At 38.0% G+C, this 72089-nt stretch overlaps 3 protein-coding genes across 5 annotated transcripts in view; 1 reads left to right on the plus strand and 2 right to left on the minus strand.

Annotated features, from left to right (window-relative positions):
* Window positions 1-19662: 19662 nt before the first annotated feature.
* Window positions 19663-23863, minus strand: LOC121313250 (Krueppel-like factor 10). The gene is made up of 4 exons (XM_041245589.1): window positions 23689-23863; window positions 22206-22442; window positions 21101-22013; window positions 19663-20734 (listed from the first exon to the last, which is right to left on the minus strand). The coding sequence occupies exons 1-4, from the start codon at window positions 23731-23733 to the stop codon at window positions 20481-20483; spliced, it is 1449 nt and encodes a 482-aa protein (XP_041101523.1). The 5' UTR covers window positions 23734-23863; the 3' UTR covers window positions 19663-20480.
* A 7180-nt stretch (window positions 23864-31043) lies between these two features.
* On the minus strand, window positions 31044-44545 carry LOC121313252 (antizyme inhibitor 1-like). 2 transcript variants are annotated; one of them, XM_041245590.1, is made up of 12 exons: window positions 44355-44545; window positions 40592-40726; window positions 37144-37340; window positions 36687-36860; window positions 35643-35815; window positions 34478-34612; window positions 33797-33878; window positions 33380-33454; window positions 32930-33086; window positions 32714-32832; window positions 32387-32601; window positions 31044-32015 (listed from the first exon to the last, which is right to left on the minus strand). In XM_041245590.1, exons 3-12 carry the CDS (start codon window positions 37243-37245, stop codon window positions 31904-31906), a joined length of 1344 nt encoding a protein of 447 aa, XP_041101524.1. In that variant the 5' UTR covers window positions 37246-37340; window positions 40592-40726; window positions 44355-44545; the 3' UTR covers window positions 31044-31903. The 2 variants fall into 2 exon arrangements, with proteins under 2 accessions (XP_041101524.1, XP_041101525.1); XM_041245591.1 differs by lacking the exons at window positions 40592-40726; window positions 44355-44545 and adding an exon at window positions 37486-37632.
* Window positions 44546-63249: 18704 nt separating this feature from the next.
* Window positions 63250-72089, plus strand: part of LOC121313253 (V-type proton ATPase subunit C 1-A-like) — a 47973-nt gene continuing 39133 nt past the window's right edge. For both annotated transcript variants that reach the window (XM_041245592.1, XM_041245593.1), the window contains exons 1-3: window positions 63250-63398; window positions 70523-70695; window positions 71683-71750. In XM_041245592.1, the coding sequence (XP_041101526.1) occupies window positions 70567-70695; window positions 71683-71750 (197 nt within the window). In that variant the 5' untranslated portion in view covers window positions 63250-63398; window positions 70523-70566. The remainder of the gene's footprint in view (window positions 63399-70522; window positions 70696-71682; window positions 71751-72089) is intronic.

Below are 72089 nucleotides of genomic sequence, written 5' to 3' on the forward strand. Positions count from 1 at the left end.
AAATCGCTATGTATAGCCATTATTATTATTTAAGCAAATAATAAAGCTTAGTTTTTCACCATTGAACTGTTTTTGGATTGTTATTACTGAGCACTGCATCACCTCTGCACCTGTACACTGCAAACCACTTTGCCACACGGTACCACCCCAGAACAATAGTGCGAAACAATAGCAAAGGAGTTGCTGTTCATGTTTAGTCGTGTTGGAATTCCCAAGGAAATACTGACTGACCAGGGTACCCCTTTTATGTCTTGCATAACCAAAAAATTGCGTAAGCTCCTGTGATGGTGTAATGGGCGTGGGGTGGAACAGATGTCACAGTACTTATGATATAACCAGCCCCTTCTACCAGCAATGGTATGCAGGGTGTATTTTATTAGAAAGAGGTCTCAGTCCAAACAAACAAAAATTAAACTCAAAATCAAGTCAAGTCTCTCTCAACCCAGGTTGTCTGTGTTTATTAAATAGGTGAAGGTAGTGCTCTGGTTACATGGGCTGGCTCCATGGCTGCAGCCCCTGACTCCTTACTCCTCCTCTAGAAACACAACCCCAAATAACAGCACGTAACAAAAATAAACAAACCACTCCGGCTGGAGGTTACGTTCTCAGCGCAATTTATACCCACAAACTCCTCCCTGCAATCAACCCGTCGTCATGGTTTCTCCAATAGAGGGCCATCCCACAGCTGATTGCAATGGAGTCATTCCAGGTACTTGCAACTACGCGCTACCCCTAATGTGGTCACCTTCCACTTTCCACCTACCGTCAAGGTGGCCCATCTAGGAGGCAGCATACCACCATCCTTACACAGTGCCCTTTCTGGTTGGGAGGGAGATTTACAACATTGATCCTTTCCCTCTTTATCACTTTGGATATTGCAAAAAATACCTAGTAACAGGAACCCATGAATTCATAGCATTATTGAACATGTTTCACCAGCATATTCCCATCGTTAGGCCAATTGTATGAGAGCACTTGAAAAAAGGCTCAAGAATCCCAAAGACATTCTTATAACCGAACTGCCAGAGACAGGGTGGGGACAAGATTTTGGTTTTAATTCCCGCTGTAGAGAGCAGTGACATGGGCCATATGAGATACAGTGCTCCCTCGTTATAACGCAGGTCTGAAGCGAAGCTGAAGCATCTCATCTCCCAGAGAAAGCCGCAGCTCCTCTTGCAGCAAAAAAATAAATACATTAGGAAAGATAACCACGTAATAGACCTAATATTTATTTAGTTATAAAACGAATGCTGAATAAAGTAAAATGCTAAAGTACCAACGCAGCTTTTCTTCAGTTCAGATACTGTTTCAAAAGGAAGAGACAGAGACAGAAGTTAGACTGAGAAATTGTTAATAGTTTGAACAATACCGCTACTGTATTTACTGTAGAAATATTGCATGAATCACTAGTATAGAGACGCGTTATAACCGAGAGCCTTATAGAGAGGGAGCACTGTAATTAAAAATGCCGGCGAGGTAAACTACAAAATGCCACAGCCAGGGAGAAGGAAACCAGAGCAAGTCGGCCAGGGTGTCCTTTGCTCACTGTGCACCAGTGACCCCTGTAGTCTGGCCGGGCGCCTGTGGGCTTGCCTGTTAGCTGCCCAGGAGCTGTGTTGTCCTCCTACGCTGTAGCTCCTGGGCGGCTGCATGGTGAATCCGCAGTGTGTAAAGAAGCGGTCGGCTGACAGCACACACTTCGGAAAAAAAAAAACTTCGCCCTGCACTAATAACAAAGCAGAGCCTAATGTTGAAATAGCAGAGACACTATTGGGTGACCAAAAACCAGAAAACAGGGCTTTTATAGCTAAAAATAAGGACATTTTCACAGTCACTCTGGGAAAAATAAATGTCATAAAACACAACATCATAACTGAACCAGCGCAGAGAGTAACCTTGAAGCCCAACAGAGTTCCCAAGGCTAAAAGGAACACCATTAGTGACAAGCTCAGTTTGATTAAGGGCTGTTGGCAGGTTTCACTCACTGATAGGGCTAAAGAAAAAATGCATCCTCCACTCATTGTTCCAGCACAAAGTACCTTGGAGGCTGATTTGGCATTTCAGGCTCTTAAAATGCCCTTTGTGCAGACCATGTTTTAATAACTCCAAATTACACAAAGCTCTTATTGTACAAACTGATGCCTCTGAAGTTGGGATAGGTGCAGTATTTTCTCAGGCGGTGCAGGGTGAAGAGTACCCAATTTAGTTTTTTAGCAGACAACTTCTTTAAAAGAAACTATGCAATCGTGGAAAAATAATTCCTAGCTATTATGGCTTTAGAAACCGTCAAATATTATCTGCTAGGTAGAACATTTAAACTCATCACTGATCATGCCACCCTTACATGAATGCACCAGAATAAAAAAAAGAATGTGAGGGTAATAAGATGGTTATTCAGCTTGCAACATTTTAAATTCTCTATTAAGCGTCAAGTTGGTGCAAAACAGGGAAATACAGATGGTTTGTCCAGAGTGCACTATTTCCAATCAAAGTTTGCTTGCACCATTGGGTCTGAGCTGGGGGGGGGGGGATATGTGGTAGAGTGTCAGTTAAATAGTGTAGGGAAGATGCACAGGGCTACGATTAATGCATAGTCTGTACCCTCGGTATTGAAAGAGAAATGTAGTCCTCGCTTTAAAGTCTGGAGAACGAGACTACAGTTCCCAGAACTCCGCTCGGTAGCAAATGGGGGAGCATAAATATACACAGGGTTTTCTAATGTGTCTCATCTGATGGTAATTGGCACAGGTATTTAAACAGGTCTAATGCCTTTGGTTCGGTTGGTGTTAAGGCTGAGACCTAGATATACAAGGAGATTACTTGTGTGAGCACAGCGTAGTTCAAAACAATCTGCGTTACTGTGTTGACAGATTAATAGTGTTTGTAATCGAATTCAAGTTTGGATTTATTTTGTTTATTTTGTATTTACTTAGAAAAAATAAATGTACAGGTACTGCCCTGTTTTCCTGAAATTTGTTGTGTGACCAATTCCTTTTCCTGTACTAGAAGACAGTGTTTAAGGTGCTAAACAGTGTGATAAAAGTCACGATAATGACTAGTTATATCACAATACATAAAACACAAACAATTTTGAAAGTATTGCTGTAATAATGTTTTGCACATGAGATCTGTTTGTTTAGACTCCTGGTAACACTAACATTGAGAGTCAGACTTGCATATGTTTCTAAAACCCTCAAATTAGGTTGTAGCTGTATACCTGTAACAGGCGAGGAGTCCTCTACATGTACTTGTTTATTTTAGAACGGGGTACCCCTCCATCCCTGTGCAATTTATTGTTTTGTATTTGTTTTGTTGTATGAATCTTATAATTTATTATGTATATAAAGGACGGCGAATAGCCGAATGTGTTGTTATTGTTGAATGGATGTTGTGGATGGATGCTGGAAGAGGAGGTCTTGGTCTCAGTTCAGCTCCTCCTATATGGCACAAGGCAACCCTAGCTCAACAGAGGAAGCTGGTAGTCAACGAGGTGCAAAAGCAGGAGGAGAGGATCTGTTGTATAAAGGCAGTTTCTCAGGCCAAGTAGGGAGATTGGATGAGCTGGGAGAGTGTGGAACAATGCAAGATTGGCTGGCAAGACCTATGAACAATGGAACAGAGCAGGATCAGTTTCCTCATCAGATCAACATATGATGTTCTCCCATCACCACAGAACCTAAACCTCTGGGTGGGTGACAACCTTGCAACTTTAAGGCACATTTTGACATAAGGTAAGGTGAGTCTTATCCAAGGACGGTTTACTTGGCGCGATGACCAGGTGCTGCGATGTTTGGCCTTAGCATTGAAAGACAAGTGTAACCTGACCAATAAGTTGCCACCAGTTCCATCAAACCATTACACACAAAAGACAATATTCCTCCATCCAGAAGATCAAACACCAAGAAAAGGTGTTAAAACCAAGCCTCGCCCAGGACAACTGGAAGCTGCTAGAGACTGGAAGATGCTGGTAGATGTTGGTCAACGGCTTATTTTTCGACCTGAGATTGCCACCACTAACCTTGTTATTTGACATTGTCTTGTGGTCTGGATCAGCGCACCTTGTTCATCTGGTAGAGTTAACAGTGCCATGGGAGGATGCTGTGGATGAGGCGTATGAGAGGAAGAAACTTCGGTATGCTCAACTAGCTTCTGAAGCAGAACAGCGAGAATGGAGAGTCCGAGTTTACCCAGTGGAGGTGGGTTGTCGAGGATTTGTGACACATTCTACAACCCGGTTTCTCAGAGATGTCAGGTTCAGTGGCCAAGAGTTGCGTCGCACAGTGAAGAACTTATCCGAAGAAGCAGAAAGGAGCAGCAACTGGCTGTGATTGAGACGGAAAGATTCTGCATGGAGATTTCAAGGACAGTAGAAAGAAAGCAACGCTGATGTACGGGTAAGTAAGCTGGGCTGAGTTGAGTGGGGGATGGTGGGGGGTGATGCCAGAATCACCATAAAGCCCTCTTGAGGTGTTGTGGGCTAGTCGATGAAACACAGAGGACAGAAGGTGCCCACTTGAAGACCCCAGAGATGTACCCTACTTAGCTTAATCCAGATGGTTGTCATGCTGATGCGCTGGGGAGAGCGCACTGTGGTTGATTCCCGGAGCCAGCATCGCAGCCGTTGTGTGTGCTGATGCGCTGGGAAGACAAAATAAGCTGATCCCTGGAGCCGCATTACACTTCAGTCATCAGCACCAGGCAGAAGGATATCTACCTCAACAGATGGAAAGAAACGCAAATGGATGGAGATGCAGATGGATCACATTAGTTTACAGTAAAGCTACATCTTAGTTGGTGCTTATCTTGGCGAGAGCCAAGTTCAAATCAGCATGAAGTTTTTAACATGTACTCTCATGTGATGGAAATCATTCGAGTAGTTAGATCATTCATTAAAGCTCTGAGGAATTCAGAAATATGTGTGTGTCCTTATTTTCTTCACTGACATAATCTGACCTTATGAAAAAAAACATATATTTTTTAATCTATGGTAGAAAAGTATGATCCTTATAGTTTTCATATATAGAAATTGGCCCTTTTTATATATTTAAAATATGTAGGCTATATTTAAAATATATTTTAGTCTGTAATCCATATATTTATTTTATATGTTGAAAATATATGTTACACCATATATTTTAAATATGCCAATATAACATGCCAAAAAAATACAACAACAAACCGTCTGATACAATGGATTTGATACATATATTGCACAGTGTTTCTGAAGGCACAGTGATCTGGTACTGTAACACTGAAATGGATTACAAGTTTTAATGGTTTAGACTTTGCATGCCAGCATATTACCGGTGTACTGTTAGGTACTGTCAAGTCCCCCTGCACAAAAAAGGTAACCACAAAAAAACAAGATTGTAATGTTGTTATTGGCAGGCATTGTGATGCGAACAATACTGCATTGCCATTCAAGATAATTTGGTAAACCTTTACTTAAAGGACATATTACAATTGTACACCTATGAGGAGTTGATTGCCATCCTGCAGACAAAAGGGACAGTTGATGTTGTATAATACGCCATCTGGTGGTCATTTAACACTGCCTATCGGAGAATTTGTGTTACTTACAGTCAAACTTGTTTAATATGACTGCAAATAGACAGAAATGGTGACAATAAGTGGAGCTGACATTATCAGGAGTTCACTAATAACAGCATTTCTGAGTACCATTAATAACATAGCTGCTATACTTTTTTTTTTTTTTTCCTGTGATTAAACTCAATAAACTATGCGTTATTTTGTCATTAATATAAGACAGTTTGTTAATAGTTTTTTTTTTTTTTTAAAACATTAACACAGCAGTTTTTTTCCATCTAATTATCAACTGTTTGTCTACTGAATAGCTCGTTAAAACACAACAGCATTTTAGTTTGCACGTCTCGTGACTCCTAAATAGCGTTCTCTGTACAAAAAATAAACATCGCACTCATTCAGTAAATACAGCATTTTCCTCAAAACATTAAATTGCCATTCAAACAAATCCATAGCATATTGGGGCCTCTTCACAAAACCTTCAACACAGGTCTGCTCCTTCCATGTGCCGCTGTTAGTCAGTAGTATTAAAAAAAAAAAAACTAAAATCCTTTCTGGGTTACTGGTTGGTAAGATTAAGAAGTCGGCTTCATTTTGATGAGTGGACAGACAGGTTACAGTGTTAGTACAAATATTAGAGATTGTTTTGAATCATGAAAATGTTTGATAGAATATACAAACCCTCTTCGCAACAGCTGAGAAAGGTTTCATGTCAGTTAAAAAAAAAAAAAAAATCAAAACAAAAAGCAGCCAAAGGAAACTGCGGTCAGGCACTTTCATTAAATATTTCCATTTTAATTATCCTTTTTTACACCCTTTTCCATTCATTCAACACCTTATTTTTTAATATGTCACAAGGGAAATTGCAACAGTAAAGAAATAAAAGCCCACACAATAGCTGGCACAATAATGCTTTCTGAAAATAAAGTCCAGTTACATTTATTTTGTGAATCTATAAAAGAGAATTGGTTAATATACTGATACAAGAGAACTCTGCATTAGAACACTTGGTCCATGAAGCTAGTGTTCCAATCTGGACAAATAATCAATTTCCAAATTATCCAGGAAACATAAATAATAGACTAGGATATAGCTAATATAATTTGAACTACAACTTAACTGAGTCCCAAGTTCTTAGGTTTGGTTAAAAAAAATGAACTACAGCTTTGGTAAGCTGGTATCTTCTTGGGTTAGATCAATCTTATTTTCTCATTTTCTTTGTTCTTCATCCTCAAATGCTGAGTAATTGTGAGTGAAGTCTTCAGCTCCCATGGGAATCGTCAGACTAGAGGCTGATTAGTTCACAAGGGATTAAAGAATGTGGTTATGTTCCTGGTGTTTTCAATGGAATAAGCCTTAAAAATGGAATATGTTTCAAATCAAGTTAAATATATTACTACTACCCAACTTTAATAATTGAGAGTTTAAAGTCCTCCTTTTCTTACCGCATACATATATTAGCAGCAGGGATGTTGGTGTCTTTATCATTTATAAATTATTATTATTTTTTTTTTTTTTTTTTTGCTTACTCTGTTTAAGCATATTCAGTTTATTTTTTGGTTTTTTTTCATTTCCCACCAGATAGATAAGAAACATTTCAGTAATCAAATCATTCGCCATATCTTTTTTTGCAGTTTGCTGTTAGGGTATGAATGCATGGCAGGCAAACTTAGGACTTTCCTTAAAGTGGTTGTATAACAAAAGTCTTACTTATCATGCACTACCATACACTGTAAAGGCCTCACGTGTGCAGTTTCAAAAGAAAATAAGATATTGCAAACATATTTCTTCATCTTTATGCAATATATCTGGTACTACACTTGCTTTGTCTTCCAGGAAATATGTTCCACTTGCACATCCTAGGCCATTTGACTTTTCTTCAGCGTCAGTGTCAAGCATCCTTATTGGCTGCAAAGCATTTTTTTGTGGCCACAGGCCCACTAGTTCAACACCTCTATTGAATACGCTGTAACTTCCTTACTGCTTGTAGCTGAGGATACCCTAGCCTGTATTCAGCTTTGACAGCATCCCCTGCTGTTGTCCATGATGTGTTTTCCTGAGCCACAGAGCAAACACACATTTTGGATGTCTAATGAAGACCTAATTTTTGATTTTCATTAAGAAAACAAATATTTCCTGCATCGTAGAATAATAGCTCAATGAGTTTGTTAGTATTCTTTCATTGACCATCAAAATCAGTTTAACAGAATCACCCAAGCAGTGTTATCACAGTGACGCCAACACCTAGAGCCCACCCCGCTGCTCTGGCTGTAGGACAGAAATGAGCTGTGGCACAATCTCCCACGTGCTGAAGCACAATTGGCAATTAATTAACCAAGTTAGCTTGACCACATACTTCCACGGTTTTTTTTTTTTTAAGTTCCTCTCCCATCAGATCAGACTAACCCATCCAGCCACATTCTCACATGGCTGATTTGTCTGCCTATTGGAGGGGACCTAGACACAATGTAGTGTTTCTCAATTAAAGTAACAGGTACTTAACTCTAAAACTCCATATCAACAATAAAACACAAACTATGTAGTTAAATTACTTTATATTAGGGTTAACTAAACCAACAATCTCAACTGTACCAACTTCCGTGATAGAATAAAGACAATTAATTTACACATGCGCTGAATTCTTTAACAGTATACAGTAATATGGCTTCTTTTTAAAACAATAAAAGAAAAGCATAATGCTGTTCATTTAATCACCCAGCAGATGGCAGACTGTTACACAATTTACAGTTTCCAGCTGCCTTAATTTTTGCTGCATGGCAACGTGACCCAGTGGGACTCACCACCCCCACCCCTTTTGGGGTTTTTCCATGAGCTTGTGTTCATCTGCCATGGCGGGAATGTCACCAGTGGGCTGTGTGTGTACTGTTCAGTGTTTAACTGGCCTGATTCATTTACCCAGAGTCAGTATTGCTATAAAATGCTGGCACTGCATGTGTCCTGCTTAAATGTCTGAAGTCACAGAGTGTATGCAACAGCTTAGCTGGAAATTAAATCTAGGCTGGCAATGATTCTCAGGCATTCTCTTGGCATGCTTTGTTTAGTAAATAAGAAAATAAAATATGTTTTTTGTTAGTAAATCATTTATCACGAGCTGTTTAGTGAATTCTAAAATTGTCCAAACCTCCTACACAATTCTAGGGGAGGGCTGAGTATAAGTGCCCATTTACAATGTGCATACCCGTATATCACTGTAGTAATTTTCTATGGCATTTTTCCAGGTTTTCCATGCTTTTTCCAGGTTTGCCATGTTTATTGATATGCTATGGAATACCTTGTTGTTCTTTACAATGCGGGCCTATCTTTATCATGTTTTTACTGTGCTTTATTCCAATCCACCGCCTAATGCTAGACTTGCGGGGGATACTTTATTTAAAAAAAAAAAAGTTATATATAGTACATGATAGCTATACATATTCGCCAAAAAAGGGTATTCTTTTTGTTGTGATATCGTAAAAAATATGTACCCAGGTGATTATGAGAGATATTGGGGTTTCGTGTATAGAGGCTGTACGCCTTTAAGAAGAAAGGCGTGATGAGATATCAACTGAACTCCTGTCAGCTGACATATAAATGCTTAAGTGAAGAAGTGCTGGATTATTGCTATATATTATTATTGTTATATTAGTTGCATTTAAACAAATGTAGAACAGCGAAAAACTAAAACGGACGTGCAATACCAAAATGCGCTGAAAACTTAACATAAAGAAAACAATTTAAATGAAGCAATAAGCTCAACAATTAAGCTAAAAAGGAAGTGAAATGAAAAGGTTACTGTTTTTTTTTAATTGAAATTAAATAAACCTAGATTATCTTTCCCAGACAAATCATAGAGTGCTTAAATAAGCACAGTAATTTACCAGAATAAAAAACAGTAAACACATTATTCAACTTCTTTCTCGTATTATATATTTAAGGTAAGGCAAGTTTATTTTTCTGTTAAAAGTGCTCCCGGCTATAATGTTCTGCCGCTCGGCGGTAGAGAATTCCTGGGGAGAACCCTGATCTATGTGACGTGTTTAACCCGGTGAACAAAAAACGATTACGCAGAGGAAGAGAGAGGCTGAGAGATTTGCAGAGAATCTCTATTCGCTCATAACTGGTGCTCTGTGTTCACCTCGGTCAACAAAAAACAAAACCAAAAATGAAAAATAAAAATAAATGTAAATACATATATAATTATGACCACCTACACCACTTCACACATTTTGCTGAATGTGCAAAATATAAAAAATAAAAATAGTTAACTCCACCCCCCAAAAAAAGAGAAATTATATCACATAATGTCCACTTTTGCATGAATAAAGGCAACAGAGGGAAGAAAAGAAAAATCTAAAAAAGGAAAAAATCTCAGAGGGCCCTAGACCTTCAGCCGTCTCCTCTTCAAGCCTAAAAAAATTGAATTATACATAATAGGTGACATCATAGCAGAATGCAGTTTGTTTTTTTTTTTTTTTCAATATATGCAAAGGATATGGTAGGGTTGGATCCTGGAATAAAGTCCCTCTTTAGGATGTTGGTTCCAGACGCTGTTGGGAAGCGAGAATGTCTTTAATATTGTCCCTTATGTGGCTCTTATAAGCCTCTGAAAGAAGACCACCAATCAAGCTTTTTATGCCACACGCAGGAATATTTCGCTGAGCAGCTGTGGTTGCAGCTCCAGTCTTGAAGGAATGGCACGAATAGTTCAAGGAAGAAAGGCCTCATTTTTGGAATAACCAGGACGTGGAGACAGCCGGATTCTGCACAGTTAGAAGCAGCAGGTCCCAAGGTACGGATTAGGGGCTGTAGGCCAGATATCTCAACATGGAAGTGTGGGGACAAAAATAAATAAATAAAAAAAACACAATTAGTGCGAGCAATGTGAACAGTTTCTCCTTCCCTTAATTTATCAGGTTGACTTTGTTCACGAAAGATATAAAACACCCCCTGAACTGCAGCATGACCCTGGAGGGAGAAGAAAAGGGCAAAAGCAATCACAGCCAGTAGTATAGCAAACACTCTACGGGCTCCAAATGCACGGAATACATCACCCGAGAGCAAAGTTCAAGGTGCACATAAACTGCAGCAAAACGCCTCGAAGCTAATTAATTAATACAAACAAAATTATTAATATTAACCCCTTGCGGCCCTGTGTTGGACCAGGTCCGACATTATAATTTTCCCTTTCTAGTCCGATGACTTGGATCGCATTATTGAGGAGTTTGGGGATAAAACGAATGATCAGGAGAGGATTTATCAATATGAACGACTATGAAGAGGTATGTGAAAAAAATACAACAAACAAGGGGTGGGGTTTGGCTGGAGATGCAATACTGAGTGTCCTTTTGCTATGCCTTTTAAACCTGTTTTACTCTGAAAAAATAATCTGAAAACCAAATCCTGAGGGGATCTTGAATTATGTGAGCTGCTGCCAGTGGTACAGTGCGGGGCTGTGAGCTGTACCATGGGATAGACAACCTGCTTGCAATGTTAGGGAATGCTACAGGAGACCAAAAAACTAACCAAAGGACAAGATGCGCTTAGCTTAGCAGGCAATTCAATCTATTTGAAGAGAATGATACCACTGCATCCTCAGAATCCAGTGCAGATGATAACCCACCACAGAAAAAAGGGCCTCCGAATCAACAACCTCAAAAAACATCAAGGACATCGAAGACCATTTACCAGAAATCGGAGATGTAAAAACCTTTCAAAGGTGCAGAAATCCAGGCTGTTCTGAAAGATCTCAAATTCGATGTATCAAGTGTAAGGTTTTCTTGTGCCTGAACAAACGCAGAAATTGCTTCAAAAGTTTCCATACCTATGACAAACAGTCCACATATATGAGTAGTGGAAGTGAAAGACAAGGTTTAAAAGTGTCTACTAAAACATGGCATGACAGATTACCCAAAAAGCAACCAATAGTTCAACCGTATTAAGTATAATGTGTTGAACAAAGGTTTCTTTTGAATAAGCGAGAAAGTTTCCACACATAAGGCTTTTAATGTGCCTTTTTTTCTTTGTTGTAAGGCTGGAGTTATTTAAGTCTTTGGTTTGATATTTTTCATCTGATGTGGTCCTGATGTACAACATTCTGCACACACAGTTTTTGTAAATACATTTTTTTTTTTCACATATCTGAATTTTTGTCTCATCTTTGTGTCCCCAACATGCAGAATTCCCGTGGCAAATGCACGAATCCCATCATGTACAACAACGTTCCTCACAAACTACGACTATGCACAGCGTTGATATTATTGTGACCCCCAAAAACACCACAAAACATTTCTACAATTTCTCAGACAAACAAATGCCCTCCAAAACAAGCTACAACACATTTCTGCATATTATAAATCAAAACCCATGCATTTAAAATAACGCCTATGGATGTTGCCAGTATACCTCATTCAGTGCTCTCCAATTTGCCTGAATTCTCCCAGAACTTGGTGAAAAGGGGGAGTTGGCAGAATACTATCGATTTCCAACAGAAATGCTTGCGAGTTCAAGGTCAAAATATTAATTAGCGACAGACCAGTATTGTATTGCCATTTGTTAATTTTCGAGATCAGGATTACTGAAACGAGAAACGTTCGGCGACGAAGTGACTGAGATGAAGTGATTGCTGCAGAATGACACAATGCAGGGTTTGTAAGACTAATGTAGTTTTTTAAATTATTATTTCCAGGACGTTTCTTCCTGAATTCTGCACTGCTCTACGATTGGAGAGTTGAATCCATAATGCTTAGGTAAGAGACAATGCCCATTGGTCATGGTGTGCGGCTGAGGGACAATGGGATGTCTGAAACCTGGTAATTCATTTGCCGTTGTAGGAGTTGTTGCGCTGGTTGCCATGGTTGCTGTGTTCATCTATGTGAATCCTGTGTTCCTGCAGAGCTGATTTCTCTGGTATGGCTGCTGACAGACCGTCCAGGAAAATAAATAAAGACAAAGGATTGGAACCTGCGTTTCTCTGTTTTCTGCCGATTGCGAAACGCTGCAGTAACTTTCATTATATATGTTTACAAAGAACAACTCTATAAACGAACGCTAAAATTGAACAGATGGGCTAAGCTATTGAGATAAAAGAAGGGTTTAGACTTTTTACAACTAGTGTAAAACAACGTGACAGTGCTGAAAAATATTACACTTACTGTATTTGTAAGGTATGTGTATATACATTATAGTTTATATATGTTATTTTCTCAAAAGAGCCAACTTCTCAATGCTTGAGTCGTATGTTTTTAAATATATATATATATATATATATATATATATATATATATATATATATATATATATATATATATATATATATATTAACACTTGAACACTTGGAGAAGGTAAATGCAGTACTACAAAGTGTTAAAGAAGAAAACCTTACTGCAAACCCAGAAAAGTGCTTTGTGGGGCTAAAAGAGGCCAAATGCCAGGGGTACATTGAAGGCAATGGGGTAGCGAAGCCTCAGACTGACAAGGTTGAGGCCATTAGGAACTGGCCTCGTCCAGTTAATAAGAAAAAAGACACGGTATTCTTGGGCTTAGTGGGCTATTATCGGAGATTTGTCCCCAACTTTCCCACTGTAGCAGCAGCCCTGACAGAACTAATTAAAAAGAGAGAACCTAACATGATTAGATGGACAGAGGATATTATATAGCGAACCCATATCAAAAGTAGCTGACTTTGACCAACCATTCATAGTACAGACTGGTGCCTCGGATGTGGGCAGCATTGGTGCAATACTCTCCCAGGTGATAGGTGAGGAAGAACACCCAGTACTAAAGCAGAAAATGTTTGCTGAGGGAAACAAAATATGCAGTAATGGAGAGGAATGTCTAGCAGTAGGGGACTTCATTGCTATCTATTAGGGAGGGAATTCACCTTAGTAACAGTTCTTGGCCCTACAGCAATAGTGATACAAAATAATGCACCATTCTGGCAGTAAAAAAAGCTAACGCAGATGGGTTATCTAGGGTTCACAGCATGGGCTATGACGCAACTCCAGTGAGTTGCTCTAGGGAAACACGCTGCGTGGTCCTGGAAAACAATACACCCTGTAAACCCATGTCTCACCACAAGGGGCAGCATTTACCTTTGCCATATCTCCAAAGACTTGGACTTGCTTATAGGAAGTAAGGATAAACTTCTGTGTATATGGTGTTTTGGTGGTGGTTCAATGCACTTGTAATTAATAAACATGCCAGGTGGCTTATTCCAATATATTGGTGCAGTCTCATTACTGGCAGTCAAAGAATGACCTTGCCACAATATATATGTGTGTGTGTGTGTGTGTGTGTGTGTGTGTGTGTGTGTGTGTGTGTGTGTGTGTGTGTGTGTTACAGGCAAACCTCAAAACGGGGCAATTCATGGATTGCCCGAGCGGTTCACGAATTGCCTGGTCAAAGTCCAAAATGAATCACAAATATCTTTCATTGCGGGTTTTGCCCGAGCAGATCTAGGAGTGCCCACAATTGCCCAGTCAGTCATTTTATGTTTTCAGGGTACAGAGACAGAGCTACAATTAAAGAGCATGTTTGACCCGCCTACCTGAGTAGTGTCATTCATTCATAAAAACTACACAGAAAGTCTGGTTTCAGAAAATAAGCATATATTTATAAATCTATTTTTATTGATGACATGTCTATATAAAATATGTAATGAGATATATAAGACAAATGTATTTTAAACAATTATTACAATCTATTTGTTATTCTATTCTATTTTTATTCTATTTCTACTTAAACTCTCAGTTACTCAGCTGAGTACGCTCTCCAACTCTAGATCGCTTGTCATAAACACGGGGAACGGGGGACAACAAACAAACAAAGCATTCCCGTATGCAAGTTTTCCATAGTAAACAAATAGCATCATAAAGTATGACAAAGTAGAGGGCGGTATGGTAGATCACAGGTAAACACCCAGGGAAAACCATGGTAAACTCCAGTAAACTTTTAAAATATAACCAAATACATTTGCAGTTTATATTTAAGATAATCTTATGCTTGTCTGAAAGTGAATATAATGTGCAGTACCACTGTTATCTCTGTTTTATTGTAATTAAATATCAGTGCGTAACGTGCAAACAAATATCTGGCAAAACAGTTCCTGTAATCGAAATCAAAATAACAAATGAAGCCATGTGACTGTCATGTATCCCTGCCCCATTCCAGACTTGGTTTACTTTCATATTCCCTCTGTTTGGGAAACAAAGCTCTTATTTCACCAGTAAAAATGGCAGCTGAATAGTGAACTTCCAGTGTGTTGTGTGCTGTTTAACGAAGTATGATAGGACTGTATGTTTCATTTGCAGTTCAAAGCTTTTTAAACCAAGTATTTAACATTTCTGAAAGTTGAAAAACATCCATTAAAATTACATGACAATGTGCAATAAATAACTTAATTTAATCACCAGAAATCTGATATAAGAATATTGACTTTAACATAAAAAATGATATCATTCCGGGATGCATTTTTTTTCATCCATTTCAGTGAATCTACCCAGAATTCAGGATTAACAGTGATTCATATTTCAAGTCTAAAAATGTACAAAAATCACTTTCTGACATTACACAAGTCAGGTTTTGGTACAGCCTCCATAAACCCCCAGATTATGATAAACTCATTAACTTGTGCTAAAGAGTTTCCTTAGCAAGTATAATCAGAATTGAACAAGGGGTCATCTTGATACATTTAAATATTCGTTTCATACGGACGTGTCCATACACACCTATATTATACAATTACTTCAAAAGAGGTTATCTAAATATATGCAAAACTCTGATGTATGAAGTCCATTGCAACATTGCATCCCCAGCGGGAGAGAATGAGTGAACTCGCATCTACAGTAGAAATGCCAGACTGATGTCATTTGCACTGTAATGGCAGAATATTTCCTGGGCCTTTTCTAGTACAAACTTGTGTAAATGTGTTAGTGGTTTATGTAAGACTATGGACAGTCTATTTTGTATTGTAAAGAGTCACCGTTTTCAGTATTATGGGGTTTTATCATTGACATACAAAGTGGAATTTTAACATTTCTATTCTTGTGTTCTAAAAGGCCACAGTACTGTATTTTTTCTTGTAAAATTCAGTTACTATGGAAACAAATGTGGATACACGCATGGGCACTACTCACTAACTGTACCCTTGGGGCCTGCTGTGGGAAGCTATAATAATCTGGCAGAAGATTGTCACCATGTCAACGCTGCTAGTGCTACTCAGCAAGCAGGATAATATGGTTCACTGACAACACTGCAAACAAGACAACAAAGTGATTGGTCTGCACCAATCCGCTGTCTGTGAGGTTATTAACCCCTAATGTGCAGAGTCAGCAGAACTGCTGGACTGCCCTTCAGTGTTTTCCCATGCATACTGTATTTTTTTTTTTTTTTTAAATAAAGATAACTTGTATGGGCATTTATTTGAACTATTTCAATTAGATTGTTTTTAATCATAATACTTGTTAAGCACTATCTATTGTGTTATTTTGTTGGTGTTAGTAATAATTTTGGAGAGACTATGCTTGCCTTAATGATTATACCCAGTTCCATTGTCACGTTTTATTTTTACAGGTTTGTTTACTACATGCACTGTTGAATTAAGATTCCTCCATCTTTAAAATCTGCTTGCCAGTATGCCTGAGGGACAGCATCATGTCTCACTGCTAACTTTCACTGCATTTGAATGTCATCAAACAAAACATTGCAGTCATTACACTAAACATTTGTTTACCTCACTCAATAGACGCTAGCATTACACAGATTACATTTTGAATATGGTGCCGAAATTCATATAGCGGCTTTCAAAAATGAATAAATACCGGTAACAAACACTTTACTAACTGAATGTTTCTTTTAATTATAACACTGTATAAAATGCCCAAGCCATTAGTTATCTTTATCACAGTTGTTTGTTTTGTGATTTTGTACTTTTTAAGACTCTGGCGTGTATTCTAAACAGTGGTGGATCTAAATAATGGTGCTCTTTACCTCTAAATGAACCCTGCTTTCTTCTAGAGGTGACTTATTCACCCACTTATTAAAAGCTCATCACAAAAAAGTAAGGTTGCAGTATTAAGAGCCACTGTTTTTTAGATCATTAAAATATAGCAAGGCCATGAGCAATATTTTATCTTAGGGTTTTTATAAATGTAACATTAGAACTGAGCTTTTGACGTTATAAATGATGCAAGTACACTTAATGTTGTCTTAAACAAAAACAAATGATGCAGAAATAACACCATCGTGGTATTGTAACACAATTGAAGCTATGGAGAAGGAATGCAGCTGCAGTACAGTTTATATAGTTTTAGGCTTAATATTGTACATTGCTATCAGTTAGGATTCTCTACAATCAAGGAACTGTCACATGTTATGTATGAAAGGGAGAGTGAGTACTCACAATGTCTTCATTCTTCTTGTTTTCCGTACTATCAGTGCCGAGAAGTACAGAACAGAACAGATATGCTTCAGCATCCACTGGGTAGGTGCTTGTACAGCACATACGGTTTGTAAAAATGTATTAAATGAAAGCCTCTCTTACTTAGGTTATTTATTTAGAAGCCTTTGTTTAGCAAAACAACACCCTATTTGTTGGTTGCATTTTATTTTCAGTAAGTTTATGAATTTAACATTCATTCCAGCAACTTTGTCTATTCTGTTTCCCTATCTGAAATGAACACAAAAAGCACCCACGTTAAATAAGAGCTTTATAAATCCAAATAATTTAGTCTCGAGGAGCCGCTGAAGGTCAACACTGTGCTGTTGAATAAAAGGGGCACTGGGATAGAATTAATAAAAAACAGTATAAATATAATAGAAATATTCAGCCTTCAGCTTAGTACCACCAGTGGAAAGTATTCATTCTTAATGCTTGACTTAAAAACAAATGCAGAACTAATTCACTCGATAGAAGCCCACAATATAGTGATAAACTAAATTGCTTCTTTTTATTGCAAGGCACTCCGCCTGGACACACCCACCAGCTGTAAACAAAATTGGCTGACAACTTGTCTCAGGCATGAAAGAAAAATAAACAAAATACAAATTAAACTATATAGTCCTGCTACATATGTGTACTTATTATCAGTTATCAAAAACAATACATTAGTTCTTTCATATCTGTACTAAGTTGCTCTTTAAATGTCAGTGGTGATATTAACCAATCACAATGATGTGTTGTTCACTGATCTAACCTATGACTAGCCACATAGTCAGTCTGCAATAATAAATGACACCAGGGGATTGTAATTGGCAAACAAAGACATTACATCCCAGAGTTCTCTTTCTGCCCGACGAGGGGACCAGACGAGGGGACCATGTGACTTGCCCAGAGCAGAAGCATAATGAGTCACAGCAGGCTTTGTGGCACCCACTTATTAAATCTGAACCACATGACCTACACTGCTAACTGACACGCTGAAAGAATCACATGCTGAGTTCCTAAGAGCTTTCACTTTCCAGCTTGTGCCACACTTTGGTACCCAGGCCAGACAGGAAAATTTGCTTTAATGCTTATAATCTGGAACAACTTAATCTTACTCAATGCCACTGCTGACAAAAAATATCAGACATTCAGTGTGTGTGCTTTAAATGAAAGAAAAACATCCCAAATGTAATTTTACAAGGTGTTTTTAGAGCACAGATCTGTTTCCCCCCCCCCCAAAAAAAACATTTCAATGTCTGGGTAGGAGCTTTTTTTTAAATTCCCTAATCTGCAGCATTCAAGGGCTTCAGTGCCAACAAAGGTTGATGCTTCGGGGCTAAGGGAGGCTATGCACTAACAGAGTTATTTACAGGCTCTGACAGCACACTCATTTTAAGCTCTACTGGCGAGACTCCAGCAATGCAGTCCCAACCCTAGACACGTATGCAGCATCGGCTTTCCCAAAACCTTTTTCTCCCTTTAGTAGCCAGTTTAGAAAGATCCTTCTTCCTCTACAATCATTTTTATGAAGTGATTAAGTAGTTATCAGCAAGCAACGAAGAGCAGCTTTTTTATTTTCGAAATTATCTTTAGTGTTTCATTTTTTTTTTTAATTCCATGCACTAATATGACCAAACCAAATGTGACAGATAATGTCTCAGGCTGCAAGCATGTTAAGTTTTGGAAATAGTGAAATAATTCACCTCTGAAATCCACAATATGGTACTCACATTAAGAACAATGTGACTATAGTTAATGAAACAGTTCCTCTATGTCCACTGGATTTGGGATCTCATGCAGATGCTCCAGTTGGAAAAAATGTAATTCACAATCCGCAGATCCAGTGACAACTTTTACTCTGCCTGGCAGCCTTTCCTATCCCACTTTGAGGAGCTCAGATTTTCCTCTCTCCTGACCTCTCCATACAGCCTATCTCTGTCCCTGCTACTGTCTCTTCTCTTCTCTTCTCTGCCTTTTTACCTTTAATTTAGTTATGATTTATATATATTTTCTTATGACATATTTTGTGTTTGTATATATATATATATATATATATATATATATATATATATATATATAAACTTAAAATGTAATAAATAGAATTGAAAAAAAAATACGATTGCAAATAAACTTTTTTCTGTGGAAAAAAGCTTTCACTGGGAGAAAATAATGATAGTGAAATGGTATATTCGAATGGTTTGTAACAGATATACTTAAAAAGACTAGTTATTATAAAGCTATGAGTTATGTACTGGTAATTGTTTTTGAAGATTAAAATCGAGTTGGGCACACAATCTCAATATGGCAGCCATATTATGGTACATTCAAGGTTACCTGTATGTACTGCATATTTAACCCAATTGCCAATATGAAAAAAACAACCTCAAATGGTCTCTGACATATTAGCCTCTCAAAAGGTGACGGTGGCGAGTTAACTAAAACTATTGCCAAAAAAACTGATCCACTAGAAGATGCAACACCATCAGAACTTAGGCTACCAACACAACACCAAAAAACAGAGTAAGTGGTTTCATTTTTTTTTTTTTGCCACTTTAAATTATGTACTAAAACATTTAACCTTTTGTTGCTAGGTTCTTTATGCTCAAAGAATTTCCATTTAAAACGGACCTATTCCCCACAATGATTATGTTAATAAAATCAAAAATAAAATAAAACAAATCACAATTATTTTCATATAAAATTGTTAATTTTTTTATTCATTTTGTAAACAAGAAATATAAAGTTTAAAAAGAGAAACTTCTGCAAAATTGCAAAAAGGGTGCAATTTGTTTCACAATCGCATTATCCTAATGAGTATACCACCGGACTTATTGCAAGCACTGTTTAGGTAACGTTTAAAGGTATAATGAGAAATATTGCTACTGATAGACATTTGTATTCACCAAGGTTTAAACAGTTTGCTACCTTTTAGAATCAACATCTACATATGCTGCAGTTGGATTGTAAGCCACAATACATCCCTAAAATGAAAACACAGCAGCAAAGAAGCAGGGCTGTGCAATATTTCACTGTGAATGAGAAAGCGGCAAGGATGATGACACTAATCCTGCAGCAGCAGATTCCCAATTAAAAACCAAAGGGCTTGCCATCACATTTATGGCAAGCAGTTTAAATTAATAAATCATAATTTACAAAAATCAGCATCGGCAGCTATAGTTTTCTTCCCCTTTGCAAACTTTAATTTCTGCCAAAGATCTGTATTATTTCAATAACAAATAAATAACAGTAAGAAAACAAAAAACTTACAAAGCATTGTAAATGTACAGTTTTATATTACAGATTATAGATCTTTTATCAAGTTATTTTTAGAGCATTTATGTTCTCCCTCTGAATGCAAATATAAGACATTGCCAGTTCAAAGTGCATATAATAACACACAGTCTTTCTTTTTACTCCGATGGTGTTTCGTGTTCTGCGCCTGCTGACAGTGATTAGTCTTTGCATCACAGTGTGTTTCTGGCAGTGCCAAGTCGATGGCACAGAATTCAGTCTTTCACTGTGCTGATGTAGGGGACATAATGAAGTCACTGAGTCGGCTCACTTCCACTTGCCAGTTGGGTGGTTTCTTGGCCGACAAGTGGCGACGCGCATGCTTGGTGAGGTGGTCACTCCTCATGAAGCGCCGGTTGCACATTGGGCAGACAAACCTCTTCTCACCCGTGTGAGTCCGGCGATGCCGGGATAGTTCATCTGAACGGGCAAACTTCCTGTCGCATCCCTCCCAGCTGCAGCTGAAGGGCTTTTCACCTTAAAAAAACAAACAAAAAAACTATTGATATAACTCTAATACAAGAAAGCTATAGGCTGAGATTTCTTAAAGAAATTCTAAATTATATGTGCTTATTTATACATATTTATATATATATATATATATATATATATATATATATATATATATATACACACACACACACAAACACACAGAGACTCAATCTATATATTGCTTATGTATCCATTTCTATGTTTCTGTTCGTGATGCCTTTTTATGCCTCTTATGAATTTAACTTAAGGTATGGGCCTGAACCTACTTATTTGCCTGGGTACTTCCTTATTTCCAGGGTACACCGAATTTGTTCTCATAATGGAATAAAGTTACAAAAGAGCTGCTAGTACCTGTGTGTGTTCTCATGTGGGCCTTGAGGTGGGAGCTCTTGAAGTAGGTCTTTCCACAGCCAGGATGGCTGCAGATGTAACTGCGGATCCTTGACTGGTCAATCTGGGGGGTCATCTTCTGCACCGGGATGCTGAACCCTGGGGCAGGAGCGATTGGAGACAGCTTGGTGCCATTGGGGGTCGTGGTTAGTTGCTTGGGGATCACCGAATGAGGGACAACAAACATGATGGAGCCTTTCGGGACCGCGGTTCCCATAAACATCATGGGCTGGCACATGGCTGCCTGCTGTCTGGCTGGAGTGTTAGCCTCGATATCCGTGACCAAGGGATTGGCTGTAGAGGGGACAGGGAGCATCTGGCAAATGACAGGCATTGGCGATACTCCAACAGGGTTCATGGAGGACAAGGGTACTATTACAGAGCCCTGTGGCATGCTGACAGCTGCAGATAGGGGCCCAGCCATTACAGATGGTGTAATAACTGGAGGGGAAGAGTATACAAGCTGCTGCAATACCGGATTTTGACTGACATGTGCTGGTAATGTTCTGAATGGAAGTATTGATGCGCAGGGCAGTCTCTTTTTCTCTTTACTGCTGCTTTTTTGGGATGGACCCCAGCACGTATCTGTCTGTTCTACAGGAGTGTTCTCTCTCACTACTGGAAGGGAACTGCGGCTGCAGGGAAAGGCGTCTGCAGTGTGACGAATGACACTTGTTGCCTGAGCCTTCTGCTGTTTAACTGGCACAGCTGATGTCTCCACTGAACGCCTATCACCCTGGGATGAATTCACATTGACTGCCATGGGCTTTCCTAATTCAGGCATTCTAGATGGGACTATCTGTGGCGCTGGTGTTGTCTGCACGCACTGCTGAGACATCTCAAAGTTTGGAGGACTGTAGGGTGGTGTCATGCACTGAAAGCAAATAAAACAAATTATTAGTTCATCTTTTTTTTTTTTTTGTTAATCAACTGTTTTACAAAACCAACCCCCATGTTATATCCCTGTTGGATCCCTGCTTTTCAATGCTCAGAATGATTCAATACAATATAGGTATACTCCTCTTAATAAAAAGCAGTGTTAGAACAACTCACTGCAGGTACTTACAAATGGCGAAGCATGAAAATCTTCTGGGCCAGGCATCAGAGAGTCCTCCATCTCTTCAGACATGTCAGAGGAGGGTGTGAGGGGCCTGAGCTCCGAGTACCTCTTCGGGCCTGCTTTCCACCTGCAGCTCATGGACATCAGGGCCTCGACCGCCTCAATGTCCCCTTTCTCTGTGGTGCTGCTCCAGGAGCACTCGCTGTTGTGCCGAGGCCTAGTGACACAATCCATTGCTTCTTCCTGTGTGGTCAGGGAAAGTCAGACAATTATTACTGTGCATTTATTTTCAGACCACTCTCTCCCACTCAAACCACCCAGCTGTTCTAAGGTGGGACACAACATAAAGTTAGAAGTGGTGTGGCAATCTTGAGTTAAAAGGCTTTAAGGATGGGATTGGAGGGAGAGGATTTCCTTTTGCAGCTGCATCCAAAAAGGAAGCTGACAAAGAAATCCACTCCCTTTTATTGTAGTCCAAATTCAGTGGAACTAGAGCTTACACAGTGCATCAAAGTCTAATTTAGTTGACTAAAATGGGTGTGTTTCAAAAAATTCATTTTTTAATTACAAAGAAAAAAATAAAGTACACCTTAAAACGATAAATGTACAGTAGTCACTGCTGCATAGCAATGTTCATTAAAAATATGTAGAATTATTATTCAAATAGACTACCATAAAATAAAAAATAACTGAGCTGAGAGGGGCAGTGTATCTTCCTATTTGGAACACATCATTCCTGGAATGCGTATGCCTGAAACAGCCCGATTGACTTCTAGATTCTGCACTGCACGCACTCGCTGACCCCCCAGTTCCAATCTCCGCGTTCAACTCGTGTGATTGGTGGTCGAGGTCACGTCGCCCTCTCCATACTGGCCGCACCAATAGTGTGGGTGGGCATGTGAGCAATGCGTGATCAGCCGCTGTTCTTCAGCACTGAGGAAACGTGAACTATGGCAACTGTCTGCACCTTGTAACCTTTCACCTACTTCTCCAAAAAAAAAAAAAAAAAACACTGCCAGTATCCAAACGCGCATATAGAGACACACCGTCTATGAACACAAGCAACACTGTAACAGTGTCTCAATACATTTATATTTTTAAATGTACAAACAAGCCTACATGTTTAGAGGCTTCTGTAAATGGATTCTCTTTTCGATAACACAACATTAAAAGAACCATTCTTACTATAGACATATAAAAGAAATGAAAACAAATGTTTGTCCAAATTCAGTATTTAATTATAGAGAACAATGCTATCACACTTATGTTAATTCCGCTCACACGTTCATTTTTTTTGGTGGGAACATAAATAATATTACCCTACCTTTGTCAAATTTACAAAATGTATATTTTTGACAAGTACACTTTCTCAGTATAAAACAAAAACACTTAAAATGGTTTTATTGACAGGGAAAAAATAGGCATTTTCATACATTTATAACGGGATACAGTTATTTTGAATACAGTTGAATCATAAAGCATTACTTACTATATTATCTGACTGCTGGAAAGACGAAGCTGTGAAATTAAGCATCTTCGGTCTTTTTTGTGATCAGATGTCGCATGAATGTACAGTTTTCCAATATACAATGTAACCGCGAAGTTATCTGCATCCGTTTACGCCTGAAACTAAAAGAAAGTGGTAAATGATGCATTTTCTCGTCCCAGCTCCATTCAGACTACGTTTTACCGGGCGAGGGCAAGGATCAGGCTTTAGCCAATCATATGTAAAGGTGTGTAGTGCTCTGACCAATCGGGTGGGAAGGGACGCGTGATCAGGAGCTGATCTGCTGCGTGAAAATCTTCTAAACGGAGCGTGGTACACAAACAGCACAGTGCGTGTGTGCTCGATGCCTTTGTTCCTAAGTCCTTCACAGGTATCACTGGCACGTATTTCGTTTAATGAGTCATCTGATCAGAGGGTTAACAAGTTAAAGGTATGCAATGTAATGAACAAACACAGATTTCAAAAACGTAATATCATACTCACATGATTATCAAAAACCCAGAGCTATAGATAGGCAACGTAATATTTAGGACTTATCTATTTATATTGTTGTGGGTGTAAACGCGTTATAAACCCGTAGTTCAATCCACAGCAAATGCACAATAATGCGCTTTTAAAACACAAACGTAGTAAAGAATCATCTTAAATAAGAAACCCCGACAAACAAGTGTCATAGTCACAAAAGGATTATTTCCAAACCACTTTTGTTTTTGTTGACAAAAATGAAAATAACGTCCTCATTCTGGAACAGTTATTCTCTGTGTTTAAGATTAGATGTATGTTCATACTCCTATCCCTGTACTGCTAGTAATAGTAGCAGTACAGTATATAATGTAATACTAATTTCTGGAAAACTAGTCTTTACAGCACAAAAATTAATCTGGTCTCCCTCAGCAATACATAATTAGTTAAATAAAGTCCACCTCTGTGCAATCTAAGTGTCACATGATCTGTCACATGATCTCAGTATATACATCTGTTCTAAAAGGCCCCAGAGTTTGCAATACCACTAAGCAAGGGGCACCACCAAGCAAGCGGCACCATGAAGACCAAGGAACTCTCCAAACAGGTCAGGGACAAAGTTGTGGAGAAGTACAGATCAGGGTTGGGTTATAAAAAAATATCCGAAACTTTGAACATCCCACGGAGCACCATTAAAGCCATTATTAAAAAATGGAAAGAATATGGCACCACAACAAACCTGGCAAGAGAGGGCCGCCCACCAAAACTCACGGACCGGGCAAGGAGGGCATTAATCAGAGAGGCAACAAAGAGACCAAAGATAACCCTGAAGGAGCTGCAAAGCTCCACAGCGGAGATTGGAGTATCTGTCCATAGGACCACTTTAAGCCGTACACTCCACAGAGCTGGGCTTTACGGAAGAGTGGCCAGAAAAAAAGCCATTGCTTAAGAAAAAAATAAGCAAACACATTTGGTGTTCGCCAAAAGGCATGTGGGAGACTCCCCAAACATATGGAAGAAGGTACTCTGGTCACATGAGACTAAAATTGAGCTTTTTGGCCATCAAGGAAAACGTTATGTCTGGCGCAAACCCAACACCTCTCATCACCTCGAGAACACCATCCCCACAGTGAAGCATGGTGGTGGCAGCATCATGCTGTGGGGATGTTTTTCATCAGCAGGGACTGGGAAACTGGTCAGAATTGAAGGAATGATGGATGGCACTAAATACAGGGAAATTCTTGAGGGAAACCTGTTTCAGTCTTCCAGAGATTTGAAACTGGGACGGAGGTTCACCTTCCAGCAGGACCATGACCCTAAGCATACTGCTAAAGCAACACTCGAGTGGTTTAAGGGGAAACATTTAAATGTCTTGGAATGGCCTAGTCAAAGCCCAGACCTCAATCCAATTGAGAATCTGTGGTATGACTTAAAGATTGCTGTACACCAGTGGAACCCATCCAACTTGAAGGAGCTGGAGCAGTTTTGCCTTGAAGAATGGACAAAAATCCCAGTGGCTAGATGTGCCAAGCTTATAGATACATACCCCAAGATACTTGCAGCTGTAATTGCTGCAAAAGGTGGCTCTACAAACTATTGACTTTGGGGGGGTGAATACCTATGCACGTTCAAGTTTTCTGTTTTTCTGTCTTATTTCTTGTTTGTTTCACAATAAAAAATATTTTGCATCTTCAAAGTGGTAGGCATGTTGTGTAAATCAAATGATACAAACCCCCAAAAAATCAATTTTAATTCCAGGTTGTAAGGCAACAAAATAGGAAAAATGCCAAGGCGGGGTCAATACTTTTGCAAGCCACTGTACCTGCTTGGCTAGGTCTCACTCGTAAAGTGTTTTAATCTCAATGTGACTACCTAGTTAAATAAAGGACAAATAAAAAATAAAAGTACTTCTTTAAACCTTCTTCTTTTGAATGGTGGAATGCATTATAAAAATATTTTCTTTAAACCGGAAGGTTGTTTATTGAATCTATTTCTTGTAAAAATGTACCGTTGAAAACAATTGCTTGAAAACTGAAATTGAGAATAATTGTTGGAGAATGTTGACAGGCATTAGCATATGGAAGTAGTCCTTAACTTTTTCACAACTCCAACCATGTTTTAATATATCCAGTCCCTGGAGGTGTGGGATAACCAGTATATAAATACATTGTACATCAAGCACACCAGCCACCAGTTCTTTTCAAGTGGAATATAGCTGGAGACTGAAAGCAAAGACCTACTGAAGTGCTTCAGAAGAAGTAGATGGATTAGTTAAATGACAGCTCTCTGGACAGACGCTCTGACTGACTGCCCAGAATAACTGAATTAAATGGCTGTAGTTTATCAGATTGAGCAGCCTGGAGTGCAGCAGTTCTGTGACTGTCCAATTGTGATGAAACAAGCATTCCTTTGCACAAATCTGGGGGTGATTAGAGAAGTAATTTCATGAAGGTATTTCTATTTGATTCACAATGTGAATACGGTTGCTGCTGCAGTATTTTGCCTCTAGAAATACACCGGCTTTTGTGTAAATGAGCCGTCTCATACATGATCTATTGATTTGAATGCAAATGGTACCCCTGGGCCCTGAAATATATTGTGTCATATATAAAAGATACATCTGATAACAACGGATCTGATAGACCTTGATAGCAACTGCTAAAGAATGTCCTTACCAAGTTTCTTCACCTCATGATAAGCAGTTCTCAATATACTGTAAAGTGCAAGGTATTTTATGTTTAATTAACATTATTTAATGTGAAGGCCGTTATTTGTGATAAATGTTGCACTAAGATGAATCTGTGCACCATATACATGTGTATTGTATGAAAGCATCTAGAACACATGTGCTTGTGTTAATGTAGTTTGATTGGAACTTCGCAACATAACTGCCGCGTGGAGTGAAAGTAAAATCTGTATTGTGCAGCACAGAGAAAGTAATATAAAAGTGCTGCAGTATTGTTTTCAGTTCTGTTTTATTTCGAGCAATTCATTCCGGACTTGATGTTTGCAGGTAGATGAAGAGTGGTGCATTCACAATGTAGTGTCACCTTGAACAGCAGTTTATTGTTTGAGTGATAGCAGATGCACCAGAGTTCGTGATGTGAACATGACAGAAAGACACACAAGCCTGGCATGGTCAGCCTGACCCGAATAGACGTCTCCAGAACTTAAATAATCGATCATACAAACTGAGTGAATTCCTTTGTTCAAGTTGACAAACTTTTTGGCCAGTGTCTTTTTTGTATCAGATAAGTAATACTATCCACAAAGGGATATTGCAAAGAAATTAACTATTTTCCAGACTTTATTATCACGTTAACATGGATGAAACCTACTTGCCAGCACACTTCCATATCTACTTCGTGGATTCTGCTTCATGTGGTGCTCTTCCTGCCTAAACAAAGACAACAGACGGGCAGTGAGTCAATAACTCATGGTTAGGTTAAAAATAGAATATAAAGAAAGTTCTTGACTTGGCTGTGATCCTATTGTTTGCTTATTTAATTCTATAGGACCTGCCCTGTCCAAACTAGGTTGTCAGTTAAAGAATACACACATTTAAAGTAAAAATAAAATACAAAATAAGACACCGAAAGACAACTAGACCCACAATTCACCATATCAAAACCATGAGTATTACTCTAGAATACCATAGAAATTGATTTTGGATAAAGTAAACAGGGCAGGTGTTCACTCTTCGGTGCTGATAACACAGATCTAGCCTTTGTAATGTACATCTATGGTTGTTAACGAGAACTGAAGAGCAGCCAAAGTAACTTTGCACAGACTATAAAAAAAGTAAGAAAAAACAATATCTGAGTAATTTAGATTTCTCTTCTTTGTGTTAACAACAGTTCTATTGTATATCTGCTTTACTGATTTTTTGAAAAATGAATCTGAAATTACATGCAAATAAAAACAAAACTGGGTTTGATGTAATATTGGAATGCATGTGGAGCAGTCTGAAAGCTATTCAATATGGTAAGATAAATTCATACTAGTATAAGATTAACATTAACATTAAAGAGTGAGTAGAGAAAGGTATTTGGGTTGATACCATGAAACTGCAACAATCTGTACTACTGTAGAGTCTATCTGAATCTGCAGCATGAACAATATGTGTATGATACAATGAATGCCTACCATTATCTCTACAAACTTTTGCAAAAGGGAGGTGCTGCCTGTATAAACTGCAGATTAGATAAATTGGCTTAATGTTCTTATCAGTCACGTGAGGGGATTCCTACTTATACAAGAGTTTGTGCTGCGTGTTGCAGGTGTTACCTTAAAGAGAAGGTAGTGATTGTATTTACACAGATTCATTTCTACAGGGACTCATGTATGATATACTTAAAGTTGTAAAACATGGTACTACAGAGCATGGTAAGAAATGTTACAGCAGATTGATAAGGCCCAAGGTTAGGGTGCGATTTAATGGATTTTCCTGGCTCTTTTTTTTTTTATCCCTGGGACTGCTTTGAGTTGTCATCCCAAGGGGGGATAAATGTACCCCCCCCCCAATCCCGATAAAAGATTTTAAATTTACAGTGGATCTCTTCTGAACATTTTAAACATCTGATATTTAAAATTATAAATGTATTCTGCATCACTTTTGCGCAAACTGACTTCAAAAAGCTCGGTCTAAGGATTTCAGGTTGTAAGATCAGTAGCACATTGCATTAATATGATTTTAAAATAAATAAATAATAAAGAAAAAGAAAAAGGAATGGAGTTTAATTTCACTGGAGCCGGATAATGAAGTTCAGCTGTAAGAAGTGTATCAGGCTCGGATTCCACTCACCGGTCATTGTCATTCAACAGTAGTGCTGTATGCACCGTAACCAGGCAAATTGACCAATGAAAATCAACTATGTGAACGTCATTCAGCTGCTGTATTTCAAACTGTTATTTTTTTATTATCATCAGAAGTGCATACTATACTAAAGAAAAAACTCAAGTACTTATCATGAGTGTGTTTTAACATTTTAGTTGCTGCAAGCATAGGTAGCGTTTATGTTGTCTTTTTATACCGTATCCACAAATACAATAACCACATTATCTTGAATGATGGCAGACTTGGCAAATGTGTGATTCCTAAATATTTTTTGTAGCAGTTGATTCAGTATAAATAACTAAATAACTTTGTGATTCTCTTAACTATTTAAATTGTGTACTAGAGGTCTATAAAGGATTGCTGTGATGTTTTCTTATTTGTCTATTTTACCCCCCCACCCCCCACTAGAAATTTGACAAAAGGGCAAAACCTCCTTGTTCTTAGGGGGTTCCGGTGTAAATCATTCTAATTTTAATTCTTCTGTTGCAAAAGTAGTTCTTCAAATAAAGTTCTGGGCTATTTGAGTCTCACAAGCCACTGAAATCAAACCTGGCTCTTCTGAAGCGCATTCCTTGTGGGTGTTGGCAGTACTGAAGCATACTCTGAAATGAGTGCTACTGTTTCGTGGGTGTTGACTCATATTCCCCACTTTCTATTGCTGCATTCGATGCTGTGCCATGCAACACAGAAATGCTTGTTAAATTAATCCTCAATGGTTACTGTGTTTAAGATTGCTGATGAGCAGTTTGACTATATCAGTTAAAACGTATTACAGAAAAATCTATTTTATCTGAATCCAGTGTCCTCAGCATGCCAAAGACAGCAGAAGCTTTTGCTCGTTTATGTTTTTTGTAACATGCATAGTAAGTTTAAGAGAAGAATAAATAAATAAAACAAGCCTGTTATTCAGTCAAAGAAGTGTATTAAATTAAATTTAATTCCCTTGACAAGTACACATTTTTACAGTTAGAGTGGTGCGCTATGGTCCATTAGTGCTTGTAGAGAACATTCAAATTTGTCATCTACAGCACAGACTTTTTTCTTTTCGAGGGTTAAATTAACAACACTAGTACTCCAACAGTAAACATAGTACTGTAGTTCTGCCCACAGGATGTACATTTTACCAATTCTTACATTACATGAAATTATATTTCAATTTACTGTTAAATCATTTCGAAACAACTTTTGGACAAACATCCAAGTATAGGGCTACTGATGTTCCATGATTGCGTAATTAGACACTGGGAACGTAAATAGGCATTCTGGGAATGGAATTTTGCAGTGTAATCTTTCTCCTCGCAACTCTAGTTTTCTGGGGTTTTTTGCCCTTCACCCAGCCAAACTGAGTTAATTCATCATGTGACTTCACTCACGTATCTCTGCTAAAACTTAACATTGCAGTTGCACCAGCAAAGAAAAAAATGCAAGGTTTCAGCAAGAGACAGTGCTTTACTTACTATTACAGCAACAAGAGTAATTGAAAATCTTAATAAATTAAACAATTGTGGTCATTTATTAATTTACTTAGTTGAACGATCAACATTATATTTATGTTCAAATGTCATGCTTAAATAAATTGTTAAAAAGTGTGGGGGAAAGGAAACACACAGATTTGGTCATTTGGTCAAGTTGCTATTTCCCCAGAATAGAAAATCTGTAGCCCTACAAGTAATATTAATAGATTTCCCCCACAAATATGTGTACAGCAGCTCTCTGCTGAATTACTGAGCAAACACTACATTTGTACCCTGGGCGGGCAGAACGGTGCATTACACCACTTTCGCACATTTCGCATGACCATTCCTAGTGGGGTGCTATAAAATCAGCACACACACACACACGCAAATGACAAATCAAACCATGCAATGAAAGGTTGCAGATGCTTTTCTCCTTGCCTCGTGTTCCCTTTTATAAAAACTTACAAAACAGTGTGCCGTTTCTGTACAACAGCAGGATGCTGCCCATTGACTGGGGGGTGGGAGGGGGCAAGCGAGTGTGACATCAACCCTGATATCATGTTGGGGGGGTTATGTCAAGGTTAAAAGCTCTGTGCTCTCTGGTCATCTAAAAAAAATGTACCTAATAATTGGTAGGGTGCTTAAAAGTGCAGTGTGAAAGCAGCATTCAAAAGCTCTACCAGGGTTGGAATTACAAATGTAATTATAGATTAGGTATGAGATTTAAATCACACCTAGTCAGTTACAATTAAAAAGAGACAATACACTTTTGTAACACCGCAAATTGACACTTGGCAATATTGTATAGGTATACAATTTACATACAGAACAATGTAACAGCTAGAGCTTAACCAGCCCAGGACTGTACAACTCTAACACTTCTGAACTGATTATGACAATAGCAAAAGCTACACAAGAGGTTTATTGCAGTTATACAAAAGAGAAGTCAGACCACAAAAGTAAATGATGAGATTTCACAATTATTACACTATAGATTAAAAGCACAATTTTACACATTCTACACACTTAACATTTTAATGATGTCACGTTTGTTTTTCTACAGACTTACATCTTGGGCAGACGACAAAACAAAACAAAAAAAAGTTTTGAACACCTATGTAAACATTGAGCAGAGAACCCAGTGTTCAGATTCCATCTCTACCAAGTCATCCATTTTGTTGCATATTGTACGTAGGAGAGGGGTGGTGGGGTTATTTGATACACTAACCTGTAAATTCAAAATTGACATTTACATTTTTTGACAATGCAATTAAACATTCAAACCAATTCTGTCTGGTCCCAGTTAGCCATGCTACTCAAGTCTTCATTTTTTCACAGCTCTACAAGATTGTTTCACAGTCTCTTTCCACCTTGGAATGTTCACTGGACAAGCTACAGGATCAAACTCGAAGGCTTAAATAATTGAACTGTCAAAGCCAGGTTAAGCAGGAGCGGAAATCCGGTCTTCTTGACTCGCGTGAAAGCAGGAAGGCACGAAGAAGAAGTTCTTCATTGTGGTGTCCAAAGTTATTCCAGCATCCTGCATCTCGTACCTAAGGATGAAAAGAAATAACTCTACATTTGTATTTGCAGTATGCTTATTTACCCCCCCCCCCAAAAAAAAAAACTAAACTAAAAACCACCTTCTTTTACTTCCTCTGTACAAATTCAGTGCAGCTCTTAATATCCTACCAGATGACTGAATGCACAATGACACATATAGCAAGACCTACTGACATGGTATTTTGAAAAAATATTTTTGAAGGCAGCAGACATAGCCTGTTAGCTAAAGCAATCCTAATGCCAACATAAGCTTTTCTGAACTGACTTGAACAGTTAAGACAAACCACCATGTTCTTGATGGTACGGTTTTGTTCAACGAATGCATGCATTATTGACAACAAGTTCTGCTGTAATCCCTTACCAATCGTATGCCGAAATCAGATAGTAAACTGGTGTCTTCTGAAAATCATTGAAAGCAGACTGCTCTCCCAAGGTGTTTGCTCCCATGTTGTCAAAAATCACCCAATCTCCAACATTCAACTCAGGCAGCAGACAGTGCTCGACAACTTGATCAAGACCATCAGAGGACGGGCCCCACAAACTGCTTGCAAACACTGCTTCTTCTTTGCTGTATTTCTGTATAGATTAAAAACAGTGTTTACTTCTCACACAATTACAGCTCTTTACACACCCTGCAGTTCAAACCATCAAAACGTTTGCACAGATGCAAGATGAACATGAAGCCAACCTTATGAACCGAGGGAACAGCAATTGTGTTGTCAGTCAGCTTGCTAGCAAAAGACCCGTAAACACCATCGTTCATGTAATACATATAAGCTGGTTCGTCATTTGGAGATGGTTCAAGTTCTGAAAGAACAAAATATTTAATGTATTAATTTAAAATACGCAGTACAAAAATAGCGTAATGCAGTAAACAATTGAAAATGGGTATTTTTTAGTTTACCCTTATTCTGATCCCTAGCAACCATCTTCTTGGCAATTATGTTCACTGCAAGAGTAAATGAAGAAGCCACATAGTAACTTCCAGGTTCAGCAATAACAGAGACACCAGATTCTGGGGGGAAATAGATATCCAGTAATGGACTGATGGCACTGTAAATCTGTGGGGAGAAAAAAAAAAAAATCTTGCCAAAAACAGCTAAGAAATGCTTATGTATGTATATATAGTATTGCAGGATAATTCTATTACAGGATGAATTGATAGACAGTGGGGGAAAAAAAAGGTCCCAGGTTATTCATGCTACCAGCAGTCAAGAAAGTTGATGGACAAACTAATTTAGATTTTTGACCATTTAATTGTGAGCTTTTGGCTAAAAGGTTGCAGAGTTCACATTTTACAACCGAAAACAGCAATATGAATGGTCGTTTGATTAAATTAGTTACGCTTACACACCTCTTCCAGCTGAAACTCTGCTCCAGAGAATCCACCACCAATATCCAAAATGCTCATGTTAAAACCAAACTCCGCCTGAAATCGAAACATTAACACAAAGCTTTAGTATCTTATTCACAACTTCAGCAACAACCTACGAAGTACAACTGGCATAATCAATTATAAATCTAATGTTGCAAAACATTAGCACATCCCCCCCCCACTAATTTGGAAACAGTGCCCTCTTGTGGGAAAGATGTCAATCCATTTAAAGCCATGTCCCTATTTACTGTGTTCTAACCACCAAGTGTTACTTCTGACTCCATAGTATAACTTACACAACCACCCCCACCCCACCCCCTATTAAATCGTATTTGCATCTACCACAATATATTGGTTAGTTTTACCAAACGCTGCCAACATGGGCAGCCAACTTACCCCCATATCAAAAACACAGCGAGCATCAGAGACCGCATGAGTATAAGCCTGCAGATTCTTGCAGGAGCTTGAAATATGAAATCTGAAGAAACAGAAGGACAGTTTTAATTCAGGTGTCAGATTAATAAATAAACAAATAAAAAAGAAAAAGTTGCAGGCCCTAACAACCTGTTGTAGTTTGTAAATAGCAAGTACCTGTTGTGAAAATGCACAGTGTGTCAATATAAAAAGGGGATGAAAAAAAATGGTGCACATTTTAAATTCAGGTTGCATACAATCAGAATAGCCCCTACAATCCCAGACAGAAATTGATCTCTGGTAACATTGAACTGTTCACAAAATATACTCTGTGTCTGCAAATAGTGAATTAAAATTATACCAAAATAACCAATTTAATGCCATCTGTAAAAAGTTGGCACAGCTGAATATCATTTGCATTTAGTTATTTTATGTATTTTTTTTTTTAAACAATCTTCTAAATTGGCACAGCATTTCAGTTTTTTGGGAAGCTTGTTTTACATGCATTTAACAATTATCACAACTACGTTAATTATACAATTGTATGGTAGAATGTACAGTAATACTAAAAAGGGAATGTACGACCAACATTTAAAAAAAATCTTATGTTCTAAGGCTTTTTTTCTCTTCAATATTTCTATTAAAAACACATGCAGTACTCACTTGACACCCACTACTTCAACTCCCAACTCCTTTGCACATTCCAAAAGGTGTCGACAATTCTTCAGTGTAGAACCAAAATCCATACTCATCTCCTCCCCTTCGCTGCTGGCCTCAGTTGCGATTTGCAGCAAGAGCCTAAGAGAAGGACAAGATGATTGGGGCACAGTTGGTTTACATCAAAGCCTGGAGACTGTCAGAAGTACGTCGATTAGGTTGCATCCCTCCTGCCCCAGTGCTGAGGAATCTCGAGAACCTACAGAGCAAATGTCCTGTACAGGAGAGAAAACTAGCAATCAGGGCCTAGCTATCAAGACATCACACTGTGGCTGCAGCAAGCCGAGCCGGCTCGGTGCTGGAATATAAAATTTAAATGAGTTACTTTACACAAAGCCATCTTTTCACAATTCTTAAAATACAAGCATTACGAATTGATTAACATACCGTTTCTTTTAAAATTCACAATGCAACAATACTACTGTCAACTGCACAAGCAACCCCCCCCCCCCCCCAACCCCCCCCCCCCCCCCCAAAAAAAAAAAAAAAAATTAAGATTGTAACTTCAAAGCAGGATTTGGGTTCATTCCAATACCAATGCCACTGCCTTTAATACTTTCCATCTCCTTCAAATGAATTCATTTGGAGGAACTGGAATAGATTAAAAAGGGAATGGATTTAAGAGAATTGACCCCAACCCTGTTCATGTTACACTGCTAACAAGGCAGCAATCAGTTCTATTAATGTTTAAAACACAACTATCATATACAAACACAACACAAAAGACACCTAAACAAAAAACAGTGACAAGAGAACAAAATTTGATATTTCACCTTAAAATATTTAAATGCTTTTTCAATCAAGCTGGCAAACAAGTTAATATGTAAACTGAAAACAAGTTTGAGAAACAAAATAAATCTGACTACTAGAGGCTGGATTTCATGTTATGCAGGAGATAATTCAATGAAAACCGGCAATGGTGGTTTTCTAAACAGTTACTCAAAATATACAAAAACAAACCAAAAACACTTAAAATGTACCAATAGTAACTATTGTAAAAAGTAAAAGAATGACATTGTTTGTATCAGTGATGAAAACGTGGGTACATGATGAAAAGTATTCAGAAGTTAGGGGGCTGTAGTAACAGAAGTTCAGTGGCAGACCTACTCACTTGGCACTAGGATGGTTGCGAGCAATCTTCAACAGCTCTGTTTCATTGTCGCAGACCAGGATGTCAATGCCATTTTTGGCAGCACACTTGATCTGCGAAAGTTGCTTACACATGCTGGTGTACATGATGTTTTCAGGGGCAACACCAAAGCTCTGCACCAGTGCAATCTCATTCTGAACATAAGAAGAAAAGAAACAGACCACAATCAAAACAAACTCCTTTCTTCCACTGGACCCAAACCTCACTGTGTAAACACGGTGCTGGACTGCGTAATTAGGAACCCTTGGCAACTCAACTGGGCAAACAGTTTTCCTCCATGGATACCTGTATCTCTTCCAGTAAGAGACAAATTAGGGTTAGGCTTACTGGATTTTCTGTTTTTACATTTGTGTAGCTTTTGACAGTTTCACCTTTAATTTTCTGGTTTATGTGAAGTATATTCTTTATCACAAGACTATAGGAATGCTGGGATGGAAATCCTCTTGCTAGTCTAATGATAATTTCCTAAAGTCCTTACTGTGTGTATTCTGGCTTTCATAGATACACCATCTTTACAGGCTGCAGGAGTGCACACAGGTTCTGGAAGTCAACAAGCTGATCTAGGCAGCCACTGTTCACACACACATTCAGCACAAAATCAAGCCATATTTAGAGTCAGACTGTCTTTAGAACACAGGGTAAGCAAATGTACCCATTTACTGTGACTTACGACATTAAAAATAAATAAATAAAAAGATACATATTGCAGAATTGCATGCATTACAATATGTTACAAATCTTTACAAGTTAATGTCCACTTTTTAAAATCAAAAATACATTAATTTTAAACACAATACATTTTCTCATTTAAAAAAAGAAAGAAAAAAGCAGACTATGCTTTGGATTGAATTGGCAAGATTCAGTTGAATATAGAATACATACACTACTTCCCCAGTAAAGGTAGAAATACCAAACCCCAGAAGTCTAACAATAGAGAGTCTAACAGTAAAAAAAATAATAATAATAAAAAAAAAGCCACCCATCCATCCACACACAAAGACTTACCTTGCTGGCACAAGCAAAACCAATCCCCAGAGCTGCAAGAATCTCAATAAGAGCAGTGCTGGTATTACACTTCACAGTGTAGAAGGGTTTTATTTGGGCCATCACGTTTTGCCACTGGACGTGCTTCTTTACTACATTCCCAAGGTCTGCCACAAAAAAGGCATTCTTTTCAGCCTGGAGTTAAGTAGGAAAACAGATATTAGAAAACTATTGCAAGGTACTGCATGCATTTATTTTACATTTGCATAGTAATTGTACAATTTAAAAATCAACCATTCTATGGACTTTAAACAATTAATAGTTTGCCATTTCATTCTTCTATGAGACATGGCTGGAGCCACTCAATTGCTTTGAATGTCATCAAAACCTCAATCAGGCCATTTGTTTAAAAAGGTAGATGGTCAATAGTGGATGGACAACCACTCCATTATCACATCAAAATCCATCAGTGACTTACCAAAGCCTGCTCATAAATATGATTATCAATGACATCACTAAGAGTTGTTCCTTCTTCCAAAAGGTCAATAGTGTAGTTTGGTTCATCAACAAATCCTTTCATCTCAGCCGTATTCCGCAAAACCGACAATCATAAACCAAGCTGTCAAATAAAGGGTTTGCCGAGCCTTATGTTGGGGCCCTTAAATATGCAACAAACTGCAGAGAAAAAAAAAAAAAAAAAAAAAAAAAAAAAGAAAGCAGTTTAATCTTGCAGACAAATTAATCTACACCCTGAAAATAGAAAGGTAAGCTTATTTTAAAAGATTAAGCTTTTTTTTGTTTAAATATATATAAAAATTACAGTTTGTTTTCCTCAAATTCTCTCATTGCCGTGTAATCCTCTCCTTTGTGACGGCTCCACGTTTTAATTCAACACACAGATGCATTCCCATATCAATGTTTGCTTCTATCTTCTAGCAAGTGCTCCCTGGTTGCCTGAAGTGAGCAACGTTAGTCTGTCAACTTAGAATTTATATTCCATATGCTATAACCTAGTCAGGAAGAGCCAAGGAAGTTGAAACAAAAAAAATATATATTTAAACTCACAATGTTATCAAATGCGACATGAAGCCACAATGTCTGTACAGCCACAGTGAAAACAATGGCCCTACCACCTAACCCATTGTGGCCTGTTTATTTTACTGCCAATTACTTGCATCAACCATTATTAATCCCTGTGGCGGTGACCTGGGACAGAACTAGCAAAACACAATACCTGGAGAAGATGTGAAGTTTAGATAACGTTGCATATTAAATGCCACATTTGGGTACTTCAGTGTTTGTTTAGTCAAAATGGACAATGAACGCTTTGTTAAACATTTTACAGGTACTGTATGAACACAATTCTGCTCTCTACGTCAATAGCTATTGTCTAGGGCCGTATTAAAAGGTTCGTTCGCTAGGAATTCGAAGATTGTTTTAAACCTTCGAAGGTTCATCAGACATCACTCATGCACTGCTTTTTGTGGGGTTTTTTTCTGTTAACAGAAATCGTCCAATATGTGGAAATACTACAAGTCACATGTTAAATGTCACTCACATGCAAACTTCAACCTTTATTTGTATAATGCATATCACTTAACAAAAGTCGTTGTATTAAAATCAAACCAAATCTTTACACGTAGCAACTCTATGTGCAGCAGGGTATATTATCTAAAGTACTGGGGGTTACCTATAGCAGGTGTAGTGCTTCAGTAAAATATGTACTGAATACCTGGTGTACAAGACAGTGTAACAGAACTGCTATGGTAGAATATGTTTGAAACATACAAAATATTCGATAACGTTAATCATTTTAATTTCGAAAAAAAATTAGCACTGTCCGTCTGTCCCTCCCCCCTCCAACTCGTGCTAACCAAAGGCAAATTTCTACATTCTCCATCTTGAGAGCAAAGCGATAGCATAAGCTGTATTGAAATAAAAGTCTCCAAACCCCGCTGCGGAGTGGAATTTGTTTTTGTTAAATGCCCAGACGACCAAAGAAAAAGCCGAATGCAAACCGTGAAAGCATCCAATCTCTGGGGTCACTTTACAATCGTAAGTTCATATTTTTAGTAGTAGTAAAACGTGACTAACTGCTAACCTGCTTGGAACAATGACTGTTAAATTAAGTTTGTTTTGCCTAAGTCCACTGCAGTTAGTGCTGCTGCAATACAAGCAAGCAGCATCAATTATATGTAAATAAACATGTATTTATATTTAAATTATAAAAAACATTACTGTTCTACATAATGTATTTAAAATTACATATGATTGTTTTATTCCATTGATATGGCTTACCTGTGAAATAGGATTTTCAATCAAACAAAAAACTAGTAGCTATGGTGTTGTCACCAATAAATTATGCAAATTAGTACCATGGAAGTTTCTAAGTGTTCCAAATCTTCAAAAGTCAAAAAGTACCCTTCGGTGCAGCCCAACTATTGCCTGTCTCTGCAAGCGTTCCCTTGCAGCTCTGTGGCACAGAGGCTCAGCCATTGAACATGCCATCTCGACAGGCCTCAACCAGCACAAGCTTCACAACTGAAGCCATGGGACCTTCTAGGTCTCTATAGCACATTTTGTTATTGAACTAGATCAGTGGTGCATAACTCAGGTCATGCTGGGCCGGTGTCCCTCCCTGTTTTTATGCTATCCAAACCCTAAATTAGTTAACTGGGCCAATTAAGCTTCTAATGAGACCCAATAAGTACTTTAGGGTGCAGTTGGAATAAAAACCTGCAGGGACAATGTAAAATAGTGTTAATGCACCAAATTCAGCTACTCTTTCTACCAGACGGCCATCTTGGATTTGAATTATACTTGCAACTGACCTCAACCCTTTAGAATTAACAAAAAAACAAAAAAAAGAACACACTTAAGCTAGGTGATGGTTTTGAACTGAAAGGACAAAAGTTTTAAGGAGTACAAGCAAGCCTCCAAAAAACACACCTCTCACCGTGGGCAGGATGGCATGGCACGGGCACAGCAGTCCATACTGCAGATAAATGCGTATGGGGCACTTTTAAAAGGCATTGTTTTTATTAACTACATAGCCCTCCTTAAATCACAGTTGAAAAAAAAGCACGCCAAGTGGATAATATTTCCACCCGCACAGCTAAACACCAAAATATGATTGGCTCTTGGTTCAAATGACGATGCGTTATAGACACCTTCAACATTTTACATCAGCCCTGATTGGTTTAGGTTTTGAAATGTGTGTAAAAAAAAACAAAAAAAAAAAACAACTGCATTCTCTTTTGTGTCCTACGTACTAGTGCCGACACTGGCAGAAAGCATAACTTCTACTTTTCACGTATTACACAAAACATGAAGTATGGCTAGATATGCAGCACCTAAAAACGCAGTGCCACAGACTTGCACCAAAACAGCCATTTCACACTGTCACCATCATTTTGTGAGGCAGTGTTCAAGATAAATACAGAAGATAATACAAGCAAAAAGAAATACATTCCACAGGATACGTCAATTGTTCTACTCTACTTAAATGTGTATTTCTGACCGTAGCAGGGGTGGGGCCATGCACAGGAGGAGGGGGCAACTGGGATTATGTATTGTAAATAACAGTGTAGTTATTGTATAAAAGAGCAGGACTGGTTTTAATGAGGCCTGACACTGTAGAAGCCTGCTTGCTGTGTTTAGTTGTGGGAACGAGCAGCATGCGCATTTACAAGCTGCAAGCTCCTAAATCAGCAGCTTGACACAGCTCTCAGTTCTACGTTCACAAGGCAATCTTAAACAGCTTAAGAAATGGGGATTTTTTTGTTTTGTTTGTTTAATAAAACAAAATGTGTTGAGAAATGTTATAATTTTAAAACTACATGACTAAGTGCTGAATTTGGTCTACAACTAGTATTTTACACACGCCTTTCCATGTTATTATGAAGCAGAGATCAAAAAGGACTTACATGGACAAGTCAGGAGATGGCGCTCTCCCACTATCAGCTGGGCTCCCAAGGCGGCTCAGCGTTGAAGTCGAACTGTTCTCTGTAGAGTGCTGCTCCTAGGCCCTCTGGATACCTGTTGTACACTTGGAGTCTGCCCTGCAGAAGCATCAACCAACAAGAGGAATTTATTACAGTGTTCAAACAGGACAACTATAGATGGGAATAGAAATTCCAGCCGACACATTATTCACAGAACAAAAAAATAAGTGACGGTTTCCAAATTCTTATATCCATCCCGTACACAAGGGTTACGCTCAGGATGTGCACATGTGCCCTGTTTAGCAATATGAAAGCTCACAGCTCACAGCATAGGGACAGAGAACTCATGGGTTACTTGACAGAATCAAGTTAACATCTCAACGAAGCCCATATTGACGGATCCGATTCATACACTATCACAACAGGGGAAAGTCAGTGATAAAAGATAAGATCACCACTAGACAAAATTACAACAATGTAGCCTCCCACCCACGTGTAAACTGGTCTCAACCAGAAAGCCATCACATGCTCCTACTGAAGGTCACCTCACCAGTGCGCGGTAGTTAGGCTGGTAGTGTGTAATTATGCAAACCATTTGTTAAAATTGATAAGTTTTTAAAACTAGGGAGTACTAGCAACCCAAGTACAATGGTCCAATGCCTCCACCTGAAAAGAAAAGCAAACCTGTATCAAGGAAATATGACCGGTTACATTGAGTTTTGGCTTCATTGTGTGTGGGGCTGAAAATGATCCAGCACCAAAAAAAGTGTGTGTTGTGTCTAGAAATGCTTGCAAACGAAAACATGAAGGCTTCCAAATTTAAAATGCATTTAATTAACCAGAATGCACAAACAAAAGCTGTGGTTTACTTCTTAGAAAGAAATCAAACTTTCGCCAAGATGTGTGTTAAGAAAAAAGCCCTGAATGCATTTGTATCTTGCATGGCTGCATATTACAAAATCAAAAAAGCCTAAAAATCGAGGAGGAGCTGGACATCGTTGAGCAAAAACCTTTATTGTAGAGGTAATGAATAGCAACTCTAGTTTTCAGAGGGTAGAACACAGCGGGAAAACAAAATAAATTAACCCTTTCTCCAAAAAAAAAAAAAGGCTTCCTTGATTTAGTTTAGACACTTTGTTTCTACTTGTCAAGTTAAATTAGTGATGCTAAAATCCATGGAAAATGTCATTAAACAAAAAAGAAAAGCAGAATTTAAAGCTGTCCTATAATCTACAACAAAAGCGCAGTCTGATTAAACCCTGTTTTTGATCAGTTATTTATTTCAGTACACAAAGCTGACTGACATGGACAAGTCTGGAGACAGAGCTCTCCCACAGTATAGATGTCCCTCTCATACAAACTTTAGACAACATCTAAAGCCTGGTATTGTGAAATCAACCCACAAAAGACAAGATTCACTTAACACATGCTAGAAGACATACATTTATTTTAAATCGTTACTTTGTTTTAACGTTTGGATCAAACAACCATTTTAAGAGACAGTTTATTTCTCTAATTATATTTTTTGCCTAAGATGTTAGGTTTGTCTAGATCGGGCCAGAAACTGCTTTAAAATTAAGAACATCCTAAGTGGCAAAAAATAAAATAATAAAAAAAATAACGGTCAGTCGCATTACTTTCTCCATCCTAGGCGGTAACATACCAATTGTAATGTTCTTATAATAAGTTGGAAAATTCTGCAACACTTTGAATTAATTGTAACATCATAACAATAACGTTTACAACACAAGCCAGGCCTGCGGTAACAAAAACACACATTCGCTTGAGTTTACCTGCCATTGTGAAACCAGGGTTTGCAAAATTGTGCAAGGCTTCCTCTAGAAATAATGTTACAGCACAGTTCACTTAATGTTTTTGTAATGTAAATGTAATAAATTTAAGACAAAGGACTACATCTCAATACAAGCTTGACGGCATAGCATGGATACAATTCGACTTAATTTTAAAATATGGTTATGCCAGTTACGGCTTTGCAATTGCCATGTAGCTGCTTATGAATCCAGTAATAATTTATGATGCACCTGCAGTGCAACAACGCTGTGACATAGCACTCATTGTCCCAAAACCTACAACACAGCAAATAAACTGGCCACGACTAGTCTAAACCGGAAAAATGTAGTCATCCACTTTTTCAAAGTGTGCCGCCAAAATCAATACACTAAACCACAAAAAAACACAACTATGTTGCTTCTTGTAAATAAAACAGGTTTAAAAGTTATGTACAGCAAAATACAAATTTTAACCGAATAATCAGTTTCCCTTTTTAGACGCTCGTTGAACAGGTGTTCAACAGTGGCTTCGTGACAGACTACAGAAAGTTTTTAGTTGACAGCTCAGGGACGTGAAAGGAAAAAACTAAATGGCTGTATACATTCGCGCCACTGATGTTACAAATCTGGATTACAGAATTATAAACAATGATTATATAAAACTGTTAAAACCACAACAACAATCTAAACACTTGGGCTTCGACTTCTGACACGGGGTCTCGAGCAATGGAAATTTACTTTAAATGATTAGCTTCATTATTTTGTAACGACACGCGCCAAACCCCCACCCAAAAAAACCCCCAAACAGCTGCTACAATAGATCGACAATTTATAAATCACATCACGAGCCCGTGCCAGATGACAGCACTCGTTTAACAGTAACATTTAGTTTTTCAACATTGTAATTTGCTTGGTTTAGCCGTGTTAGTTTGGTGGCTTCCTACACAACCCAGCATTTCACAAGTCACCGGTGGGAAGGATTGTATAATGTTACACACACACACACACACACACACACACACACACAATATGATGATCTATATATATATATATATAATCTATATATATATATAATATATATTATTTTTATGTACCACATATTGTTTTTATAAATATTTATAATAAATTATTATAAGTTATTTATTTATATTTCGCTTAAAGAACCAGGAAAATCACATTAAAAGTGATATGAAAACCAGACAGCCATTAAACGCAATTATTCAACAGTGTAAAGAACCACACACATTTGGTTTCTTTCAAACAGTTCATTTTAGGGCTCCACAGTATACCAATTTATATTCGTATAACTTAGTCACGAAACACGGATTTCCAAGAAAGGATTATGATCTTATCGATTTTCGAGATAAGACGTTTAAATGTATTCGCATCAAAATGTAATCCGTATACAAACTTAAAAACTACGTCGGTTTTTATGCAAGCGGCAGGACCCGGATTGACATTCACACAACACCACAGAGACTAGCTCTAACAGAAACAGTACAAAATTTTCCCGTTTTAAATTGAGGAATGACAAAACGCTGTATCCTGTGTACATTTTTTATTTTTTTTTATTTGCATACCTACATAACCTCAAATAGAAAAAAAACACACACACACACAACACTCAGAATTAGCATTAGCTGTTCAAAAGATACGAGAACCCGGTTGCAACCGGCTGCTTTGCTAGCTAACAAGGGGAGGGATCAATGTGGTTTAATGGCAGTTTAAAATGTGGTTATCCTTGTCCATTTAGATTCCAATCAGATATTAACACAATTTTTCGAATGCTATTTTTCCCTTTAAAAAAAACAAAACATAATTGTCTGAGAAAACAATCAGATACCGCTTCTGTACTTCCCACCTACATTGTGAATTACGATCGCCATGTTGTAACATGTTTCTTTTGCCTCTGTCCCTCTGCATTTAAAACATACATTATAATTTATGTTACTTACGTGAAATAACGGCGCTAAGGTTTTGGTCAACCGTCTTCTCTTTTTTGGCGGAATTTTTAAAGAGTAAAAGGGGTACCAACAGTAGAAATAAAAAAGGCTATTTTTGCCATAAGCTTGGAGGTGACGAACGACTAAATGGAGTCCCGCAGATATTCTTGTGTTAGGCAGCGGAGAGGAGCGTGCAGCTGGGCGGTATTTATACAAGTAGTGCTTGTGTTAGAGAAAGGGGCGGAGTACTCTGCAATACACATTGACGTAAATTATGTATAGCTTAGCTTGAAAACTTGCATCTGCGGCATAATACATTTACAGGTTATGTAATTTCCTTACAGATTGATGTATCAGCTAATTAAACTTTGCTACATTTAATAGATCAGTTGTTTTGTAGGAAATAAAATTTATATATATATATATATATATATATATATATATATATATATATATATATATATATATATTACACACACACGTACACTGTGGTTAGAATAATTAGAGATAGCTATTTCAGATATCCCGTCATTGTTAAAAAGGTCATATTTTTCGTTATTAATTTTTTTTTTATTGTTTTGACCTAAAAAACAAAACAAAAAAACTAATAACATAGACACAATTCTAAAAAAAACAAAAACAAAACAAAAAATAAGACAAAAATAAATATACAAATGCATACAAACAACTTATACACATACTTGACACAATGCAGATGTGTAGAAGTGTATGATCTTGTCCCAAAATTGTTTTTATTTAATGGGATTAAACATACGTAATATTTTAAAAGTAGAAATAAAAAGCTCACAATGATCTTATTTCGTTTTTTAGAAAAAAAAAATGATAAACTTCACAAGTACAACTAGTAAATAAGATACTCCAACAGTCAACTTGTCAGTTGACTATCATCAAGTCCCTCTGAACGCAGAAAGTAGAGTCATAGTTTAACCCTGCCCCTTTCTAGACATTAAGACAATGTTATATCTCTGTCTCGTCATTTTGCAGTCTGCCACAGCTGCACTATGCATTTACTATACGATCTTCGCGTCGTTAAATTCCTTCCCTCACACGCTCGTTCTCTGCTCTGTAGACTCACTCTTAAGTTCTTCCACTGCTTCACAAAGTCTTCTCTTATCCAATCTCTGTGTCCCTCACAGTCTAGCTGCAAACACTGGCTTTGAAGTCTGCGCCTCGTCCTCGTCCCCAACCCCTTAACCCCTTTAGTCTAGGGGAAGCTGGGTCCCGCCATTGACACACTTTTTTTTTATTTCTATTATGGAGAGTCATTTGTGACAAAACTATCCAGCCGTTAGCTTGTCAATTAGTGAATTGGTCAATTTGTCCAGCAATTCGTCCATACATTTGTCAATTCATACAGTAATTAATAAATGTATTTGTTAATTCATCTAATAATTAATTAATTTGTCAATTCATTAATACGAAAGGCTGTACGGACCTGCAAATTTCCAATCAACCAGATAAACTTCCCAACAACAAGACAAACTTCCAACTGTCAATCTCGCACTGTGCTGAAAACACTGCAACCGAAAACTACGAAATGTTGCTGAAAAAAAAATGCCGGTAATTTGTTTACTGTACTATATTGCCGTGTCTTGATAATATTTTATGTTGTAATGTAATGTTTTTCTAAAGTAACCGGTGTTACCGGACTATTAAATTATTTAATCAACACGCTCCTTTAGAGCAAACACAACCACCAGAAATCAAAACAACCAACAGATTTGAGTCACTTCAGAATTTTGATGAGCAGAACCAACAACAAGAGAATGAAAGGAACAACATCCAGGACCCTATTGACAGTGGTGACCAGACAGCAAAAAGAAGGGAGGTCATGATTGTTGGGGACTCCATATTGAGAAACACAGCAAGTTCAATTCGCAGTTTGGACCCCCTTACTACAACAGTGTGCTGCCTTCCGGGAGCCTCGGTCAAGCACATCACTGAGAACGTGGACAGGCTCTTAGAACGAACAGGAGACGACCCGGTAGTAGTCGTCCACATCGGTACAAACAACATTGGAAGAGACAGACCAAAATCCCTGCAAAACAAATTCAGAGAGCTAGGAAGGAAATTAAAAGAGAAAACCAAAACTGTGGTATTTTCTGGTATACTACCCGCACCTTGCAAAGGACCATATGGACAGCTGGAAATAATTAATCAAAACGCATGGCTGAAGACGTGGTGCACACGGGAAGGCTTCACCTATCTTGATCATTGGACCACATTCTACAACGAGGACTATCTGTATAGACGGGATGGACTGCATTTAAATAACAAGGGAACTAGTCTACTCGGAGAAAAGATCCTCGAGCAGGTTCGGAAGCATTTAAACTAGAAAGGAAGGGGGGAGAAATCAACAAAAAAACAGAAGGGAGACCGCATCAAAACAAGAACAACAACTCAGGTAAGACAACCATTAAATGTATTTATCTAAATGCTAGAAGTATCAGAAACAAAATTCTAGAACTTGAAGCTACTGCACTAACAGGTAACTATGATGTGATAGGTGTTACAGAAACGTGGTTGTCTGAGAGTGATGGGGACGAATATAATATTTGTGGGTATACACTGTATAGGAAAGACAGGCAGGACAGAAGAGGAGGAGGGGTAGCGCTATACATAAGAAACAGTCTTGAAGCCCAGGTGTTAAACCTGGACAAAGAAAATAAAACCGAATCAATATGGGTCAGAATAACAGACAAAAATTCAAAAGGCATAATAATAGGAGCATGCTATAGACCGCCAGATTCAGACGGTGAGCACAATAATCTGTTATACAATGACATTAGAAATGTGTGTAGCAAAGGAGAAGCCATACTAATGGGGGATTTCAACTTCCCCCAAATAAAATGGGAAAACCCGGTGGGTAGCGCGAAGGATGAAATAGAAATGGTGGAAATGACAAATGACTGCTTCCTAACACAATTTGTGAAGGCACCCACTAGAGGGGAGGCATGCCTTGATTTAGTCTTTTCAAATAACGAAGATAGAATAACTAAAACAGAGGTCAGAGAACCACTGGCAAACTCAGACCACAACATGGTCTCATTTGAAGTGTTTTTTAAATCCCCAAAAGTAAAGACTAAAGCTAAGGTTTACAATTTTAGAAAAGCAAACTATGAAGGTATGAAACAGAGACTAACAGAAGTAGATTGGAGTAAAATAGAGAAAACACCCACAGAAGAAGGATGGTTGTTCTTCAAAAATGTAGTACTAGAGGCGCAAAACAATTATATCCCTAAAGTAGACAAATCTAAATGTAAAACTAAATTGCCAAAATGGTTTAATAGATCAATTAAAAAAAAATATTCAGCGAAAAAAGGCACTTTACAGAGCATTAAAAAAGGACCAAAAAGAAAGTACGCAGAAAGAGTACACAGAACTGCAAACGCAAGTCAAAAAGGAAGTTAGAAAGGCCAAGAGAGAAATAGAAATGAACATTGCTAAGGGAGCTAAAACCAATTCCAAAATGTTTTTCCAATATTACAACAGCAAGAGAACATTCAAAGAGGAGATTAAATGTTTAAGAGATACAAATGGCAAAATCGTAGATGAAGAAAAAAAAAATAGCAAATATGTTAAATGATTACTTTTCACAAGTTTTTACAAAGGAAGATACTGACAACATGCCCCACATGTCATCCAGTTCCTATCCAGTTTTAAATAACTTTAGCATAACTGAGGCAGAAGTGTTAAAGGGACTAGGAGCTCTTAAAATAAACAAATCCCCTGGGCCGGATGAGATCCTCCCAATAGTACTCAAAGAAATGAAAGAAGTTATTTACAAACCGCTAACCAAGATCATGCAGCAGTCTTTTGACACAGGGGTGGTACCGACAGACTGGAAAATTGCAAACGTAATACCGATCCACAAAAAAGGGAAACAAAACTGAACCAGGTAACTACAGACCAGTAAGCCTGACTTCTATTATATGCAAACTTATGGAAACTATAATAAGATCCAAAATGGAAAATTACCTATATGGTAACAGGGTACTGGGAGACAGTCAACATGGTTTTAGGAAAGGGAGATCGTGCCTAACTAACTTGCTTGATTTTTTTGAGGATGCAACATCGATAATGGATAATTGCAAAGCATATGACATGGTTTATTTAGATTTCCAGAAAGCTTTTGACAAAGTCCCGCACAAAAGATTAATTCTCAAACTGAACGCAGTTGGGATTCAAGGAAACACATGTACATGGATTAGGGAGTGGTTAACATGTAGAAAACAGAAAGTACTGATTAGAGGAAAAACCTCAGAATGGAGTGTGGTAACCAGTGGTGTACCACAGGGATCAGTATTAGGTCCTCTGCTATTCCTAATCTACATTAATGATTTAGATTCTGGTATAGTAAGCAAACTTGTTAAATTTGCAGACGACACAAAAGTAGGAGGAGTGGCAAACACTGTTGCAGCAGCAAAGGTCATTCAAAATGATCTAGACAAGATTCAGAACTGGGCAGACACATGGCAAATGACATTTAATAGAGAAAAGTGTAAGGTACTGCACGCAGGAAATAAAAATGTACATTATAAATATCATATGGGAGATATTGAAATTGGAGAAGGAATCTATGAAAAAGACCTAGGAGTTTTTGTTGACTCAGAAATGTCTTCATCTAGACAATGTGGGGAAGCTATAAAAAAGGCTAACAAGATGCTCGGATACATTGTGAAAAGTGTTGAATTTAAATCAAGGGAAGTAATGTTAAAACTGTACAATGCACTAGTAAGACCTCATCTTGAATATTGTGTTCAGTTCTGGTCACCTCGCTATAAAAAAGATATTGCTGCTCTAGAAAGAGTGCAAAGAAGAGCGACCAGAATTATTCCGGGCTTTAAAGGCATGTCATATGCAGACAGGCTAAAAGAATTGAATCTGTTCAGTCTTGAACAAAGAAGACTACGTGGCGACCTAATTCAAGCATTCAAAATTCTAAAAGGTATTGACAGTGTCGACCCGAGGGACTTTTTCAGCCTGAAAAAAGAAACAAGGACCAGGGGTCACAAATGGAGTTTAGAAAAAGGGGCATTCAGAACAGAAAATAGGAGACACTTTTTTACACAGAGAATTGTGAGGGTCTGGAATCAACTCCCCAGTAATGTTGTTGAAGCTGACACCCTGGGATCCTTCAAGAAGCTGCTTGATGAGATTTTGGGATCAATAAGCTACTAACAACCAAACGAGCAAGATGGGCCGAATGGCCTCCTCTCGTTTGTAAACTTTCTTATGTTCTTATGTTCTAATGTTTCTGCGCATGCGCCGAAACGAATGGGCCAGTGCACAAAAAATAACATTTTTCATAATAACTACGTATGGTCATTATTTGCTAATGTTGCCATTTTCTTCAAAAGGCCTTTGGCAAATGTGTAATCTACTTCAAAAGTTTTATGCATTTTTTTAACATGCGCGAAACCAGCAACACTTCGTATGCCTGCATTGGCTCGCCATAGAATGTTTTTTGCCCAACTCTCTATATACCACAATGCTTTGCTCGCAGTGAGACAGAAGTCTCCATTGAAGCAGAGGGGTCGAGTATCTTGTTAAATAGAATATCTTTTGAAACGCTCTTTTTAATATTATTGACTTAAGCAGTTTTAAGTGAGGCTGGATTTTCATTGATTAAAATATTAATGTGTGCTCCCATTGGCTATAAAGGTTGCAGTGTTTTCGGCACAGTGCGAGATTCACAGTTAGAAATTTGCAGGTCCGTACAGCCATTCGTATTAATGAATTGGCAAGATGAATTAACAAATACGTTTATGAATTGATAAATTGGCCAATTCACTACTTTTTTCACTACAATTTTTTCCCACACATTGATAGCAATACTCTTCCCCCCCATTTGCGCACACACATACACCCACCCCGAGTGTGCGATCGGTGTCTCTTTAAATACGGCTGTGACTGGACTCAATTGCTAATTATTCAATCTGGCCCGGGCAGAGTCTGCACGTGAACTAATTGTGAGTTCCCTGTGCCCGCATACAAACGTTTTACATCACCCGTGCTACATAAACCAAACTATACAAAAATAAACCAAATCCACCCAGAGGCAGAGGATACCGCAACACACATCTCCCTCCCACCTTGTGTGCAGCTCACATGGCCTCAAAGGCCACCCCCTTAAAATCCCCAAAGTCTCGCCTATAGTCCTGGCCCAGAAGCAGAGGCATGAATGGGCCCACGGGCTGCCATGTTGTCAGCAGCAATTCTGGCCTGGATGATGGTGGCTCCTCCCGTAGGGGCAATTCTGGCAGCGGAACTGCTGCCATTGACAACACTGGCAGCAGAAATGCTGACAGCGAGGCAATGTTCTCCTCCAGTGGCTAAGCGGATAGGCTGACAGCAGTGTGGCACACTCCAGCAGTGGAAATTCTGCTAATGGCAACGCCTGCAGCTGGACTTGACAAAACCCCGGGTGGTGTTGTGCAGGCTTCCACGAGCGGTGGCAAACTGGCCTTCCCAGGGAGCCCTAGGTGTTGCAGGCTCGACAGCCTGAGGCAGTGCAGGCTTTGCAGCCCTTGGTGTTGCAGGACAGGGCAGGAGGTGGACAAGTGGTCTCCCCCTGGTGGTAGAGATGGGAAAAGCAGGTAGTCTCCCCCCTGGTGGCGAAGGCAGATGCAACAGGTAGTCTCTCTCAGTTGCTGGGGACTAGTGTGGCGCTCTCTCTTTCAGACAGGCAGCCATCCAGTCCTTGGTCCATTTCCTCCACTAAGGCCAGCAGCACCGGCCACTCTTTCCCTTCTTAATTTTCTCTTTTTTCACACACACAAAAAAAACACTATTTTCAAAAAATGTCATCTGCAGTACTGTTACTGGCCTGGGCCTGAGTCTCTGGAGGCATTCCTATCCCACGTTCTGACAACACATGTGCAAGATGGCTTACAGGAGACGACCGACCATGGAGGAGACAGTACTTGGGTATGTGGTACTGTATTATTTTATTCCGCCTAGGGATAATTAGCAGCCCCGCATCCTGTGATTTAAGAGTGTGGTAAGGAGTATAGGCTCTGTGCACAGCCTAATTCCGCATTCTCTTATACCGGCATAGTTACTTCCGGTTAACGTCTACTTGCATTAGAATACAGTATTCGAGTCTGACTTATGACAGCTTGCGAAGTGTACCATGGCCTTGTTTTATACACGTTGCCTTTGGACTTACCAAGGATCATAGTTAAAGATGTCCATAGAATAGTTAAACTGTGCAGCAAAGCTCCATCAAACAAACCGGAAAAGAGTTTTATAATGTACATTTCCAGCTACCTCTGCAACTACAAGGAGAGTTGTTTAAAATTTTCAGTCTTTGCATATCTGTAAAACTGTTGTGGTAAAATCAATATTTAATAAATATACTTTGTTAATGAGTAAGTTATATTGTTATATATTGTTGTTTATATGTTAACAAATATAATTTTGACATTAAAATATGAAAAGTATTGTATGTACTTTTAGTATATTGTGATTATTGAACTGTAAGTATTTCAGTTAAAGTTGCTCTTAGGACTGAAGTAATTATCTATTTTACCTGGTCTTACTGTGTTGTGACTCATGAACTATGCATATTTTGTGACAACTCTAACTCTAAGTCGCTTTGCTAAGAAAATAAATAATAACATGTCGTTTATTGTGATGACAGCATAACCGGTTGGAATTTAATGCATTTGTTTATGATAAAATTAGCTAAATGGCAAACTGTACAACATCGTCCAATTATTGTTGTAATGCTACGATGGTTTTATATTTTATTTCAAGCACTGTATTCCCTCAGACATGAAGAAGAATAAGAAGCCGCACAGTTTGAGTGTAGGATACAAATTAGTGTAGCTGTTGTTCAAGTTTTTCAAGTTCAAGGTTTGATTTAGTTACATGAGTTCAATTTCAATTTCTTTGCATTATTAAAGTTAATAATACTTTTTTACACGAATGAACACAATGAATCGTTTATTTTTACGTTACACTAAATACTAAAAACTTTACTGTAGTAACAAACTTAGCCTTGGCTGTTGTTGACGATAGTCATTCCATTGAAAGATCGCTGGTACCGAATCCTTTTTTTAACTGTCGTCGTCGCCCTCCACAGGTTGCTCTGAGCACATCACTTTTAACAAAGTGTTTGCTGCACACTTTTTGTGTGTTTTGTTGCCATAAATTGCTCTCGGCGAATGTTGTTAAGCCACTTCTTTTTAAGTTCTTCATTTACAGGAAAAGAGTGAAAGCTTACACTCGAGTTGTATCGCGACGACATTGAACAAAAAGAGACACAGCAATGATCCAAGGTACTTCCCTCTCGTTTCTGATATTTCACATATTTCGGTTTTGTACCTGTGGCACTCATTGTACAAATAAAACAGTATCTAATAGAATAATAACGAAAAAATCCTCAACAAACACGCGTATACCAAAAACGAATTACGATCACCATCAACAAGTGCTAAACAGGAAATAAGTAAGCCAGTATAAGTTAAACAGGAAGCCCACTGACGCCATCTTGTGCACATAGCCTATTCCTGTAAGTAAGTGAGTTCTATCTAATTAACTCAGGGTCTTGTAAGTTTAAAGCAATATGTTAAAATCAATTCCAAACTGAGGGATCCAGTACACAAGGCCAAAACAGGGGTAATATGTTCACTTTTTTTTTGCGGTTTTAGTCAGAATTCTAGCATTTGGGATACCAGAGAAAAGGGCATTACAATAATCAAGTCTAGAGTCTAAAGTCTAAGTTTAGCTATATTTCTCAAATGATAAAATTATACTTACTGATTGCAGATCTAGTTACAAATCCCTTCTGTTCCAATATCTTCTTTTCTGTATGTATTCAGCAAACTAATAATATGCTTTATAGTTTGAACCAAGTGACTTTTGTTACTATAATATTATCAAACATCATAATATAACAAGGCCTTGTGACACTTATAGTTTGTGCCACTGTTTCCCCCTTCCTGGCATCATCTATATATATATATATATATATATATATATATATATTTACTGTTCAACAACAGACTGTTGTTTTACGGCAAACCCAAAATGTAACATGGTGTCTTATATTTTTAAAATGTAACATGGAAAGTATTTTTAAAATGGTGTTTTTTAAACTTGTGTCTATAAGTAAACTATAAGTGAATCTGAACATACCTTTGGTACATGTGAGTGTTTTGATATTGACACTGCATTAAGGGATTTGTTCCATAAACTGTTTCTGTGAGCATAAAATTCACACATTTGGGGAATCAAGTTACATATAGAAATAACTGGGTTGCATAATCACAATCTGCATTGTGCAGGTATGTGTTTTGTGTTCTCTGTAAGTGGAAATCTGTTTCAATAAAGTGCATGCACATTCATTGAATACATACGGAGTACAGCAGTGTTACTGTGTGATATGCATGTAGAGGGAGGGGGATTGCTGCGCGAGGAGGAGGAGGAGGAGGAGGAGGAGGAGGGGGCGAATTGCAGAGCTTTGCATCTCCGCTTACCAAAACTGTGAGATTTGCATCGCAGCTGAAAATAAGTAAGCCACAGATGCAGCGGTAGTCCTGACATTAAAATACTGCACTGTAATGTCATTTTAATTCAAAGCCCATTACACTTAGCACCGCACGGCAGTTAGACTAGGCACCCTCACGAGATGATCGCTTCTCAAGTATACTGTAGTAAAACAGGATTCTGCAGCGTTGAATAAACATTTGTATATTGTACTTAAACTGCTGATGTGCAGAGGCGCTTTTGCTAATTGTAATATGACGTGGCCAAGGGCAGTGTAAATTATCAGACTGGAGTCTTGATTTACAGTTTAAAACCAGTGTTGTTTTTATTTTTCTTACAATACGGTGGGGAAACAACCAGTTATAAAACAAAATAAAGCTAGCTCTCAGTTGAAGGGCTAACTAAATAATACTTTGTGTGGTCCCTGTCTGACGTCAGGATGGATAAGCCGTTTACCCAACTAAACAAATACAAATCAAAACAGTTCATACGTTCCCCCAGAACTACACATATAGTGTTGCTACTTTACTTAACTGCACATTTTACTAAAGTAGACTTGAGAAGCGATCGTCTCGTGAGGGTGCCTAGTCTATCAGTGATACTTATAAACAGAGTGCACTGAACATCGCAGGTAAGTCTACGAAGTCGCAAAAAACTACGAAAACGAAAGAAAAATCAATATACATAAGAGCCCTGACTGATCGAGAGGGTTGGGAAGGTCAGAAAAAAAAAAAAAAGAACTGAGATAAATGTGTGGTTTATGGATGTGAAATGTAATGGTCAGGGTGAACAAAAACTTGGGTCTGGCAGGAAAACGGAGAAGACACAGCTTCTGATAACAACCACAATTGTCTGGGTCTGTACTGGGCAACAGAGTAGATTGTCCAGATAATCTTTTAAATCACAAACGTCTTTGCTGACACCACACAAGCAATGACCTTATCGCTGGTTCCAGTCGCCTGTCTCAGCCTTTTTTTTATCAGGGCTGGGAGAGTTCCTCTCATTCTTGTCTTTCTTAACCTTTGTATCAGGGCTGTGGGGCTCTTGTTCCCTCCAGTGTTAGTCCTCCTTTTGCAACATTCATACCAAGGCCAGTTAACAGTCGTTCATTTATTTGCCATCATTTTACAAATATAAGTCAATTTGCTTGTTCACATGCATATTCAGACCTGCTGCAGACACAAGTGGAAGTCCTTTAACCCCACCATAAACACATTTAATTCTCAGACTTTTTGTTATTGTAAGGATAACAGTCTACCAGTGGCTCATTTTTGGTTTTCAATATCTCACAAAAAATAGATTAACTTTTATACTTCATGAACAAAAAACTAAAAAATAACTAACTGCCCTATTGAAACAAATAACTGTAATTCTGAAAGCACAGGGTCAGTCTTACCCTCATCTGTCCTTGTTTTTTTTTTTAATATTTTGAGATTAGCAGTCACAAGAATAGCTATTCTGGATTGCTTACAATGTCAGGTGAGCAAAGGGTACTGAATTAAACTAATAACACTAAGGTCTAGCTACATAGTGCTAACATTGTTGTACACATTATTATTATTATTATTATTATTATTATTATTATTATTATTATGATGATCCTGTCCTTGCATTCTTCGAATACTTTTATTAATTTAAACAGTTAAACAGCAATCTGATAACCTTGATCAACCTGTATAGCAGACAGGGTTACGCTGCATTATCTAAAATACATTTGCAAGCGCAGTAAGAGGGACACTTGTAACATATGTTTAATTTAACATTTGTTTATATATATATATATATTATATATATATATATATATATATATATATATATATATCATATATTGTTTTATATATATATAATATATATAGTTTGGATATAAATATTTTATTTTCATGTTAAATTTACATATGTAACATATTCTTTATAGCATATTTCTAGCACCTTAAAATGTATTATAAATGGATCCTTAAACTAAAATCTGCCTTTATTTACTAGGTTTTGCTTCTTCAACAGAAACACAGGGGAAACAAAAATAAAATAAAAACTATAAGCTATTACTTGCACAAGTAAGCTTTAATATAATTAAATGTTTGTTAATTGATCAATTGAAAGTTATTAACTTTTGCCTTATCATATTACTAACTTCTTTTTAACTGAGAGTATTACCAGTTACATCATTCTCCTAGTAAGTCATCAAATAGCAATTGTTTGATTAAAGCCATACTCCCTTTTATGGTTGGCATATATTTTTTTAAGGAAAATCCATGTGATTAGATGGAAATGTGTTGATATTTCTCTTTCTGTGTTGACTAAATCAGTGGTGCACAACTCGGTCTTGGAGGGCTGGTGTCCCTGCAGGCTTTTATTCAAACTGCACCCTTTATTGGACCTTATTAGAAGTTTAATTGGTCCAATTAACTAATTTAGGGTATGGTTACAACAAAAACCAGAAGGGACACCGGCCCTCCATGACCTGAGTTGTGCACCACTGCTCTAAAGCAGGGTTGGCCAACCCTGGTCCTGGAGAGCCTCAGGGTGTCCTGGTTTTTGTTTTACCCCAGCCTCTTAATGAAGTAATTGACTTATGTTTGGGCTTAATTGGTCAATTACTGTTTGTTCCAGGTATTTAGTGATTGATGATTTAGAGCTACCTACAAAACCTGCAGGATTGAGGCTCTCTAGCAGCACTTAGTTTACAGTAAAGGGCTTTCAAATAACTTTTTTTTTTCTTGAACTAACATAACCAGCTCTTCGTCCATCATTCTGTTCTCATGAACCACCATGCCCATTTGAAAACCAACACCAGTACTAGCTTTGAGACCACAATAAACCAGCTTTAGCCATTGAATTCCCAACAGGACTTACTGCCAAAAAGGATCAGCAACCTTGTGATCAGAAATAGTTGGAAATCATAATATGTCTTACTGGTAGGAGATTTTGTTATACAGTACTTTTGCTGTAGTGGAATGTGTTCACCACTTTTTTGCCGGCCGTGCCATTTAGCTGACATTACAGATGCGTATGGAAGGCAGATAGAAATTGAGAGCAGTGCTGTAGATATACTGGTATATAAAAAGTAACTGTAAGAAGAACCACACATATAAAGTGTAATTTGAAGCTACTTCTAAAGAATATGATGCAATGTTAGTTGTCTTTCAGGGAAGCTATTTGATAATGCACAATTGTGTGCTTGGGGATTGAATTAATCAAAACTAGACTGACCCAAGTCACATTCAAACATAGGTATGGTTTACAGCGACAATGAATCATGATCACTGCCTTGCTTATCCTCGCTGCTGTGATGTAAGCACTGCTCCGATTGGCTGGAGGAGGGCGCATGTCACAGATATTGTGGAAAGTATGTGACTGGACGGTCCATGCATTATGATAGTGCTGAATAGTACTGGCTTAATAAACAATTGCAACAACGAGCAATGAGAAATTTGCAACCATATGAAACATTTGTAAATAGTAAATAGAAAAGAGTAAATAGAGGGCTACTAATCGACACTACTTTCAAAGAAAGTTAATATCTTCAAGCAGTGGATGCTCCTTAGATGAGGCAAGAGATGCAGTGCCTCCTCAAAATTTCAAAGTGAAAAAAATATATACACACACACACGGTCAAAAGTTTTAGAACACCTACATTTTTCCAGTTTTTATTGAAATTTACGCTGTCTCAATGTACTCTGAAATTAAAGCATAGAACAAATAAACAATTGGAGATAAAAAAAAAAAAATCATGGAATCGTTTTGTTTAACAAAATTCAATCTAAATTTCTGACTCATCAAAGTAGCCACCTTTTGCAAATATAACAGCCGAACACACTCGTGGCATTCTTTCTACAATGGAAATCAAAGATTGTTCGGAAAGTTCTTCTCAACACTGTTGCAGAAGCTCCCACAAATGTGTTGCATTTGTAGGTTGCTTTGCTTTCACCCTTCTGTCCAGTTCATCCCAAACCAGCTCGATGGGGTTTAAGTCTGGAGACTGTGCTGGCCATTCCATGATTTGAAGCCTACCGTCTTGTTCTTTTCTTCTAAGGTAGTTCTGACATAGCCTGGAGGTATGTTTTGGGTCATTATCTTGCTGTAGGATGAACCCCTCACCAACTAGGCGTATACCAGAGGGTATTGCATGGCACTGCAAAATGATGTGTTGGCCGTTTTGGTTCAGGGTGCCATTCACTCTGTGCAAGTGACCAACTCTGGATCCAGCAAAAGAGCCCCAGACCATCACGCTTCCTCCTCCACGTTTGACAGTTGGCATCACACACCGAGGAACCATCCTTTCGCCTACTCGACAGCGTACAAAAACCTTGCGTGATGAACTGAAGATTTCAAATTTTGATTCTTCGGTCCGTAAGACCTTCTTCCAGTCTTCAGTAGTCCACCGGCAGTGCTTCATGGCCCAGGCAAGCCACTTTTTCTTATTTTGCCATCTTAGCAATGGCTTTCTTACTGCCACTCGACCTGTCAAACCTGCAGCTCGAAGTCTTCTCTTCACAGTTGAAACTGAGACTTGCTTACTTTGACCAGTGTTAAGCTGTGCTTGCAGCTGTTGTCCTGTGAGCCGCCTAGCACGCAAGCTGTTGACTCTCAGAAACTTGTCTTCTGATTCTGTTGTGGCTTTGGGTCTGCCAGACCTCTTCCTGTCAGAGTTTCCTCCAGTTTCCAAGTGCCTTTTGATGGTGTAGGAAACTGTATTCACTGACACCTTGGCTTTCTTTGCAATTTCTCTAAAGGAAACATCTACACTTTTAAGGGTTATAATGGTCTCTCTGTCTTCCTTTGTTAATTGCCCTTTTCTCGCCATTATGATAGCAATATACTACTTCCTGCAGTACAATACTGTCCAAATAATGCTTAAGAGGGTGTAGTAACACAGTCTGTTCCAACACTGCTTTTATACAGACAGAGGGTTTGTAAGTAATCAACAAAAGTTGGGACACCTGTAGGAATTGTTAGCATCAACTTTCAAGGCTTAATTTACTTCCACTGCTGCAGAACAGCTGTAAGTTGGTAACCCATTACTTGCTCCTTGAAAAAGGCCTTTTTGTATAACTCTGAAATGTACATTATTTTTCAGTTTTTGATAACCTAAACTTTTTTTTTAACCTCTGACAGTTTACCGCTTACCTTTGTACCATTTCAGGTTATTCACTGGACTTGAACTGCTTAAATTTCAATAAAAACTGGAAAAATGGGGGTGTTCTAAAACTTTTGACCGGTACTTGTCCACAGAGTTGAAAAGTAAAGTTTTGAGTGAGGAAAAGAAGGGTTCAATTCCGGCGGTTCATAAGAACAAGGTCAAGCAGCACACATTGGAGACAACAAAGCTACAGACCGGCAGAGGGCGAAAACGACTCTCCACTGACCGGGATGACCGCCAACTCATTCAAATGTCACTCAGCAACCGTAGGATGACATCAAGTGACCTACAAAAAGAATGGCAAACAGCAGCTGGGGTGAAGTGCACGGTGAGGACGGTTCGAAACAGGCTCCTAGGGGCAGGGCTGAAGTTGTGCAAAGCTAGAAAAAAGCCCTTCATCAATGAGAAGCAAAGAAGAGCCAGGCTGAGGTTTGCAAAAGACCATAAGGATTGGACCGTAGAGGACTGGAGTAAGGTCATCTTCTCTGATGAGTCCAATTTTCAGCTTTGCCCAACACCTGATCGTCTGATGGTTAGACGGAGACCTGGAGAGGCCTACAAGCCACAGTGTCTCACACCCACTGTGAACTGTGGTGGAGGTTCGGTGATGATCTGGGGGTGATTCAGCAAGGCTGGAATCTGGCAGATTTGTCTTTGTGAAGGACGCATGAATCAAGCCAAGTACAAGGTTGTCCTGGAAGAAAACTTGCTTCCTTCTGCTCTGACAATGTTCCCCAACTCTGAGGATTGGTTTTTCCAGCAGGACAATGCTCCATGCCACACAGCCAGGTCAATCAAGGTGTGGATGGAGGACCACCAGATCAAGACCCTGTCATGGCCAGCCCAATCTCCAGACCTGAACCCCACTGAAAACCTCTGGAATGTGATCAAGAGGAAGATGGATGGTCACAAGCCATCAAACAAAGCCGAGCTGCTTGAATTTTTGCGCCAGGAGTGGCATAAAGTCACCCAACATCAATGTGAAAGACTGGTGGAGAGCATGCCAAGACGCATGAAAGCTGTGATTGAAAATCAGGGTTATTCCACCAAATATTGATTTCTGAACTCTTCCTAAGTTAAAACATTAGTATTGTGTTGTTTAAAAATGAATATGAACTTATTTTCTTTGCATTATTTGAGGTCTGACAACACTGCATCTTTTTTGTTATTTTGACCAGTTGTCATTTTCTGCAAATAAATGCTCTAAATGACAATATTTTTATTTGGAATTTGGGAGAAATGTTGTCAGTAGTTTATAGAATAAAACAAAAATGTTCATTTTACCCAAACACATACCTATAAATAGTAAAACCAGAGAAACTGATAATTTTGCAGTGGTCTCTTAATTTTTTCCAGAGCTATATATATATATATATATATATATATATATATATATATATATATATATATATATATATATATATATATATATATATAGTTGTGTAGCATTATAGTACAATAAAACAACTAAAAAATATTGTCTAAAATGCAAGAGAAAATTACATTTTAACCAAAACCCTAGATTTAACATTACTATATTAACAGCAGTACTGGCTCCTCTGAGGAGGCAAGACTCCATTATAAACTCCTATCTGTTATTAACCACAGTACTAGCAGTAGCAGATCATGCGATCTGAACACAGGTTTTAATTAGAGGAGCCAAGAAAGTTTTTTTTTTTTTTTTTCTCAGAGGAGGAGAAAAGCCTCCATTAAAAACTCCTATCTCTATAACCACAGTACTAGCAATGACAGGTGACATAGCCTGAGCCCTGATTTTAACTGGAGCAACCCATACCCTCCCGCCCCCTGCTGAAGTTGTTTTTCTAATGAGAGGTAAGAAAAGTAGGTTTAAAAATGTGGTTGTTACCTTGTTAACTGATGACATCTTCAGTCTTTTTAAAGCCTACACTTTCCAGGCCAGAATATACCCTATAATGCTATAATGCAAGTAGTTCTTGAAACATATGACCCAGTTTATCAACTGTCTTGCTGGGAATTACTTTTTAATATATTTTCAGTAAAAAGCGATGCATAGAGCAGCCTCACACCATCGTATTGAATATTGCAAAGACTATGAGATGAAATGACCCATTTATGAAAATACATCGCTGAATGTGAAGTGTGTGTTTGTGTTTTTCTAACTTTTTATACGAAAGAAATAAAATATACATATTAATCTGAACTTCCACGATGCTGCTTACATGGTTGCCTTTGGATGATCACACACAATTCATTCTTTGCAAGCATGTGCCCAAGCGTGCAGCCTGCACTGGACAGGGGCCAGCTGTGGGTAGTCCACCCTTGTGTCTGACCTGTGCTGGCTCCAGTGTGTCCCAGTATTGTGTTCTAAACAATGAGCTCCAAACACATTGATCTTTGTAAGCGTGTTCTTTTGTGGTATTTCCCTACAATTCAAATCTATAGACGGCCCAAGTCAGGAAGCAGGTCACAATACCAAAATTAGAAACCAGCAGAAAACCTGTGCCTGCTGGTGGGGGCCTTACTGTCTGCGTACACACTGCCTCTGTGGAGCTGTGCCATTGCCAGACGCAGATTTGAAAACTGCCCTTTAAAAATAAGTTACAGCTTCATAATTGATTTAGAGTCGTTGACTTGCATAGAGTGAGAGAGAAAAAAACAAACATGGAGATAATATATATCCAGATGTATGGGGCAGTACTGTGTGACACACAACCACTGTGAATTCTGCCCCCTATCGGTGAGATGAGGATAGGTGAAGTCTCATTGTTTAAATATTAAATGGGAATGTTAAAGTGATGCAATAATCATTATATTTGTGCATACTAATTACAATAATTGAACATGAACGACTATCTAGTATCAGTACTATTGATCTATATGTTAAATATAAAATGGAACCCATATAAACGTCTTATGATCCATTTAACCATCATCAGAATATTTGAAAAGGTAATCTGTGTCCTTTTGGTTGCAAACAGCACAAGCCAAGGACTGCGTTCTTAATAATAATAATAATAAAAAAGCATCTTTTGTTTCCAACTGCTGATGTTACAAGCTTAAATATAACTATTCGTTTTTCCTGGTACTTACAACATGGGAACAATTTGGTTTAAAGGGTCAGAAAGCTTGAATTCCAGCCACTAAAAAAGTAAACAGTCTGGGCTGTTAACATTTTGCGGACACAAATGTGCAAAAAATATACATGTATTTAAAAAAGTTAAAAAGTAAACACGCACCAAGAATTAGAATATTTTAGTGAAAAACTCAAATGAATTGTGTGATACGACAGTTAGGTATCCTCTGAGTGTAAGCGCTGTCTCATGTCATGCACCTGGTGGACAGGGCAGGCTGGGGCAGTACAGTAACCTCTACAGAGTACAGTTACGAACCCCTTATGAATGGAGGTTATTCGTAAGTCTGAAATGCCCGTAACTCTGAAAATTAGTTTTCAATGATTAAAAAATGTGTACACCTGCTATCTACACCCTCAATCTGAAGAATAATACAAGGATACGGCACAGTAATTCTATACTCTCATTGTTATGGTTCTAAAGTCTTTAAAACCGTACTATAAACGGAAAAAGGCTACATTAAAGTTACCATTGAAATCGTAACTGTGACAAAAACGAAACGTCCAGAAAAAGCTGGATTAACGTTGTGCTTGTTTTTAAACAAAAACGCATTCGTGCAGCTTGCTCAGTCATTCAGCCTTTGTTTAAAACTAAAATGACCACAGTAAAAGTGCACATCCTTGCTTTGAAATCTTCCTCACCTTTCTGAATACATCTGTTGGTACAATCTTTTTAACTTCTCAATGGCCAACACGCCGCTTATGTAAAAGCACCTACCTGGCTGCATTGAACGCATGGTTGAGTGATTGCATCTTTCCGGTTGAAAGTGTGGGTTCGGTAAACCGGTCAGTTCGTATGTTTTGTTGTTAATACTCTGGAGTTTTACATTTCACTTTTTGTACGGGACCGTGGACAAGTCTCACAAGAAAAAAAAAGCGGCAATACATGTTACAGTATGGGCGTTTATGCAAATTCCAACCCGCGACTCAAAAAAAAAAAAAAAAAAAAAAAGCCCAATCCAGTTTATTATAAACGGACTTGGTAACGGTGATCGTGGGGTAAGCCAATATGTGTCGATACGAGACGGTATTCCTCATCCAATCCGGGCGGTGTCGCTAGTGAAATGTCAGGTGCTAGCCTCCTTTCCCCATCCCCCATTCCCTGTGTCTATGCGCAGTCGGCGGTGCGCAGGACTGCTGCTTCTCAGCTGCTCAGCTGACTATGATGCTGTGTGGGTAAACCTCCGGAGTGAAAATGTGATAGAGAAATAGTATGATTTTTAAATTGTAACAATTATAGCTTCTTATCACCGCGTGTAACAACGCACTATTTGCATTAATTGTACTGGTAAGTGGATTATTCTATCGATTTTTATAGTTGTGACAAATTTTTACGTTTCTGTAAAGAACATATCGAAATGTTGTTATTGATGTAGGAAGCGGCAGATGAGAGGTCTGGTGTTTTCAAATGGTTTTTTAGAGGCCATACATCAAACCAGGTTAGGGGTTAAATACGCTTTGCTAGTTTGTTTTATTCAAAATTTGAAACAAGTGCAATTGCACCATATGCCGTAATGTTTCTAATTGTTACAATAACGTTGATGTTAGACGAGATATATTCCTTCCGTTTTTTTTATGCAAATCAAATATTGTTTTCATTTTAATGCTAATCACCGAATTGATTAAATAGCAGTCTAGTCAACAAGGAAAACACAGTTGCCTGTGGCATGTCGTTAAGATTTTGGGGAACTGAAACATGGAACTGTTGCAAAACTGGAATTCCACTGTGACACTAAATCAGCCCAATATTCAAAAGAAGAAAGCAGATTATGGTTATGGCCTTGTTCTTACAGTAAATCTTTTTTATAACTGCCCTTCTCAATACTAGTCAGACATTCCAAATGTATAAGTGTAGTTCCAGTTTATGCATTCTGGTGAATAACTGCCTGTTTGAACCACTAATAAGAATGAATACTATCAGGAATTACACGTTTTGGGATTTTTTTTTTTTTAATCCAAATTTGTTTTAAGGAGTAGTGAAGCACACATTTCTGAATTAAATTATCCAAGAGAACAGGTTTATTATTATTATTATTATTATTATTATTATTATTATTATTATTATATTTTTATATAGCGCATTTCATAGTGGACCACCATCACAAAGTGCTTTACAGAGGTAGGCTGTGAACTGTGCTTTATATGCAGAGTCACTTGCAATAGGACATTGATTTAACATCTCTTCTCCAGGATAGAACACAAGGAGGTTAAGTGAGTTGCTCAGGGTCATACAATGAGTCAGTCGGTGGCAAAGATGGGATTTGAACCGGTGACTTTCTGGTTACAAGTCCTTGACTTTAACCACCAGACTTCACTGCCTCCTGTCTCTGTCCTTCTAAACAGAGGGAGAAATATTACAATGAATGCCTAACTTTAAAAAATAAATTCATCTCCCATCAGCCTCTAAAACCATACTTGGGTATTGGTGCAGTAGGATGAATTCTCACTATGCCACTATAGAGGTCACACAAACAAGTATTGACCAGGTCCAGCACCTGCAGCCATAGTAGAGGTGTGCTGAGTATTTAAATAATCGAACACAAATCTGATTATTGATTTCGATTAATCAAGTAATCTGTTAATTTAGATTAATTTTATTTATTTTATTTTATTTAATGCAGAAAAAAAACAAACATAAATAAAACAGACACCCACTGTATGCTAGATTCTGTTCTGTAATCTTTTCTCTCTAGTGCTGGTTTGGTTGTCTTACTCTGTTAATGGTCTCTATCTAAATAGTGGCAACTCACTCAGTCAACAGCACATGACAATTTACATGGATTTTTAAATCAGAAAATGCTTTCTTTCATAACTCTGAGATGGTTAGCTTGTAATATGCAGACATAACTACAGTAAAATACTATTCACTTCAAATGAACATAAAAAGACTACTGTAGGTCTATTTCGAGCAATGCAAAAATACTTCCTTTTCTTAAGTCATTAACTTGTAATATGCAAAAATAACTCAAACAAATACTGTTCACTTCAAATTAACACAAGTCTGTACTTTAGATCTATTTTAGCATTACATAAATACTCAACCATTTCTTAAGGGAGACAAGTAAAGTCATAGGTTTTCTTGAAAGAACTGTGCTCACTATTCACTGAGGCACTGTGATATGGGCATCACTATTGTCACATGAACACATTTCAACATAAGCAAATATACGTTATAACACAAATTAGTTAACACACACATTATGCCAGCACTGCAGTAGAAGCTAACCATCTCCCCATCCCAGCATATCTGCTAACTCTTTTTTCCTTTTTTAAACTACTCCTATACTTATGTCAAAAAGTATAGTGCTACTGCTATTTATGGAACCTCTTTTTTTAAGATAAAAAAAACTACATAATAAAACCTTAATCAGGACATGAATAAAAGCAAAAAACGATATGCTGTACTTGACAGGTATACAGCTGGACTTCATTAACATAAGGGACAGCAGAGTTGCACTGATAATCAGGTACTAGTTGTTGTTCTCAGACTAATTTAACATTTTTAAATGTCATTCTTCTTATTTATTATAACTTATTTTTAATTAAAGTGTAAATGGCTTCAAATGACATTTTAACATCTGAACTTTTGTGATGCTTGCAGTCATTTAGTTCTGAGCTTTGTTGTCCATAACTGAGTCTTAACACATTTTGTAGCTGAATTTAACAGTATGTGACTGGAATGCCACTTTCTGATCAGAAAAAAACACGTGATGCTTTGTCTTTGAATTTGGTTCAGTGTCCAAACCTCATGAAATCGTTTGGAATGAGGAAGTAAAAAGAAATACAGCACTGGTCACATGTGAGTTAAAAGAAGTCAAATGAGTTCACAGATATCTGAAGAGAATTGTATTGAACAATTACCAAAACTCAGCTGTGGAGCAACAGAACAAAATATATATAGAAGGTACAGTAAATAAAACGTTAATATCATTTGAAGCTATTTAATTAATTTTTAAAGACATTTAAAAAAGGCAGATTTATTTTTTATTGTTAATATCTTTTTGAGCTTTTGAAAATGTCTATAAAAAAAAAAAAGTAAAATTGAAGTCTGTACACCCTGTCATAAGACATTACCAAGTTAACCCTGAACTGTATGCTGGGGTAACGCTGTTAGTTTTTTTAAATTTGTTTTTGCATTTGGAGAAACGACGAGGGGTTTTGCAAAATCCCAATAATATACAAACAAACAAATTAGTGAATAACATATGGCTGATGCAGCATTTTATAAAAAAAGAAAATACTGTGTTCTGTGCACTGGTTGCAATGAAAACAAGATAACATAGCTTCTAATGGTCTTTTTTTTCTATTCAGGTGTTTAAAAAGATAGGAGTGTAGCCTACTTGGCTTCATTCAGTAACATTCTAAGAGCAAAATGTGTAGTTTTATTTTCAGGTTTCTAAATTAGAAGACTATATTCCCAGCTGTGTACTGAAATAAACATGTAATTCCTGTTGCATTCAAAATGAAAATATATTGTGCCCAAAACAGCTTAGTATTACTAGATTACATCGACATCTCTTAAAAATATTACTTCCAAAGACTCTTCCTGGCTTGACTTCACTCATCCCTGTTCAGAAGCATGGTCTGGAGCTTCTTTCTAGGTGTTGAATTAAAGGAGTGATGCAAGTGCTGTAGATACATTGCCCCGTGCATCTGCCGTATTGGAATGCATGTATTAATGCGAAGAGTACTCGAGTACCAAAAAGATCGTCAGTATATTAAAATAGTCGCGAGTACTGGAGTAACTCGATTAATTATCCCAGGTGGGTCTGATCTGGCTAAGACTTGGTTGTGCTCCAAGGAAAGTGGTGGGGATGGTGTTCAGCTCAACTGATGCCCAGCATTGCGTTTTTTTTTCAAAGTGTTTTATTTAACAGGAACAGGACAATGTACAATTTTTAACATTCATGACAAGTCGCAAGATATATTGTACCCAGATGTAGCTATAAGCTAATTTACATTGGGAGTCCCTGGGCTAATTAATGGATTAGTTCATGTAAACCAAAATCCCATATACCGTATTATAATTATAAATACAGCAGCTACAAAATACTGATACTGCTGTCAGCATAATACAGAACTAAAATTAATTTGCTTAATAGATACCCACCCAACCCTTATAATATATTAAAATCGATATCTTAGAGATTAAAACTAATAATTTTAATTACAATGCATAATATATTACAAAGCTATAAACATTACCATTGTATTATCAATAAAAATACGTAGCTGTAGTTCATGATCACAGACTTGTATTTATTTTAACCAAAATCTTTAATTTAGTTGTCATTATAAGAACCGTTTATATCATCCGTTTAGGGTCACTGGTGTTTGAGGTGCAGGCCTTTCTGTGGATGAGATGCTGAACTGTCATGTTTGCTTGGTGGCATCTCAGGAGAACTGCTCTGTATTCATTATAACCTGACTAGTGAAATCTTTCAGCCATTCACTTTGCATATAAACAAATGTCACAAAGGCTCCCATTCACAGCACAAGCTCCTACAGCCACACACACACAGGACACAGTACCCTGCTGACTTTTCTATGAGCTCTGAAATAAAAGGTATGGTGCCCCTCATCTGAGCCACCAACACCAGTGCTTCCCGCAACACCTGATGCACCTGTCCTTGGAAGTGACCTACCAAGTACTCACCAGGTCCAGCCATTTACAACATATAGCCACCAGGAGGCGCTGGTCCAATTAATACATAGAAAAAACTGACATATTTGGAGGAGAATCTGTTGTCAGCTCTGCAGAACGAAATCCATAGAGAATAATGTGCAAAGTCTTCAAAAACACTGTGGTCTGAGAAAAAAAAAATCTTATTTAGTCTACATTTTCTTACTTATTTTACCAATTTAAGCCACTATTTACAAGCGACTGGCAGGAGTGATAACTGCAGTAGTAGCCATTTAGTCCTGTCTCCTACGTCTTGTTTTAAAAGTCAGATATCATTTTCCATGCTGCTGTAATCTAGTCTAACGCATGGAACAGGTTAATGAGAGCTAAATATTTACTCTGAAATAGACACTCTGTTCAACAGAGAGAACACTGGTGGACTGGTAAGAGGAAGAGGTAGTACTGGACCTAATACTGCAACTTTAATCTCTCATGGTGTACCTCATCATAGTCAGGGCCCATACTAATGTCAGTTTATGCTGGGGTTTGAATTATGAATCCTTCACTGATGTTTTTCTGGTGCTTGGATAATGTGTTGCCCTTATTAAAAGGTCGTTCTAGGTTCCAGCACCAAAAAAACTACTCTGGATGATTTTTAATAAAAAAAGCCAAAATTCATTTAAATGGCTTGACAAAGCATAATTAGTCATTTATGTAACAATGTATTTTTATTAACATGACAATGTATATTTGCGATCAGAAGAAAGATGCAAGTCAAGTGTTTCGATGGGAAGTCATTAGAATTTTACTAATTTCTTTTTTTAGTAATTCAGTTCAGAGTGTGACATGTTCAAACATGCGTTATACCAAAGAGGGTTACGTCACAAGCCTTATTCTTGATCAGTAACCGTGATAGATGTCAGTATGTTTTTTTAATCCAACCAGGTGTGTGCATTGCATGTGTTTTGATTTCTGTGAAAAGTGGTTGGGAAGCTGTTAGGGGGTGATCTGACATTGCTCAGGAGAGAATGGTGAAAATAATGCAAATATGAAAAACGAGAATTTTTCAATCTCACCATCTCATGTCCCTTGCATACCTTCCGTGCAGTTTTAGCCATTCAAGATTTTACTATGAGCTTAACCATACACACCTAAGTGAGCTCTTTAGTAATGCCTAGAATGTGTCAAACAGCTCTGTGCAAGGGGAATATATTACACCTACCAGCTAGCAGGCGTAGTTATGACTCCTTTACGACCTGAATAAGTCTTACGTCTGCTATGTGCACTCTGCAAAAAATTTGCGCCCATCACTTACACTGTCGTAACACTTACGCCTGCTTGGTACACTCCGCCCCTGAACATTGGCACTAGGCTCACAGACACAAAAATCAGTGACGCTGCCAGTGAACACATGTAATTGAAAGTTTTGGAAGTGTGGTCATATTGAGCTCAGTCTAACAGCATCCCTCCCTCTGTTGATTAACCAATGATGCAGCTCGTCTTTCTTGTGGCATAACGCTGGGAAATGCACATTAAAAAGAATGGCAACAATAATACATTATGATAATGAGTCATTATCTCGCAGGACAGAGATTAGACAGAATTAAGTTGTGACTGAACAGGCCAGCTGACGCTGAGCAAGTTTGTGAATGGGTTGTAGATCAGATGTGCTGGTGCTGTGGGACACCGGCGGCAATGACAGGCAGGTTTACGGGCAACTTTTGCTGTAAGTTTTTTAAAATTTGGAAAGCATTGCGGCAAGCAGCTTGGGCACTGCGGCAACTGCCATCGGTGCCGTCGGTTATTTTGTTCCCTACATCAGTGTTGTAAAATGATGCGTTTGACAGTTTCCCAAGCGCAAATCATATTTCCGTTACAAACCTGAAAAGCCAAGCATGGTTGGCTTTTGGTTTAAATGACGATGCATTATAGACCTCTTGAACAGCAAATATTGTAAATTTTACCTCTGCCCTGATTGGTTTGGTTTTGAAGTATCAGAGTAAAGGAAGGAAATGCGATATGTTCACCTTTTTGTATGTCCAAATTACTATGGCCTAAACTGGCAGAAAGCTTAGAGTGTCTGTCTACTTTTCATTTATTTTACAACAATGAATCAAAGGACGTCTAGATATGGAGTTTAAGGGTAGCACCTAAACATGCTGTGCCATGGCTCCGAGGACACATTTTGCAAGGCGACGTTTTGAGATCAATATAGAAGATACTGCACGCAAAAAGAAGTGCATTCCACATGGTATGCCTTCTTCAATTGCTATACTACACTTCAATGTGTATTTATGACTCTAATATTGAATTTTTTAGCAGTTGCAAAATGCTTCATATGATGATTTTCTAAAATGGCATTTATTCAAAGTGCGAGTATTATGATTGTTGTTTATGTTTATACTTCTAAAAAATGTAGAAAGATTGTGCTTCCCGGATTAGTATTTAATTATGGGACGAGTTGAAAACTGCAAAGTTCATGAGCAGCACAGCAGAACTCTCCATAGGAGCAGGATTGTGACCCCTGATTTGCCCACCGTAATGTCATATATTCATTTGGTTGCTTAGTCTGACCAGGTATGCCTAAGGCTGTGGTCAGGTAGTTTCCATTTAGAACAGCTCAGGTTTGCAAACTTGTCCTCTGCTCCTTGACTAAGATAGGTAGTAATGCGCAGGGATGAGTGTTGATCAGCTTTTTATTGCACTCTTTACTGACAAACTATACGTTGTTACTGGTGCTAACCCTGTGCGTACCCTCACCCCCTAATGAGGCTTGTTTTCTCTTGCAGTATACCTTTGATTCTTAAACAAACATATTCATTGGTCAACAACAATGACTGAGTTCTGGTTGATTTCTGCCCCTGGAGAGAAGACCTGCCAGCAGACATGGGACAAACTGATGGCTGCCACAAGGAACAACAACCTTTCCACCAACAACAAATTTAACATCCCTGATCTTAAGGTGAAGAGTGCAAGCTGTTCTTTCATTGCTTCTCAGAAAAGGTCATATGAGACACAAGTTCAGGCTGCCTGACGCTTAGTTCCTGGTGTCTTTGAGTAATTTAGTATGCATGACAAACCACAAAGGGGCACCTTAATCATGGGGTAAAATGAATGAATAAATCACACTGGTATCGTCGGTATTGCTACTGTAACTTTTAGTGGTGACTTAACCCTTTACTGCAGGGCTTCTCAAACTCGGTCCTGGGGCCCCCCTGTGGCTGCTGGTTTTCATTCCAGCCGAGCTCTCAATTACTTAAGTAGACCCTTAATTGAACTGCTAATTTGCTTAATTAGACCTTTTTACTTGTTTTCAGCTCTTGAACAGTTGCATATTTCAAGTTAGCAATAACATTTGATAAGTAACTTGAACTGCAACTGTTTAAGAGCTGAAAACATGTAAAAAGGTCTAATTAAGCAAATTAGCAGATCAATTAAGGGTCTGGTTAAGTGATTGAGAGCTTGGTTAGAATGAAAACCAGCAGCCACAGGGGGACCCCAGGACCGAGTTTGAGAAGCCCTGCGTTATTGCCTGAGCCCAGATAGAAAGAACACGAACATATTAAGCCTTACAGCATAACATAAAAAAAGTTTTAATATTTCTTTTATTACAGAATGCTGATAGGAATACATTAATATTTGCATCACAACGGGTTGCATTATGGCATTAATAAGTGGATCATACAGACAGCTTGGTATAAAAAAAGAACATAAACAAACTTATATTTATAAAAATATGAAAATAAACAAAGCTACTGTTGACCTATATTTGATTTAGTTATCCTAGGGTAGCCTTTCTGTAAAGTTACTGTACTTGGTGCTGGAAGAGTGGTTTTGCAAATATGCCAAGAACTGTGATGCAAAACGTGAATTCTATAGTTTTTATTCCGGGAGTCATTTATATTACAAGTTCATACAATATAGCATTGTTTCTGTCTTATTTGTATAGGTGGGAACTTTGGATGTCTTGGTGGGTCTATCGGATGAGCTAGCTAAGCTGGACTCTTTTGTGGAGAGGTAAGAATACCACTGTTACTCTGTCTGAAGAGTATTTCATGTACTCTCTGCAGGGATATTTTTTTTAATGTTGACCGTGCAGCAATACATTTTCTTTGCTTAAGGCTTCCTGGGGTTCCAGTGGAAATTGAAAGACTTATTTTAAAATAAAAAATGTCTAATTTTACAAAACAAATGCAAAAAAAATAAAATTAAATTAAAATTGGTGGATCCTCCTGTGCATGCTTTTTCACTACTGTTTTAGTATTTAAAGTTTTATCTTTGAATTCTTAATATCTGTCACCTTCTCTGTTAAAATGTTTCGTGTCATCCTCTTGTCAGATAGTGGCTAGAATCTGA

This window comes from Polyodon spathula, chromosome 3, assembly GCF_017654505.1.
Source record: "Polyodon spathula isolate WHYD16114869_AA chromosome 3, ASM1765450v1, whole genome shotgun sequence".
Classification (NCBI taxonomy): domain Eukaryota; kingdom Metazoa; phylum Chordata; class Actinopteri; order Acipenseriformes; family Polyodontidae; genus Polyodon; species Polyodon spathula.

Excerpts from the sequence above, each read along its gene's own strand:
- LOC121313252 (XM_041245590.1), bottom strand. The coding sequence starts at position 37,245 with ATGAAAGGATTTGTTGATGAACCAAACTACACTATTGACCTTTTGGAA. Across the intron at positions 35,816-36,686 it reads GTTTTGCTTGTGCCAGCAAG|AATGAGATTGCACTGGTGCA; the intron begins GTAAGTCTTTGT and ends TCTTATGTTCAG. Across the intron at positions 33,455-33,796 it reads GCTGTGTTTTTGATATGGGG|GCGGAGTTTGGTTTTAACAT; the intron begins GTAAGTTGGCTG and ends TTTCGATTTCAG.
- LOC121313250 (XM_041245589.1), bottom strand. The coding sequence starts at position 23,733 with ATGCTTAATTTCACAGCTTCGTCTTTCCAGCAGTCAGATAATATA. Across the intron at positions 22,443-23,688 it reads TCCAGCAGTCAGATAATATA|GAAGAAGCAATGGATTGTGT; the intron begins GTAAGTAATGCT and ends CTGACCACACAG. Across the intron at positions 22,014-22,205 it reads ATTTTCATGCTTCGCCATTT|TGCATGACACCACCCTACAG; the intron begins GTAAGTACCTGC and ends ATTTGCTTTCAG.